Raw genomic sequence first — 72,089 nt, 5'->3', positions numbered from 1 at the left:
TAGAATCTTCAGCCTCCTGCTTGCAAGTTATTATTACAAGTTATTATTTAGGAGGATGGCTGCTACCTTTTGGGAAAACTTCTACTTCTAGGTGTTAATTAACTTCACTGTGTAATTGTTTCCAGAGGGCAAGCCCTAATTTCAGGTTTTGGGGTATACTTTATAAAAATTGACCGTATCTTTCCTCTCCCTTCCTCCAGGTGGACTGAATACATGGCAGCCCCAGCCCTAGTGAAGCTGACTTAATATCAGAGACTCGGAATTCCCTACAGACCTAAATCTTTTTTTATTTCCAGATCTCTTTGTCCTCGGTCTAGTTCTGGGCATATGCAACGCTTCGCCTTCAATAGCATTCATTATAGTCACGTTACCCTAAAAGTAAATGCTTTCAGTGAACAAACTAGTACAATTCACAAGTGCTCTTGAATTATAATGAACATTTCCATTTTAATGAGATTTGATTAAAGTGCAGCAGTCTCTGTAAATTATCTAAAATGACACAGTACTTGTATTAGAAATTCAGTCATGCCTATGTTAGGGATCAACAGAGGAGAGCTTATTTCCACCCTCATTTCTCTTCCATAAAAGGGAAAAATTGCTGGATCAGCCACTTTAATAACAGAGGAAGTAGCAAATTGATTTTTTGACAGGATGGCTGAGGAGAATGATGGGGAGTGGGCGGACTGGACTGAGCAAAATGAGCGATGAGAGATAGTAGCCCAGGATGAGCTGGGAGTGCTGCGAGGGAGGGCTGGGTATAGATTGGAATACAAAAATGCCGTTCCTGAAATTGTCTGGAGGGAGGGAAACCATATTTATGTGGATTTGCAAACGGAATTTGGTCAAGCAGTTAGAATTTTTAAATTTAAGGATTTTCTGGGACTGCGATAGAAACCACTCTGGAAACCACAGTGTGGCATTGTTGGATGTCATCTCACAGGACACAGGACTCCAAATGAAGGTCATGATAAGGATGATACTTTTTGATTAGAAAATGGGTAGAGAAGGTGGGTGGCAAAGAGAAGGGGTGAGAACAAGTGGGAGACAAAGGCTTTGATGTCTTGGCAAGGATTGTTGAGGACCAGGCAATAAAAACAGAACAGAAAGGAGGAGAGGAATAAGGTGGGAAGGGCAAGTGCGGGAAGCTACCTCTTGTGACTGGTCATTTGGAAAAGCTGTCAGACACAGTTTCTAAGTTTGATATGAGCAACAGTCATTGTGTGAAGTTTAAAGCCCAGAACTGTCAAATACTTAGATTTTGAATTATTCACATGAAATGGCTAAGAAAAAGGGAACCAAGTGGAACAGATTCTACTCCCGCTCCCAGTAGGGGAGGAATCTGACTGCTTGATGTTTTGCTCAGAAAGGGGAAAGCCCTCTTCTGTCTGTGCTTTGCTGAAATACCTGAACCAGGATCCTGTTAGGAGGGAAGTACAGGCAGGATGTCCCTAGCAAGGCAGGGGCAGAATTATGGCCAATTTTGCTCTGGGAAAAAGGGATTCTCCAGGTTTGGCAACTAAAAGCAGTTTTTAAAAAGCTGTTCTGTCAATGGCCATGCCGCTTTGATGTCCATAGGCCTTGGGTTTGTTTTTAATTAGCAGATTTCTTTATCTTCTTTCCCATCATCAGATTAACAAACTAGCCCGCACTTGCACCTGTTTTCTACTTCTCCCCTTTTTAGTGAAGATGTACTGTCCCTCTTAAATTAATGGCTATGGTCTCCTTTGGAGTATGGCCCCCATCTTCCCTCACTTCCTCTAGAGATTCTCACATTGTTCTTTCAGTATTACCTACAATATTCCTCTCTCCAGGATCATTTCCATCAGCATACTGGTGGGCTTTCCTATCTCTTGTTAAATTAATTAAACAATCTTTTTCTCTTCCCTTCTCTTCCCTGCCTCTCTCACTCCACTATACTCCTCCTAGGTGCTTTCATCCATACATAACACTGAATATCATCTTCACCTTTGACTCCCCAGTTTATGTCTGTAGCCCAGAGTTCTCCACTGGACCCCAACATTCAGTAGTCTAATATTTCAAGCAGAATTTATCCAAAAGACAATTCTTGATTCTTCCCAAACCTGTACCCTGCCCTTGAGTTTCTCCATCTCAGTAAGTAGAAACTCATGAAGTCTCACCATCTACCCAAGATGCTACGGCAAAGACTCAGGAGCTATCCCTCTTTCTTCTTACTGCATCTATGTCATCACTAAATCCTATAAATGCCACCTCAAAGCTATTTCTCAGATCTTGCTACTTTTCTCCACGTCCATCCTTCACCACTATCTCTCTTCTGGTTTACTACTACCCAGCCTTCCAACTGCTCTCCCTGCTTCCAAGATTGTGCATCATCCCTGTTCACCAGTATTTCTCATACATCTGCTACGCTGCACAAGAGTTGTGCTTAAATATAGATCTAGTATGTCCTCTCCTGCTTAAAGAGTTTCAGTGATGTCTCAAACTTAGAATGCAGTTTAAACTCCTCTTTTGGGCCTTGAAGACCCTGCAATATCAGAGCTCCCCCTAGTCTCTCAATTCATTTCAAGTCACTCTTACATTCTTCCATTATACTCCAGGCACATTGATTTTATTTTGGTTTCTTGAGCATGCAAAACTCTTTCCTGCCTCAGGGCTTTTGCACTTGCTATTCTTCCCTCAGCCAAGAAGTTTCTCTGCACCCTCATCCAGTATTTCTTATCCCTTTGGTCTCAGCTGAAATGTTACTTCCTTGGTGAGCAGTTTTTCTTGACAACTTTTTTTACAGATTGCCCCAACCCCATTACTCCATTATTCTCTGATATAGTACCCAGCCATTTTCTTGTACTGGGAACATTGCAATCTTTTCTTCTCAATTTTTTGATCTTCACATAATTTTTGTCTAGCTCAGTAATGCAGCATGCAGAGATAAAGCATAATCGAGTGTAGCATAGAGAGCAGGGAACATGTAGGTAGCACTGTGCAATGACAGTCTGAGTATGCATTGTTGATGTGTTCTCCTAGAAGCTATTTAACTTCTAAACTTTTGTTTTCTAATCTATAAAATTGGACAATAATACCAACCTCCGAGTATTGGTGAGAGAAGTAAAAGGGATTATAAATGAGTAATTAGCAAAAAGCCTGGTATATCATGAATATTTCACAACTGAAATATTTATTTTATTGGATTATAAATGAGTAATTAGCAAAAAGCCTGGTATAGCATGAATATTTCACAACTGAAATATTATTTTATTGTTTACTTTTTATTCTCCAACAGCTACTATAATGCTTGGAAGCAGGATTTTATTAAATATTTGTTCAGTGATTAAATAAATGAATAAATTGTGGGCTCAATTTCACTCATAGAGTTGTTTTGAGATTGAGACACAGCATATGTCAAGTGATTAAAACAATGTAAACGTTCAATAAAACTTTATCAACAGTACTCAAAGAGCTTGCTAATTTGATCAATTAATACAATTAAGAACTACACCCAGTTCTCTTATCTAAAGCAATCACTCTTTAATTGTCTACTGGGGCTCACCCCTCCCATATTCTAAAGGACGTGGCTCCTACAATTGTTTCACTCCCCCCCCCCCTTTATTGGATCCCTACCAAAAAAAAAATTGCTGAAATCATTTTCATTTTAGTAAACCCTTTGTTGAATACCCACATCACCCTCCAATTAAACCATCTCATTTCCCTTCTGCTTTTTACAGTGATTAAACTCTTAAAGGAGTTGTTCACAATGTCCATCTCTGATTTTTCCCCTCCATTTCTCCTTCACCCATTCTAATCATGCTTTCTCCACTTCTCTGCAGAAACATCATTTGTCAAGATCACTAATGATTTGCAGATTGTCAAATCAAATGCTATATTCTTGGTTCTCAACTTCCTTGACCAATCAGCAGGATTCACAGCTGCTCCTTTCTTTTTTGAAACACTTTCTTCACTCAGCTTCCAGGATACAATTCTCTCTTGTTTATTGTTCTGCTTGACTAGCCCACTGCTTCTTAGTCTTTCTTTGTTCCTCTTACTGTTCCCAAACTCTAGATCTTGTATTAGATCTTGTATTAGATCCTCACCTTGTTTCTCTATATTCATTTTCCATAACCTTATCCAATCCCATAGCTTTAAACATCACCAAATAACTGATGGTGATATTTATAGCTGATTCCCAGATATATATTATATATGTTATATATATAATATATAATATATATAATATATATAATAACTGATTCCCAAGTTTACATAATCATCTTTGACCTCCCTCTGTAATTCTATACCTACCCAATTTTTCCATTCTGGTGTCTAATGGGTATCTCAAACGTGACTTGTTCAAAACTATGCTCTTAATTCCACCCTTCTCTCACTACCACAAGACTATCTGCCCCCAAGTTTTCCCATAGGTCTGGCAACTCATTTCAGTTTCTCAGACCAAAAACATTGCATTCATCCTTGATTCTTCTATACTCCCTAAACAAATTTATGTGTCTATTTGGAAAATATATCCTGAATACAACTGCTTATCACCTCAGCTGCTCTGTCTTTATTCCAAAGCCAGGATCTTGTCTCACTTTGATTATTTTAATGGCTGTCTCTTCAGTAGGCCTGCTTCCACCCACTCCATCTATTTGCCACACAGCTGCCATAGTAATTCTTTTAAAATGGCATTTTGTTCCTCTGTTCAAAGCCATTGAATGGCTTTCCATTGAAAGTAAATGCTAAAATATTTACTGTGGCCTTAAAGGTTCTATATAATATTTCTCATCTTCCGCTAGACCCCCAAATATCTTTGTGATTCATCTCCCCCCCCCTACTCCCCATGCCCAATGCAAACACCAAGGAACTTGCTGTATATAGAACATATCAAACATTTTCCTGCCTTGAGGGCTTGGCATTTGCTGTTCCCTTGGCTGGATAGCTCTTTTCCCAGATATATTTGCATGGCTCACTCTCTCACCTTCAGATTTCCTTTCCAAGGTCCCCTTTTCTGAGACACCTTCCTTAACTGGGCAATATAAAATTGTACTCCCCCCTCATCACCATCATGATCACCCTTACTTTGTTTATTTTTCTTCATTTATACCCATCACCCACTGAAATTTGATATGTTTGATTGTTGTCTCTCACCTCACTAGTAATTTCCATGAGACTAGGGACTTTCCTCTTTACTCCCTGAACCTAGAATGGTAGGCCTTAAAAATATTTGACAAATCAATAAATAGATTATTAAATGTGTTAGGAGTCTAAAGACTTCTAAGTTTCTCTATTCAGGTGAAACTTCTGCTTATTAATAAGAAGCTGATGACATTATGAAGGCTCCCTTCACAGTTAGATTTGTATTGTAGACAGAAGTTTGTGGAATTTTTTGGTTTCTCTTAGGTGGAGTAAGTAGGTGATTGTTCCCTTCTTCTATGCATACACTAGCTCTATCTATGGCCAAAGTCAAACTATCTCTGGGAAATTTTTGTTCAGCTTTCAATCATTCTGCACATTGCAATGAACCCAAGTCACTATGGGGTGAATCATTATGCAGCTCACAGCCCTCCCAGCTCCTCCCTATCACCTACTAATTGACTATTTAAAATGGTTGTGAAGAGGAAAATCTTGTTTTGAAGCAGGCCCTTGCTGTGATTCAGAGGTGATAAATGTGCCTTTTGGCTTCGTGTCCTCCTGGAGACACTGGATAGCTTGTTTTATATCCTACTTGGTTGGTGACCAAGTATAATCTATTTTCCATCTGAAGCTCCGTTGTGCCTATGATGTGATGATTAGGCCATCTGCTGAAGGACCACAGCATCCTTCCTAGGAATAGGACAAAGCTATAAAACTTAAAACCTCCCAAGAAGCTTTTAGTTTAAAGCCAAGCCTATTTGTACAATTGGTGATGAATGACAAGAGCAATAAAGCCCTCTTTAGTCTCAAATATTTCTTTTTTTTTTTTCTCTACTTTCTCCTCATGAACCAGATATCTGGCACCAAATTGTCATGTGTTTGAAATGTTTTCCATGTAACCTGCCTGTTAGATTCAGCCCAAATTCTCATCAAAACCCCTTTAAAACAGTTTCAGCATTTTAAAATGCATCAATTGTAATCATTTAAAATGTAAAAAATACTTTCCACAGAAAGCTTGGAAGTAGTTTTTCTTTTCTTCTAGAAGAATCTTACCATAGGGAGTTAGTGGGTATATTCCCTCACACTTTCTAAATTTGGTAGGAATGTTTGGCAGCAACTTAGATGCTACTACAGATAATAATTACAGACATCGTTAATTACAAGCTTTGTTTAGTACAACTTGTGTTCACATAGTCATGTGGTAGGTTAATTAATATGTGAACATATTTGTTAGTGCTAACATTAACTACCATCTTACGTTTAAAAATAAACCTGTGAGAGGTGCTTAACTTCTACAAAAACAAATTTAAAGTAGGTCTAACTTTCTTAATTCATAAGTGGTCTCCATATAATCAGGCTTTCCTTTATCTGGAGCATCTAGTTTAGCTAGGTAAATGTTTTTAGGAAATTGTTTTCTCATGCTGGGGCACCTGGGTGGCTCAGTCAGTGAAGCATCTGGCTTCAGCTCAGGTCATGATCTCACGGTCCTGGGATGGAACCCATGTCATGATCTCTGCTCATGTTCTCTCTCTTTCAAATAAAATAATTGTTTTCTCACGTCATGTCACTATTAAAAGACTTAGCTTTACATTTCCAATAGAAGCCAACTCAATTGCAAACACACACACACAGAGTATCTACTCTCTAGCAACAGGATTTATCACATAAAAAGAAATCCCTGCTTTCCTCTTCAATGCAGGAGGAAAAATTTTTTGAAAATCTTTCAGATGTAGTTATAAGATTTGGTATATAAATATTAATTGCGTTGTTTCATTGGATATTGTGTTAAAAGATATCAACCCTATTTTAGAATAGCTGAGTCTGACCCTCCTTCTAAATATGCATCATTGGCAAATGAAACAAAATAAATAAAATTGATCTTTGAGGAGCTGGAGTAAAAAAAAAATCCCCTAAATAGAAATAAGACTAGAACAGAATGTGCCCATTAAAAAAATAAATAACTGGCCACAATTGTTCAAAGCTAACTGAAAAATTCCATTTCATGTTTCAGCAGGATTTATGCTATATTGTATGTATGCAATGTTTAAGGGTGTTAAGTAATAAAATCATATGGAAATTGGCACTGGTAATAAATCAAGAGGCCTGTCTTATAAGTGATGCACCAGTATTAACTGGTCAAACATAGATCTACAGTTAACAAATGGTGTCTTCACTGAGATTGTTTGACCAAAAGAAGGAATCATTCATATAACGAGATCTGAAAAAATATGAGGTGATGATGTCAAAATAATTTTGATATTAGTTGTCATTACTCAGGTATCATTGTAAAATATCTTACAGAACCTTGAATTTTTATCTTTACAAATATCTTATTTCATCAAACAGCCCATAAGCTCATTGAAACCTTTCTAAAATTTTACTTCTGTGTATTTCCCTTACTATGTATAGAGAAGAAATTTGTTTGGGTTCTGTGCTTAATAAATAGGTTTTGGATTTTTGAATGTGGAAGGAGATGTGTGGTCAAAAATATGATTTCTATACTACTTGAATTAGCAATTTATAGAGAAGAAGAACATAATTAGACACACTTTAAGTTTAATTTGAACATAGTTCAATGGCACCTAAGTGCCTAAACTAGATGCTACAGAGGGATATCCCTTTATTTTCTAAATGCAGAAGTACTGACTAGCAAAAGGCTCTAATTAACAGTGGAGCAAATGATAGGATTGATTTTATCATGTACATAAATTGATGACTAATACACAGGCATTTGTTATATAGTCACATTCTTGACAGTTCAAGATGTGATAAATCACATAAACATTAAATTAGGCAAGCATGTAGAAAACAAGTTAGAAAAAAGTACACTAATAAAATAATATATAAGGTTTTTTGTAAGAACATCAGGTGATTTTAGTTACAATTTAATGATTTTTATGAATTTTTCTATTTTATAAATTTTTGAAAAGACAGCATAGTAATAAACGGAGGTTAAAGAAAATGTCCTATTTTCAAAAAACAAAAAAAGTCCAATTCCACAGCTGTTTCTTTCTTAGAGCACATATAAATTATGAGAAACAAGAAGCTTTGAATGATATGTTTGATATTGCATTGCTGCACACTTAATAATTTAACACTGATAAATTATTTAGGAAGCAAAACTATATTTCTAAGACCCATACAAGGAATAAAAAGTAACTGAAAATCCCCATCAGTGTAAGCTATTTCATTAATTTATAAATAATGAAGATGGTGACTTATAAATCACTCACAGTACATACAGCCATCATTCACTGTACTTGTAGTATAGAAATGTGTCATGATACTCTCCACTGATGAATTAGAAGGAAAAAATATAAAACAGTATATGCGACTGAATGAGATATGTTACAGTTTCTCTTTTCTTAAATGCCATAATTTATATCCCCCCTTCATTCTGAATTTGCTTAGTTTATCATAATAATTGTGTGTATAAACTTATGAAATCAAAACTTTTTAGAGACCTCAAAACCCTCCAGGCAAACCTGTTTCCATGAAAGCAATTAGCCCCAACCTGCTTCATATAGCCTCTCAGCTGTTGCTTGTACATTTGAAGCATCAAGCTTGGTATTTTACAGATGATTTGATTTTGGGGAAAATGTTCTATGTTTGGCTGAAACATGTGAAACCCCACAATTGGCTTTCATTCTGCCTTGTAGTTTGCCCTTGGAAAGCTATCTCCCTCCCCATCACCTTTCTCTTGTTAAATTTCCATTTTTCTCAAAAAACTCACAAGTGTTTTTCAGGTCTTTCACCATCCTAGTTGTTTTATATCTGTTCAGCTTATTAAGAGTATCCTTTTTACAGCTCAAGGGGATACGCTTCTTGGTGGTGTAAGCAATACACAAACTCATTTATGTCTTATTTCTGGACATTAATTTTCTCATAACACAGCTAAACGGGACATGTATTTTTAGCAGCTCCCTAACACTAAGCTTACATTACTAATGAAATTAATTAACAGTCATAGATCTATTTCTCATGAACTATTAATTCAGTTCTTATACAACCTGAACTTATGAAGTATATATTCTGAAACTTAAATATACAATTTTACTATCGTGTTTGATTGGATTTCATCTTGTTGATTTTTTTCCTTCATATTCTAGATCTAGCCTTAGCATCTCTTCTTTTCAGTGCATCCTTACGTACTGCTGCCAGAGTGCAAATTCCTGTTGTGTTTATTTAAAGCTTTTGCTGGAAAAACCAGTCTTGCAGCCTGGCATTCAAGGTCCTCTATCTTCCAAGTTTCTACAGAGAGAGCATGGTAGTGTGAAAAGAGCATTGGCCAATCAACAGGTCTACTTTCTAGTCTGACTCTTATATTTGTTGGTTGGTAACTTAGGAAGTCACTCAGACTCAGTTTCTTTGTTTGTATTAAAGTGGGAACACATTAGGCCATCTATATACATTAAAGGTTTGGGGAATTCCATTTTTATGTTTTAAATTTTTACTTATTTACTTTTTTAAGTAGGCCCCATTCTAATGCAGGACTTGAACTCACAACCCTGAGATCAAGACCTGAGCTGAGATCAAGAGTCGGATGCTCAACTGACTGAGCCACTCAGGTGTCCCTAAATTTTGGGGGGACTTCAGTTAAAAAAGATGACAGACATGGAAATGAAGGCCTATAAAAAATGTAAGGTGTTGATAATGTGGAGAACGTCAAACCACCTTGTTGTGCTGTTGGAAGTCTTTTATGATCTGATCCTGACCTATCTTCCGATCTTTTTTTTCTCCTACTGGCTGCTGACTTCTTTCCTGAACACCAAAACATTTTATTTCTTACTAGTCCCTGAACATGTTTAGATATTCATGTTCTGTCTTTGCTAAAACTGCCTGGAATATTCCCCCACCCCCAGCTTACTCACTCTCTTTCTCTCTTCCCTTCACTTCCTATTTCTAACTCAAGGCCAAACTCGAGTGCCACCTTCCTTTCTTTCTTTTTCTTTCTTTCTTTCAGAGAGAGGCAGAGAGAAAGGAGAGAGAGAATCTTAAGCAGGCTCCATGCTCAGCATGGAGGGGCCGGAGGGGCTGGATCTCACCACCCTGAGATCATGACCTGAGCCAAAATCAAGAGTTGGATGTTTATCGGACTGAGCCACGCAGGCACCTCTGCCATCTCTTTCATAAAGCTCTGATTTCTTTAATCAGGATTGAACTCTTCCTTCACAACGTTCCTGTAGAAATAGTTCCATGTCCTCAGCATTTCATTTTCCTATCTTGTCCTATAGCGTAGGTAGTCTTATTCCTATCTATTTGCCCAACATGGAACAGGGACCACATGTTTTTACATTCCTGCAGTTTTAAGAATTGGGCTTTATTGTTATTCTTCCCATTTTTAGAAGTGCCTCAGTCAAGACAGAGAGGTCAAGGCATTTACTAAACTAATGCTATCTTTCAAGTGGCAGGAGGATCGTGATCTGCCTGATTTAAAATCTTGGGGCTCTTTCTGCAGTGTTGTACAGCATCCAGACTTCTCACGTCTGTCTTGAGGGCCCTTGCTAAGAGTTTGTTTGTGAATTAATACTAATCTTGTCTTGCTCAGCTTCATCTGTCACTTTGATGCCCTTAATATGAAATTATATTTATCCTTTCATATTTTGAAATACGCTTTCATGTCACTTGGAGTAAGTATTTCACTGTCTCATGTTGGCCAGTTTTGCTCTTAAGAATGTTAAGGTGACATTTTATTTTTTCTCCTCTAACATTTTTTTTTCTCCTCTAACATTTTATAATAATTCCCACCCCACCGATTAGGTAGTTCTTGTTGGTCAGAACAAATCTACAGCATCAACTCCTCAGTATTTCTCTAACTTCTGAAATATGACATTTAGTATCACATGTTCTGTTCTGATCAAAATTATGTTGAGTCCAATGATATTGAAGCAATGCTTCGTTCATGCTTGGAATTCCTGGGCACTCTCCTCTACCTTGCTTGCTTGCTTATTTAGATTGGTTCTCCTGAGTTACACATTTTCCACATTATCTTTGCTTCTGATTTCCTATCAGTCTCTTGCCATCAGGTAGCCGGATCTACCACCTTATCTTTTGTCAGCCAACTTCTAGTTCTTAGACCTGTGCCTAATAGATATATGTTGCATACCTGGGCTCTTTGACTTGTTGAGAACAATGCCTAAAATTGACATTTATTAGTGCTTACTCTGCGTCAGGTACTGGGCTAAAGGCCTGACAGATATTATCTCTTTTCTTCCTCAGAGCACTGAAAGTATTCCCATCTGACAATGAGAAAAATGAGGCTTATAAGGGTTTTTGACTTGCTTAAGGAGAGATAGGACTTGATTCTAAGCCTGCATGGTACCCCAATCGATGGTCTTGACCAGGTCCCAGTTATTGCTGCATTTTCCCACCTGGGAGCTAAAAATGAACTGGCGCTTTTTCTTACATTATTGAAAATCAGCTATTATTTACATTCAATTAATATATGCATGTGGAAGTGAAATGTACATAAAATGGCTTTTGTATTTTTTCTCATAACAATAACAGTTATCCTAACAATATACAAACTATTCAGAAACCATTAAATATATATATCAGCAGTGATTTTTATCCCTGAATTTAATATAAATATAAGTGTCAGTATTAACCATGAATTATATAACACTAATAGCTAACATAGCATTTTCTAGGTACTGTTCAAGGCACTTTTCATATATTATTTCATTTATCCTCTCAATACCCAGTGAGATAGGGTTATTATTATTATCCCTTTTTTTTAAAGATGAGGAAAATAGAAGCAAGAGAAGTCCTTTGTCCCAGGCCTTGGCTACTCGAGCAGCTACATCTGCTTCCTGTGGGAGTTTGTTAGAAACGCAGCACTTCAAGCCCACCTCACCACCTATAGAATCAGAATGTGCATTCAGTAAGATTCTTAGGTTTGCACAGTAAAGTCAGAGACATACGACTCTAAATCACACAGCTGGTGCAGAGGAAGCTAGGATTCAATCCCATGCAGTTGGACTCTGTGGCAGGATTCTCAGACACTACAGTAGGTTGTCTTAATAATTATATAAATGAATGGGAAGCATTTAATTATTATGAAATAAACATTTCCACCTACTTAATGTGCGTATGGATTATGTGAAACATAGATAGGATTTTACTTTTATCAGTTATACTTTTTTGTAATAAAGAAAGTTTAAGTTTGGATAAGAGGAAATTAGTGGGTTTTTAAAAGATTTTATTTATTTACTTGAGACAAAGAGAAAGAACAAGTGGGGGGAGAGAGGAAGAAGCAGACTCCCCTCTGAGCAGGGATCCTGAAATGGGGTTGGATCTCAGGACCCTGGGATCATGATTTGAGCTGAAGGCAGATGCTTAACCGACTGAGCCACCCAGGCTCCCCATGAATTATACTTTTTCAATAAGTAGAAATATTGATTTCTCATCAATCACTTTTATATTTAATTATTTATCATGATCCAACTTTCTTTTTCTACTCTCTCCTCCATCTCTTCTTTTTACTCATTTACCCATTAAAAATTTACTCATTTACTCCATAAACATATGGAGAATAATATTTGTTAATTTTCTTTTTTTGTTAATTTGTTAATTTTTCTTTTTTTAGGTGTGAGAATACAAAGACAAATTAGACCCAGTTCCTGACCTCAAGACACTTAGTAGCATTGGAAGACTGATCATTACAAATTTAAATGATTGTTGGAATGGAATTATTTTCCAAGTGTAGTGGGAACATGAGCAGAAAGGATGTTCTAGTTGAGGTGCCCCCCAATGCAGACCCTAAGACAAAGATTCAAATGGCAAGAAGTGTTTTTGATAAGCAAAAACAATGCTGATAGAGGCGTGATCAAGTATGACAGGAAAGGGAAAATGGACAAGGAAGGGTGCCAGCTACCACTGAGGATGATTAGACTTTAAAACTCTGTTGGGCTAGTATAAAACCCATGCCCCAGAGTTATTTTTCATTCAAGGGGCACACAGTTGAAATATTTATACTTCAACTTTGACCAGTCACTGGCTGAAAGTGACCCTGGGGACATACCCAGGTCAAGTAGGCTTGCCACAGAGGCAGACAACATGTGTCCTTTAGCAGAGAAATGCAGACTCTGGCAGTTGGAAAGCGGGGCTGAGTGGCCTGAGAGGTTAGGGCTAGGAGATGTGGACTGGACATCCATAGCCTCTGCTTAGGCCAGTCTGAGGGCTTGGAGAAAGTTCCACTAAAAAAGTGATTCTTGAATCAACTTTTGATGGCAAAAGACTTCCACTAGGCAGACATAGTGGAATCATAAATGTCTTTTCCAGGAAGAGAAAACAGTGCATGCAAAGACAGAAATGCAGGAGAGAAGATGGAATGTTTGAGAAACTAATAGTTGTCTAATGCTCCTCAAGTCTAAGGGGGTGCACTGAGAGGGGCTCTGCATGTCACACCATGTTCAATTTTTCCCTTATAGGAAATAGGAAACCACTGAAGATTTTTGAGTAGAAGTGTGACATGGTTGAATTTAGAGATTTAAAAAGATCATTTTGGCTAGAGTAGTGGAGATTGATTACAGGAGGTGGGTTTGGAGGCAGGGGAATTTTGAAATAGTCTCCAGCAAAACAGGATGAGGGTGGCAGTAAGGTTGGACAGAAAAGTTTGAGACAGTTATATGGTAAAACGGTAGGACTTCATGACTACTGAAGAGCATGGGAAAGTGGGGAGAGACTCAAGGTAACTGCAAGACTCTGGTGTGGGTGACTGTGGGCAAAAGGGGATACGCTTTTGGTGTCTGAAAGTGTCATTAAGTAGTTTTGTATAGTTTTTCTGCCCACCAGGAAAGCAAATTCAACATTTCCAGAGTTTGCAGCTGGGTTAACTCCTGAAAATAGAATAAAAAGAGATGGAATGAAGAAATGCACATATTATTTCATCTGCCAAAAATCCAAATCTCTAACAGCTGATACTTTGAAAATCAAGGTAACTTGGAAGCATCAGTTCAAATAAATTTCCCCTATAATTCTGCTTGGGGTCATGATCCCTCATGTAAAGAAATACTGGTGGAGGCAGTGGTACTAAAAATGATTTACCTAAAACATCATTTTAAAAAAGAAAGTCCTCTGCAAATGTCATAGTCTAAAGGGAGTTGAGTCATCTAGGTTAAAAATTTGGACCATACATTATTTTTTCTTCATCTTAACTGTCATATACAGTTGTGCTAAGATATTGATTCCCATAGCTCTTGCCTGGGATTGTCAGAACAACACATTCTTAGTCACCCCAGACCTGGAGTGATCTCATGGAACATACCCAATGATCCTGATCGTGATGTGAAAATATCAGAAAGCATTTTTTAAGGTATCCTTGAAGTCGACATTCATTCATTAACAAATATTTATTGAAGTTCTACTGTGTTCCAAATACATGGCATTGGGATCCTTTATATAGCGTTTAACAGCAAAAGAAAACCATAAACTAACAATGATCCAACTAAATACTTTGAGAAAAAATAAACACTTATTAAAGGATAACATTTGTTTTTCATTTAAGTAGATTTTGATCTTTTCATTTCAGTACAAATCATGAAGAGACAATGTTTAGCTTTTTCTATAATTTCTGAAATGTTTTTTTAAAACAAAGCATTTGTTCAAATGGTTAGTGAATGAAGAAATAAGAACCCCAAATTATTCATCATTAATCCATCCATTGACTAAATATGAGTGAGTTTTAACTCTGAGATGGGTACGAGCATAGTTGTTGGGTGCAATGAATTAAAAAGGACGTCTCTGGGGCACCTGGGTGGCTCAGTCGGTTGAGTGGCTGGCTGTCGATTTTGGCTCAGGTGATGATCTCAAGGTCTTGGGATTAAGCCCCGCATTGGGCTCTGGACTGGGTGGGAAGTCTGCTTGGGGATCCTCCCTCTCCCCCTTCACCTGCTCATGCTCTCTCTCTCTAAATCAATCAATCAATCAATCTTGAAAAAAAAAGCACCTCTCCAACTCTAAAAGAATGTGGTCTTCTAAAGGAACACCTGTGGAAATAATTTTGAAAATGCAATCAGGTGTGCTAATAGGCACTTGTACAAAGTGTTTCTGGAGCACAGAGGTGCTCAGAAGGATTTCAGCCACCCAGTGAGGAAGAACAGGAGCTTTCTCTTGCCTCTTCTTTTTTATTTTACTTAATTTTTTTAAAGAAAAGATTTATTTTTTATTTTTTTATTTTTTCATGAGAGACACACACGCACACAGAGGCAGAGATACGGGCAGAGGGAAAAGCAGGCTCCATGCAGGGAACCCAACGTGGGACTCCGTCCCAGGTCTCCAGGATCACTCCCTGGGCTGAAGGCGGCGCTAAACTGCTGAGCCACCCGGGCTGCCCTTGTCTCTTTTAAGTCTCAGGTTTGAAAGTTTGCTTCTTTGTATATACATTTGCAACATGAGAACAAAATTTATATTCTAAATGTTTCATGTGGCCAATACCATGCAAAATGTATTGTACTGGGTACACACCAGATGCGGAGTGCTCTCCTTAGCCATCACTTCTTTGGCAACAGCTCCATGGTGCCACCATCCACAGAGTCACAAGAGTGGACCTCTGGCAGTCCTGTCGTAAAACGTAACTCTACTTTGTGATTTAGGAGAGTCACTTGATCCAAACTATTGGAGTCTCTTTCCTAGAATTCTAGTCATGAGATGCAGAGGATGAGATTAATTTTCTCTGTGAACTGGATCTTATGCCTAGTCCAGAGCCATTGGAAGTCTTACTTCTCATGTGTATTTAAGAACAGAGAAAACCAGTCTAGACACAGAAGAAACTTTATAGACTTGGAGGAGAAATAAAAGAGAAAATTCAAATGGCTTTGTACTCTTAGTTCCAGACCCTTCCAGAAGTCTGGTAGCATTCCTGCCTTTAAACCCAAGGGATTTTTTTTTTTTTGATCCTTATAATAAAGTTCCATTTTCTGCCTAGGCTAGTTAGAATGAGTTTCTGTAATTTTAAAAAAATCCTAAATAATTGTAGTAGGCATCTATTGTTCACTTCCTCAGAATTCTTCCTTGACCCCTATCTACCTGCCTTCTCCTTTTCTACTACCATCTAGATACTACTTTGGGGGAACCTTTTTTTTTAATAGTATTATTATTATTGTTTAAATATTTTATTTATTTATTTATGAGAGAGAGAGAGAGAGAGAGAGAGAGACAGGGGTACAGGCAGAGGGAGAAGCAGGCTCCATGCAGGGAGCCCAACATGGGACTTGATCCAGAGTCTCTAGGATCATGCTCTGGGCTGAAGGCAGCACTAAACCGCTGAGCCACCCCGGCTGCCCTGGGGGAACCTCTTTTAAAAACATTTTTAGCCATTGTGGTGAGTGCAGTGAGTGGGACTGACTTCACCCTCAGGTGCAAGGAAGGACCCAGTGCAAAGTCCATACTCTTGCTGACAGTGATTGGTTCCAGAATAGGTCTGTGACCTTACATTTACCTGGATGGCGTGAAGAGATGCTAAATGAAGACATTCTAGGAGAAATACTCCCACTGTCATTTTGACTGGAGATGTTCCCCCTTCTCCCAAACAATGTGGCAGGAGAATGTGAAGTCTGAAAGTGCTATGCAGATCTTCCTATTATGGAGGAAGGCAGACAGAGGACAAAGTTGACCCCAAGGAAAATGCAGAGCTGAGAACACAGAGAAACAGATACGTGGTGGCTTCATGGATCAAATCATAAGGTAAGTCAACACTGAGTCTGTACATTTATTTTTTTCCTCTTTGTTTTATTTTTTTGGTTTGAGTTACTTGAGTCAGACTTGCTACTTATAAACAAAAGCATCATAACCAACAGCAAAGCTTTCAGATTTTCCCCCAGGTCCTTGATTTTGTTTTTTCTAACATTGTGGCCGGAAAAACCTTCTGATTTATATAGTCCGTGGGTTTATAAATTCAGTCACTTCTCTTGTCCTTTTGAAATGTTGATCTGATAGTATTGCTCTTATTTACATGTTACAATGAGACTACATTTGGAGAGTCAACAGTAACAAATGAGGAACAGAATGTTAGAGATGAGACAAGAGAATGAGATGTACTCTTTTGATCAGGGATATCTTAATATAATATTTTGTAATAGTATTATAATAGTATTTAGAATTTGAATAACCTCAGAAGCTTTAGTTTCCAGAACCTCCCCCCCCCCCTTTTTGTGTGAATATTTTCAGCTAATAGTTTTAGGTTTTTAGGCTTAAGGACTGGAAAGCTTTCTGGCAAGGCATGTTGTAGATAAAATTGCACATCTTGGGATGCCTGGGTGGCTCAGTGGTTGAGTGCTTTCTGCTCAGGGAATGATCCTGGGATCCTGAGATCAAGTCCTGCATTGGGCTCCCCATGGGGAGCCTGCTGCTCCCTCTGTCTGTGTCTCTACTTCGCTCTCTGAGTCTCTCATGAATTAATAAATAAAATCTTAAAAAAAATGCATGTCTTGAAGCAGGATAACCTGCTCCACAAAATGTTAAGTTATGTCTTTAGCTTAGACAGCCATTTGTCATAGAAAGGGAGTGATAAACATTTTTGATGACTTTATTTTTTAAAAAAGATTTTATTTACTTATTTGAGAGTGAGAGAGGTGGAGCAGAGCAGGAGGGAGAGGAAAAGGCAGAGAATCTCCAGCAGAATCCTTTTTTGAGCACAGAGCCCGACCTGGGGCTTAGTCCCACAGTCGTGAGATCATGACCTGAGCTGAAATCAAGAGTTGGACCAACTGGATGGCTCAACCAACTGAGCCACCCAGGTGCTCCCATTTTTGGTAATTTTAAACCAAACTGTCCCTTTATAAAATAATCAGATATTCTATGATTGAACTAGTCTTCCTATCCAGTGAGGTTGCCTCTCAGGATTGTTGCAGGTAAAACATGTATTCTCTTGTTAGCACCAGCATTGGACCTCCATTCCGCTGCTGAGGGTTCTCAAAATTCTTGTTTCCTGTAAATGTAGACAAGTTAAAATTTGCTTCCCTTCTTCCTACTCCTTCGTCTCTTCTGTCCTTTCTCAACAAATCCAAAGAATAGTTTTCCTGGAAATATCCTTCTATCTTTAAATTTCCCACAATAAAACCAATAAATCGACTACAAACCTATCCAATCAAATCTTTGTTTATGCTTAACCTGAATCATCAAATAACTGTGGATAAAACAGTAAGCCTAAATGATCTGTTTACCAACTTCTCCATTTCAAGTTTTGGAGATCTGGCCTTGTATGTAAAAGCTATTTTTAGATTTCTAAGCTACATGATCACAAGTGTTAGCTGTCTCATCTTTCCCTGGAAGATGAGTAAATTTGGACAAAGATGTTTTGTGTAGTCTTTTGACACTTGTTCCATTGTCGTAGGATCCTTCTGGCATACTGGAAACTCAAATGCCTGACGAGATATGTTAGTATTACCAGATAAAAGAGTAGATTTAAGAAACAGTGTCTTTTTTCAGACACCATCAGTGCATGAAAGAAATCAATTTCCTTTCTTATATAGTGACATTTATAAGTCATACTCTAGACAGAAACTTCTTAGAGTTGTGATCTACAAGACTAGTGACTGAAATTTCAAGTTTAGAAAGGAACCTAAAGATGCAGTGTTTTGGGGGCACCTGGGTGGCTCAGTTGGTTAAGTATCTGCCTTCTACTTAGGCCATGATTTAGGGGTCCTGAGGCCTGTGTCAGGCTTCCTGCTCAAGGGGGAGTCTGCTTCTTCTTCTCCCTCTGTCTCTCCCATCATGCCTCCCACTCATGCTCTCTCTGAGTCTATGTCTCTCAAATAAATAAAATCTTAAAAAAAAAAGATGCAATGTTCTTTTCTATAGCATATGAAATTCTTAGGGCATTTGTGAAAGACATAAAAACAGAGCTACTGAGCAGAGGGGTTTAGTGGCTTGTCTAAAGTTACACAGATAGTAAGCGGCGGACCCTAGTGTCTAGGCCCTTCACCATAAGAATAATAATTTTTGATTCACTAAATACTTCTATGAGCCAGGCAAGGCCTCACATGCAGTAACTTGACAGTAACTTCTCATACTTTACTTATTTACTTACTTCTGTATGTCTTGTGCCTATACAATGTGATACCTTCATAACTGTTGGTTTAGGTAGACTCCCCCTCCCCGATGGGGCTAGATTAGAGGCTGGATTTTGATGGAAGGAAGGCCAAGGAAGTGCTAGGGAGACGACCAGGTCTTATAATGAAGTGAAGTAGAGGTTTGTTTTTTTTTTTTTTTAATTGTGGTGAGAACATTTAGCACGAGGTCTACCCTCTTCACAGCATTTTAAGTGTACAATACAGTGTGGTTAACCAAAGGCAATATGATGTACAGAGATCTCTAGAACATTCATCTTGCAGGACTGAAACTTTATACCCAATGAATAGCAACTTTCCATTTCCCCATCCCCCCAGCCACTGGCATCTAACATTCTACACTCTGCTTTTGTAAGTTTGACTACTTTAGGTATCTCACACAAGTGGAGTCATTTAGTATTTGTCTTTGTGACACTGGCTTATTTCACTTATCATAGTATCTTCCAGCTTCACCCAAGTTGCATGTGGCAGGATTTCAAAAAGTAGAGATTTTTAATAAGGATAATTGCCTTCCACTGATGCTGGTGCTCTTGCTTCACAGGTTGTGGGAAAGGTTGGATGCCTTCTCCCCTTCATCCACAACAAATTCCTTGGCTTTTAGGTGGGCACATCTGCAGAAGTGGTATGTGCAACTCCCATAAAATGTCCTTAAAAGAAGCAGCATGCTCTTCTTTTCTGCTTCTGTCCTCCTGCATGGGATGGGGCCTGAATGACTGGCACTCCAGGAACCATCATGTACCACGAGGGAAGCTTGGGGATAAGGTGACAAGGTGGAAATAGCCTGACTTTCTAATATTACAAAGGACCACCTTTGTTCTGGAATGAATCTCTTTGGATACTTGGATGTGAGAGTGAAGGAAACTTACTTTGCTTAATCCACAGTTATTTTTACAATGAATACATTTACAATGAATACTGTGAATAGCTGAAATAAATCCCAACTAATTCACATATTTGATCCTGACAATAACTGTCTGAGATAGATACTATGATTATTTCCATTTGTAGGTGAAGAAATTGAGGCCCAGAGCACCTTAATAACTTTCTCATGGTCACCTAGCTACTGGATGGTAAAACTGGGATTTTAATACCTTCCCTCTTAGAAATCTGCACTGGATTCCTTCCTCCCCAAAGGAGGACACTGCTCCTGCATTAGGACTTTAGCTATAACTAAATTCCTCTCTTCCTTGACCAGGTATCTTTGTACAGGACACTCCCCTCATAATCAGATGTAGCAACACAGATAAAATGGTCCAGGGAAGTGGTAGCCTTAGTCAAAACTGTGAGGAAGATTTTTTTTTTCCCATTGCCCTGAGTCTAGAAATACCCCTGCTATGACAGATCCACAGCAGAATGGGCCCATTATCTCCTTCATCCTAAAGACTCTACCTCTGTTAACACAGGCCTAATACTGTATGCCACAATAAACTGTCAACTTATATCCACCTGAAATTCTAGGTCTTTTTCATATGAACTACTTCTCAGATATATCCCTATCAGGCAAAGAGGTTTGGAAGAAGAGCCCATAAGTGAGAAATAGAGATCAAGAAAGTGAGACCACAGAGCCAGGACAGTGGCCAAGAGAATCAGATGCTTCAGTCTTGGGGTTTACTAATGATGTGTGGCTTGTCCCTGCCCTGTGTGTGTATGATAATCTCCTTTCTCTCACATGGAGGGTATACAGATATATTTCGACTCATGGCCCAGTGTCTGGCATCTTGAAGGTATTCACTAAATATGACTTCGTTATGTGGAGGGGGATTGTCTATCCCTATTACCTGGTCCTCTGTGAAGTGCCTGGAGTGCTAGCTGTAACCTTCCCTATGTACTGCTACCAGCATTTTGTCTGCCTCCTCCACTGTGCTTAACCCCTCCCAGGATGCAATGCTCCTCTTCCAGACCCCTCAAATTCTTTCTTGCCTTCCTTTCTTTTGCAAAAGGTGGGGGGTGGATGAGAGGAGGTTGCAGTCCACCTGTGAATACAAAGGGAGGTAGCTGATGGGTGCACTGGGGGAATAGTGCCCTGGTAGCCCCAACAAACAGCTCCCTGGTTTTGTGCCTAAAGGTAGGTACTGGGGAAAGAGTTAAGTCTCTTTCATTTCTTTGAGGCAGTTTTGTTCTCTCTCAGGCTGCAAACCATGTGTCATCAAAAGATTGTGATGCCTAAATTAGCTTCACGGTACGCTGGGATCGCTGAATTTCCTCTTAGACTCTGATAGAAGATTGCCTGTCAATCATAGGTTTTGGTGTCGTGCATTTTTCCTCTCACTGTCAGCTTGTGGGACAGTGGGAGACATTGCTTCTGAGAATGTGGCTGAAGGTACTTTAAAGCTCGTCTTAGCCACAGTATTTAGATAACTGCATCTGTAAGGCCATTTTAAATAGTTTTTCTGCTTAGAAATGAAAAGAAGTCACCATTACTGGTTTGACCAGATGCCTGTTTAAATGACTAATGCCACCTCAGGTTAATTACTGATCTCTCTATTTAGAGTTAATACATACTTTTTAAAGCAACACTTTCTCTTCCACACTAAAAAATTGCTGCCTGGCTTCAATATAAATTAAAAAGTGTCTTGGGTGACTTGTCTATACCCATACTTCTTCATCAAAGCTTCACTGATATCCACGCTTATTGTACCAGAATTTCCTATTAGCAGGTAAATATGGCCTCATGTCATCAACTCATATTTTCAACGTGTAAGAATTTATCTTCCCTTCAACGAAATTCCTCAAAGGCTAGAATTGTAAAATATGTAATATATAACACACATATATATATTATACATATATAAATGTCTATGACATATAAAACATCTGTATATATGTACATAACATGTATATTTAATACATGTTTTAAATATATATATATATACATACATATATTTGCTTTTACTTCTTCCAAAATATTGATTGATCTTTCACATTTCTTCTCCACTGATATCACTCTAGTTTCAGTTTTTATTTTTTTCTTATCTGTGCAATTGTAATCTATCCTTCTTGTAATTTCTTCTCATCTTGACTTATACTATGTGAAGTGGCTAGATCAGACTTTTGTGGAACAATTCTCATCTTGCTAACTCTTTTGTGCAAAAATGGTTTAAAAAATTCCCTGTATTTCTTTAACAATAAAGTGTAAAATCTCTAGCAGCGTGTTTTTGTTTTTAAGGATTTTATTTATTTATTTATGAGAAACACAGATAGATAGGCAGAGACATAGGCAGAGGGAGAAGCAGGCTCCCCACAGGAGCCTGATGTGGGACTTGAACCCAGGACCCCAGGGTCACGCCCTGAACCAAAGGTAGACGCTCAACCACTGAGCCATCCTGGTGCCCCTAGCAACATGTTTTTGGATACCCTGGGTCCTACGGCCTCCAAACTCTTATTTAATTATTTCCCTAGCGTTTTGAATTGTATGACCTGACCTTATTTTTTCAAAAGTTTCTTTTCCCTTCTCTTCTAGAACAGCATTTTCTCTTGACTCCACTGCTATCTCTGTTAACTGCTCCCAGTCTCTTTTGCTGGACCTCAATGTGTCTCTCAAATACTGATATATTCTGAGAGATGCTTGAGCTCTTCTGTTATGTCTCCACACTGCAGACTCCTCCTGCAGAAGCTCACTTCTTTCCAGCACTAACTTCCATGTACACAGTGAGGACTCCAGAGTCAGGCTTTGGATCTGACTTACCTACCTTGTTCCAAATGCGTGTTTTCAAATGTCTAGTGAAAAAAATCATATGTTTATGTTCTCCATTAAAATGACTTTCAATGGCTGAAAGTAGTTTTATTACTGAATTTGAGAGGAAAATCCATTTTAGGTATGTAAATGATATGCAAATAACCTATAATTGTAAATCAAATTTCCATAATGGATGGAGAAGGAAGAACTGTGGCAAGCAGGCCTTCCTTTTGATTTTGGCACTTATTTGCCATATAACCTTAAAAACGTCACTTAAATTCATGGGTCTTCAGTTTGAAGTCTTTAGAATATGGACTAAGGTGAGGCAGCTGGTGTGGTGGGAAATGGCCTGGGTCTGAAATCTTGTCTTGGTTCTGTCTCAAATGAGCAAAGTGACATTGGTGAATCATTTTACCTCTGTAGTTCGTTCTTTCTTATGAAATAACAAGATTGGGATTCATTATTTAAGAGGCCTATTCTATGTACCACTATCTTATTGTAAGGTACATATGATTGTGAAAATGCCTTGTGAACTGTTAGGTATTATGCAGTCCTTAGGTATCATTAAGAGTATAAAAAATTGGGGTGCCCAGATGGCACATTCGGGGCACTTGGGTGGCACATTCAGTTAAGTGTCTGACTCAGGTTTGATCTCAGGGTTGTGAGGTTGAGCCCCCTGTTGGGCTCTACACTCAGCATGGAGTCTGCTTGCATTTCCCTCTCTCTCTCTTCCTCTGCCCCTACCCCCAACTCTCCCTCTCCTTCTAAAAGAAAGAAAGAAAGAAAGAAAGAAAGAAAGAAAGAAAGAAAGAAAGAAAGAAAGAAAGAAAGAAGAAAGAATAAATAAAGTATAAAAAATCAAGTTGTCACTGAAGATGAGGGGCTAACTCATAAAGAACTGATAAGCTACTGGGTTCTATTAAGGTCTATAAGATGGAATCATTGGAGCTCATGAGCAATTTTTAAGTTAAGAAATAGAATCAGGGCAGCCCGGGTGGCTCAATGGTTTAGCATCACCTTCAGCCCAGGGTGTGATCCTGGAGACCCGGGATCGAGTCCCACTTTGGGCTTCCTGGATGGAGCCTGCTTCTCCCTCTGCCTGTGTCTCTGCCTCTCTCTCTCTGTTTCTCTCATGAATAAATAAATAAAATCTTAAAAAAACTTAAAAAAATACGATCACTGAATTGCTATTCACCATCAGTGTAATCACTAGTATTTATTGTTTATAATAATTTAGTGTTGGCAGCTTAATTATTAATAGTGTACTCCCAATACTGCAGTATATACCATACCTTCTGAGAATATAGATAGCATTTTTTTATTGTTCTCTTACTTCTAGTACGTTGACTCTTAATAGGTGTCAGTGAGCTTTTTTGTTTTAAATAAATGATTGGAGAGATTACTACAAATTGAGCACAAGAAGGAACACGTGAAATAGGAAAGTATAAAAGTCTAGTAAGAGCTAAAAGGAGCTATATCATGTAGAAACCTTATAGTAAAGAGATCAATTACTATATGATGCAGAATTCTCAAAAGTTTTATAGGGGAAAAGAGATCTAACTTTTCTGGATTTATGTGACTTCCCTATTCATATTTTCTGTTTCATTGTTGAGTGGTCAACAAAAGTTTTTGTCTTTTTTTTTTTAGGGAATGGTTGTAGAAGATATATTTTTTAAAGATTTTATTTATTTATTCATGAGAGAGATAGAGAGAGGCAGAGACATAGGCAGAGGAAGGAGCAGGCTCCTGCGGGAAGCCTGATGTGAGACTTGTTCCTAGGACTCCGGGATCACTCCTTGAGCCAAAGACAGTTGCTCAGTCACTGAGCCACACAGACAACCTCTGTAGAAGAGATTTGATTAACTACCTTTCTTCCCCCCAACTTCTAATCTGACCCAGGTTGAACACCGGTGCACATCTGTGTGCGCACACACTCGCATTCATGCTAAACCTATTTGGAAATGGAATAAGTCCATTTGGAAGTTTAACCACTCTAGGCAACTTATTTGACACTACAGCTACCATGATTTTAAGCAACTTGGCACTTACATTATCTATAATGCTAGTTTCACAACAATAAAGCAAGACAATTTTAAAACATCCTTACAAAATAAATATCCATGTTTTGTGTGCACTACGCTTACAGTATACCTAAAATGTGTTTTGCATTTCATCAAAACTTTTTATTTACCTTGGATTTTTTTTTTGTTTTTAATTCAGACCACAAGTCTTTTCTATTTAATCATAGGAATGAAATTATCTGCCTTAAAAAATGCACTCTTTTCCCTTGATTTCCTTATCTATCTAGGCTATTCAAAAGGTATTCCCTCTGAGATCTGAGTCTGAATTCCTCAATGATTCCTACATCACTGATGAAGAGTTCCAGGCGGGTTATTCATTATTATTGTCGTCAGTAACCTCACTCACAGTATTAGCTGTCAGATTCACTTCCAGGCTTCCTTTGATATTGGTCTTATTAAGACAAACCTTGGTTTATCTTTCATGACAGCTCATAAGCTATCTTGGATGCCCTGCCCAGCAAGGAGGCGTGGAATGCCACCCTTCTTTACACGTTGTCATTCCTGATGCTGTGAACCATTTCCCAACTCCTAACTTAGTCATTTCCTTTCAACTCCTGGCTAATGTTCCTTGCATTTCACAGACTTTGTTGGGTAGCTAACACTGAGATGTGCAAAGGGTTTCTTTACATTTTCATTTGCTTTTAAGCAGAATTTGCTGTTGAGGAGGGCTACATGGGTTAAAGATTTATGAGACTACACTCAAGATCATTATCTTTTGTGTTTCCAGACTCTAGCTAATTAGAGATATTACTATTAGTCGTTGACAGATCACTGGGACTTCTCTAAATAAATCTTGTTTAAGGTGATACTCCCCAGACCGTTGTCCTAGGATGTGTTCACCTTGACACTTGGTGTCAGGGTGGGGAAGCGGAGGAGGGGAATGGTATTATTGTGATTGGACCTGGAAGCTTTGTGCCATCGTTAACTTATTTATGAGGTAGCAGTATGAATGAAATCTGTGCCAGATGGTCTGTGAAATGGAAAAACTATGCATACATTTTACTGTCCAAATTTAAGTGAATAGTAGTGGGTGGATAAGAAGAAATTCGGAATGAGGAGTGCTTGGGTGGCCCAGTTAGTTAAGCATCTGACTCTTGATTTCTGCTCATGTCATGATCTCGGGGTCATGAGATCGAGCCCTGCATCAAGCTCTGTGCTGGTTGGGGAGTGTATTCAAGATTCTCTTTCCCTGACAAACCATAAGAGAAACAAACCGAGGGTCCCTGGAGGGGTGGAGGTGGGTGGATAGGATAACTGGGTGATGGACATTAAGGAGGGCACATGATGTAATGAGCACTGGGTATTATTATTAAGACTGATGAATCACTGAACGCTACATCTGGAACCAAAAATACATTATACATTAATTAATTTAATTTAAATAAGATTTAAAAGAAGATTCTCTTCACCTTCTCTCTCTGCACCTCCCCCTACTTGTATGTTCTCTCTCTATAAAAATAAATAAATATCCATTCATCTTTCGATGGACACCGAGGCTCCTTCCACAGTTTGGCTATTGTGGACATTGCTGCTATAAACATCGGGGTGCAGGTGTCCTGGCGTTTCATTGCATCTGTATCTTGGATAAAGAAGATGTGGTTTATGTATGCAATGGAATATTCCTCAGCCATTAGAAACAGCAAATACGCACCATTTGCTTCGATGTGGATGGAACTGGAGGGGATTATGCTGAGTGAAATAAGTCAATTGGAGAAGGACAAACATTATATGGTCTCATTCATTTGGGGAATATAAAAAATAATGAAAGGGAATAAAGGGGAAAGGAGAAAAAATGGGTGGGAAATATCAGAAAGGGAGACAGAACATGAACGACTCCTAACTCTGGGAAATGACCTAGGGGTGGTGGAAGGGGAGATGGGCGGGGGTAGGGGTGACTGGGTGGCGGGCACTGAGGGGGGCACTTGATGGGATGAGCACTGGGTGTTATTCTGTATGTTGACAAATTAAACACCAATAAAAAATAAATTTATAAAATAAATAAATAAAAAGAAATAAATAAATAAAATCTTTTTTAAAAAAAAAGGAATTAGGGATGAAAGCCCAAGGAATGACTAATATTGCCTTAAATGACCTAAGAATGTTTTTAAAACTAAATTAGGAATATACAAGCATGAAGTCTTTTGGTAAATTCTAGCATACTATTTCTCTTTGGGATAGATTCGCCTATTTATTTATTTAATAATACTTATTAGGCATCTTTCAGATATCTCAACCTGTATTAAACACTGAGAATAAGAGGGAATGTAAAACAGTTTATTTCCTGTGAGGAATTCAGTCTAGTGAAAGGATATTTACACATTTAAATGTAATATGATAGTGGTTGAGCAGCCTTCCTTCAGTCCTGGTGTGTGGTCTTTTCCTAGTATCATCTGCCATTGGGTTGAGAAAGGCTTTCATTCCTTTCTGGGTACAAGGCATGCATATGAGTATTCTGGGCCACTGAGAAGGTAATTTTCAATGTAGCACAATTAAGAAATGACCATTCTGGAGAGTAGAAAACCCACACCCAAAGTGACTGACAGAATAGCTAACTACTCAGCTAGGATGAGAGGTGATGCTCTCTGGAGTTTTGAGGAAGGTCTGAAGACTTGGGTCACCTTGCAAGCAATAGTAAAGGATGGCTCCCTAGTCCTCTCCATGTAATTATCCTAACTCTGGATGGGGTTGGAGAGGATACACCAAGTTAGAAAGCCAATGCATGCTCTAAGGAAGGGAGTTGGGCTAATTGTGACATCTTGGAATATAAGTCTGTGCTACTTCCCTTGGGTCTCCTTTTAAAATTTTTCTTTATTGTGGTGGTTCTGTGCTTGTGGTACTTGTATGGTTGTATGGCTTTCTGATGTTTATCAGACAAATGCATAAATAAAACATACAGGATTGCAAAAGAAACCAATTATATTGAAATACAGTAATCAATATATTAGAAAAAAAAAACAATGTTAGAGGAGACTTCTACTTCCTGGAAGATGGAATACATTTTATTTTCCTTATTTCTCCTCCTAAGTATAACTAAAAGCCCTGGACATTATATATGAAACAAACAAAAAAACACTCTGAAAGGTGGAAAGAACTAGAAAGACCCGATAGAGAGTTCAGAGACCAAGGGGTGATGCAGTTATGATTTCTTTAGATCTTTTTTGCCTCATATATTGTGGACCTAAAGCCAAAAAGCTGGCAACTCAGAAATGTCAAGGCATGCAAACAAAAAAAGTCCCAACAAAAAAGCCTTCTTTCTTTATAGCTAAAGGACCAGGAAAGGGAAAACCTAGCAAGACAGAAGACTAAACAATAAGCATCCACGTCAGCCAAACACCATAGAAAAAAATCTGTGGCCCCACCCACACCTATGCTGGCAAAGGCTGAATGGGAAGGGTAGTGGAGGTCCAGTGGGGAGCTGTGACTCCTACCCCTGCCTAGCAGTAATGATAAGCATCTCTTCCCCCCATGTAGCAACAGAGGTCAAGTGGGAAATTTGGATATCTAGTCAACCTGAAATAATAAGGCAGCATGTCCCTTTTCCTGCTGGAGTAGTGTCAGATGAAGCCAGATAAAACAGAAAGTTTCTACAGAACCCAGAATCTCATAAAAAAATATTCAGAATGTCCAGATTTTTATACAAAATCGGTTGTCATACCAAGAAACAGCTCAAATGAAAAAGAAAAAGACAATCAGTAGATACCAATAGGGAGATGATGGAGATGTTAAAATTATCTGGCAAAGATATTAAAAGCAACCTTTATAAAAACACTTCAGTAAGCAATTACGAACATTGTTAAAATCTGAGAAAAATAGAAAGTTTCAGCAAAGAGATAGAAGATAGCAAGAAGAACCAAATGGAAAAATTAGAAATGAAAAAATCAAGAACCTAAATAAAAACGTTCAATGGATGGGCCCAACAGCAGAATGGATGAGACAGAGGAAACAATCAATGACCCTGAAGATAAAAATTGAAGCAATTATCTAGTTTGAAAAAGTAGAAAAAATGGAGGCAAAAAATGAGCAGTGCCTCACTTACCTGTGGGATTATAACAACAACAACAACAACAACAACAACAAAATCAAACATTTGTGTCTTTAGGAGAAAGGATGAGAGTAAGGCTGAAAAAATGGATGGCTGAAAAACTTCCCAATTCAACAAGAGCACTAAACCTACATAATCAAGAAAGCTATTGGGTCACAAAAAGGATGAATCCCTAGAAATTCACATCAAAATGTATCATGCACAAACTTCTAAAACTAAAAGCAAAAGAGCAAAATCTTGTTATTCATAGGGAGAAAGCAATTTGAATGACAGTAAATTTATCAGAAATCGTGGAGGCTGAAGAAAGTGGCATGTCATCTTCAAGTGCTAGAAGAATTGTTAACTCCAAATTCTATATCCAGTGCAAATGTCCTTTAGGAATGAAGGAGAAATCAAGACATTCTCTGATGAATGAAAACTAAGACCATCTGTCACTATTAGGACTATTTACAGTTATCTCATGAGAGCAAGGGGAAGGCAGACATACCAATAACCAATTCAAAACAGTAAGTAGTAAAAGAGAATTTAATATTAAAATCAGGTGTTGGGCATTCTATTTCAGCTTTCATAGTAAAATAAATAATCCAATTAGAAAATGAATAAAATGACATGAACAAAAGACATGAGCAGATATTTCACCAGAGAGGATATACAGATGGCAAATAAGCTCATGAAAAAATATTCAACATCATTAGCTCTTAGAGAAGTGCAAATTAAAACTACAATGAAATATCACTATATACCTACCAGGATGGCTAAAGTAAAAAATTGTTTTAACACCAAATGCTTGTGAGGGTGGGAAAAAACTGAATCACTCATACATATATTGCTGGTGAAAATGTGTTTCTAGAATGGTAATACAAAGGATCATTGTGGAGATGAAACTGTTGTTTTTCTTGAATGTATCAACATCAACATCCCAGTTGTGATATTTTACTATAGCTTTGCAAGATGTCATCATTGGATGACATCCATGAACTGGATCTCTGTATTGTTTCTTACAATTGTATGTGAGTCAACAATTTCTCAAAAATTTACTTAAAATCTGTAATAGAGTAATATATGCACTTCTTTGTTAGCACTTTAAAAAAGATCTAGTGTCAGATCTAATTACTATTGAAATTTGGAAGTAATGATGAATGTAAACAATATTTCAAAATATCTTTAACAACGTGGCATAAAAATATCTGTGCTTTCTATCTGTGACAGAGTCATATGTTTTGCCACTACTATTGTGGTTTGTTGCTTAGATTCACAATGGAAGGAAATGCTAAATTCATTTGGAAGTTAGTGAAAATAAAGATGTAATTCTTTCCTATTCAAGGGCATACACCCCTCAAAAGGGTCTGTCTAATAAACAACAAATAAGACACTGATCAAGAGACCGAGTTCTCTTTCCTCCATTGGAACAGTCCTATATCTTGACCAAGCAATGAGAATGCTTCTGATTGACAGGGCAAATGTCTTTATAAGCAAGTACAGAAGAGAAAAGATTAATGTTTCAGAATAGATATCTCAATAAAAATGCTATATTCTCTGAGCTTGGGCATAGTTGATGGGGATATGGCTAAAATGCACCAAAAAGGTCAGAATCATTGCTAAATATGGGACTCATTATGGTGCCTCCTTCAGGAAAATGGTGAAGAAAACTGAAATAAGCTAGCATGCCAACTACAGTTGCTCCTTCTGTGGCAAAACCAAGATGAAAAGAGGAGGTGTGGGCATCCGGCACTGTGGTTCCTCCATGAAAACAGAAGCTGGTAGTACCTGGACTTACAGCACCATCTCTGTCCCCACAGTAGTGCCGACCACCAGAAGACTGAAGAGATTGAAAGACCAGTAGAAGCTCCAGCATTTGAAACATTGCTAGTTTATAAATAAATGGGTTAATTTATGTAATGACAACAACGACAACAAAAAAAGCTATTATGGAGATGTGAACAAAATAACTTAGGAGATCAGAAGAAGTATTCGCTCTGCCTTGGGTTTGTCAGTGAGGTTTTAAAGAAATCAAAATTTTATCAAGAATTTGAAGAAGGAATAAGGAAGTCTCAATCAGAGGAAAGAAGGGCATTTTAGGCAAGAAAACAATACGTGCCAAGGCCTGGGGGGTAGAGCCACCTGAGAAGCTCATGCTGTCCAATAAGAAAACAATCTGAGTGAGGGAGCTTCTGTATCGTCCCAAAGGCTGAATCACTATTTAAAATGGCACAATCAAGATGACAACTAGAATTTGATCCAGTTTTCAGCTCCATGTTCTTTCCACCCCTTTCCTCCGGTAGGGTGAACTGGAGCGACAGTCTGCAGGTGGGAGAACTTTCAGGAGAAAGTTGTAGTCAGGAATCCAGTTGCGAGGTGGTGAAAGCCTGGCCAAAAAGGCAGACTGTCTTCGTGCATTGTTTGTTTGTTTGTTTTAAGAAAAATGGTATCACCTTGGAATTACTTAAATGCTATTGTTGGTTTTCTTTGTAGAAACTTAAGGAGTAGAGCTCTAAGGCGAATCTCTGAGGTTTAGTGACTCAGTAATGTGAGTGGGTGAGGTTTCTAACTTTCACAAAAAGCATATAGAGGCAGGTTTTTAGCCCAGGGGATGGAGTGGGTGGTGATAATGTCAGCAACATGATAGGGCACTAGCAAGAGAGGCAGGATGCTACCAGAGGAAATAAACCATTAACAAATAATCAGAAGGCCAAAAGCCATCCAGAAAATATTAGCCTGGAGTATCAAAACAACATTAGCAAAAAATTTGGGTAAACCACCTAGTATCCTTAGTGATTTGAGACATACCTCAAGGGATTTTGGTTTTTTAGAACTTAAAAAAAAAAATACTGAATGTAATACGTTGGTTAAAAAAGTATCCCTTTTCTAGATAAAAATTATTTTGGAATTAATAAAAAGTGATGGCTTAGCTAAAACAAGTTTTAAGGCTTTTATTTGAAGAGGATTGGTTGTTGCAAAGCAGAACTGGTCTTTGGGTTAATCGGTCGGTCAACACAAGTTCAGGGAGCATCCAACAACACTACACGGCTAACAGATGCCTTCCCAGACCACCCCGTCTCTTCCCTATCTAACTGCTTAGCTTATTTCTTTCCTAGGCATTTGTCATCATCTAGAATTATCTTGTTTATTCGCTTGTTCATTATGTATTGACTCCAGTGGAATGTCAGATCCACAGGGGCTGGAAACGTCTGTTTTTTTTTTTTTTTATTCAGTGTGGTGTTCCCGCAGTGCTTTGCACACAATAGGTACTCAGCAAGTTTTGTTGAATGAAGGATTGGAAGCAAAGATTAATAAACTGGTGTGCCTGGGGAATGTGAGTTGGGTCTTGAAGAATATATAGGATATAGGTAGGATAAACGGAGTAGGGGACCTGTCCAGACAGGTCGGTATGAGTGAAATGATGGTGGCTTTGCTTCTGGGGATAGGAAGGAGAGCAGATGGACTAAAGCAGTGATTTTATGTTAGATTGTTTGGGGAAAAAAATAAAATTGTTAGGATAGGGATAGATTTTGGGGACTATTCAAAGCCAAGCAGGATTTTAGAGCTGGAAAAGATTTTAGAGATCAAATTTACGCATGAAGTAGTTGAGAGGTGACAATCCCCAGGTTAACCAAATAGTTAATGCTATTATAACCAGAATCTCATTCTGTTGACTTCCAATCTAGGGCTCTTTCTATGCTACTTAGGAAATAGGGAGACAATGAAACCTTTTGAATGGAGTACAATATATAGTTCAATTGGCATTTATGAGGAATAATCTGCTTCCATATGTAGGGTGAATTGGAAAGAGAAAATTCTTTGTATTGGGCCAACACAAAGAAGGCCTAGATAATGATGGTAGAGGAGTAGAAGTCAGAAGGGCAGATACTCACTGAAGGACAAACAGGCAGAACTAGATTAAATTGTGCTACTTCTAAAATGGGCTGTTTATAATAAATATTTAGCACTTACCCATAGAATATTTTCATTCAGGGGCACCAGGCTCAGTCAGTAGAGCATACAACTCTTGATCTTGTGATTATAAGTCCAAGCCCCATGCTGAGTGTAGAAGTTACTTAAAAATAAAATCTTTTTCTTTTTAAAAGAATATTTTTATTTAGTCCTACCTAGAGTATTTACATATTTTGCTTTTAACCTTTGCAAAATGCATTTTGAGTGAAGAAGTGTTTATTTTTGTAATAGTTTGTACCAATTCAAAAGAAATGCATGCTATTGTCTAAGTAGTTGGGATACAAAAATCGTACATTAACATAAGGCCTATATTATATCATATCAACAATAACTGAAGACTCATGAGATCAAACATACAGCATTGGGAACTGCCTTCCCCCAAACTTGAAAGCTTTGAATTTTCCTGTTCATGATAACAACGTGATTTCTACTTTGCATTTAAAGCTTACAAATTTCTGGTGGGAATGCAGACTCGTACAGCCTCTCTGGAAAACAGTGTGGAGGTTCCTCAAAGAGTTAAAAATAGAACTACCCTACGACCCAGCAATTGCACTACTGGGTATTTACTCCAAAGATACAGATGTAGTGAAATGTTGGGACACCTGCACCCCGATGTTTATAGCAGCAATGTCCACAGTAGCCAAACTGTGGAAGGAGCCTCGGTGTCCATCGACAGAGGAGTGGATAAAGATGTGGTCTATGTATACACTGGAATATTCCTCAGCCATTAGAAACGACAAATACCCACCATTTGCTTCAACATGGATGGAACTGGAGGGTATTATGCTGAGTGAAGTAAGTCCATTGGAGAAGGACAATCATCATACGGTTTCACTCATATGGGGAATGTAAGAAATAGTCAAAGGGATTATAAGGGAAAGGAGGGGAACTGAGTGGGAAAAATTAGAGAGGGAGACAAACCACGAGAGACTACTAACTCTGGGAAACAAAGGGTTGCAGAAGGGGAGGTGGGTTACCAGGTGATGAGCACTAAGGAGGGCACTTAATGGGATGAGCACTGGGCATTATACTATATGTCGGCAAATTGAATTTAAATAAATAAAAAATAAACTTATGAATTTCCTTCACACAAATTATATCCTTTGACCCTCACCAGAATGTGAGGCTAGGAGAGGAACTGAATGAGAAAACTGTGGCTCATAGAAGTGACTTTTCCACACACAAAACTTTAGCAAGTGGAGCTGTAAATCAAATATCTAAAGCTATTCTTTGTGTTATGCTGATTTTCTCCTTTAATACTTTCCAGCCACGTTTGAACTGTAAAAACAATTCATGCAGTCAAGATAAAAATCATGTGCGCTCAGGGTTTCATTTTGCGGTGAGCCATTTTGTGACATCCCCAAGTGCTCACTGAGTCATAGACTGTCTCTTCAGTGACTTCAGAACAATATACCCATGGAAGTTCCTCTCAGCATTGTGTAATAGACACTGCCGATTCACCAATTTCGGCTCCTCCTTTCTAACAAAATTCTACATTTTTTCAGCCACCCATCCCTTCCCTAGGCATGATCCCACTCCTAGACTAAGGAGTAGTATTGGATCCTGGTGATTCTATGCATTTTACCAATGATCATTCATAAACCCAGGGTTAAGCCAATCAGTGTTACGCCAATCAGCCAATGATTTCTCCTCTGGACTGCTCCAGGTTATTTAATTAGACTTAAGAAATAAACTTTTTTCCCTATAATTGGAGGAACATCTTTTGGTGTCCATTGCTGCTCTTACTAATGAGAACCAATCTGTGACCGTGATGGAAGCTGCTCTGTCAACAAAACAAGTGTAAAGGAGGACTGAGTGCAGGGTTAACAGCAGGAGCTCTGATTGCACAATGAGTGGTATCTACCCTATTCTTTGAATTTTTGTATTTTTCATGACAGCTTGATAGATGACAAAAAACATCCAAGTGATAGATGTAAGCAAGGAAAAATACAGGGGCAATCCACCAAAGCAGAAGTTCCCCTGATGGCACAGACCACAGATCTTGTCTATTGCTCATTTGGTACCCGGTTGAATTTGTTGAAAGCACGAAAGCAACATTCTAATTCTAATTCTAATAATTCTAGCCACCTGAGTGGCTCAGTCTGTTGACCATCTGACTCTTGATTTTGGCTCATGTTCTCAGGGTCGTGGGATGGAGTCCTACATTGAGCTAGGAGCTCAGTGTGGAGTCTGCTTGAGATTCGCTCCCTCTCTCTCTACTCCTCCCCCTGCTTGTGCTCTTCTACATACATACACACATACATCCATAGAATTAAAAAAAAATAATTCTAATCAGCAAAGGAGTCAGTTCTTTTGAGAAACTAGTTCATTCACGTCAGGATTTTCATATTAACTGAGTTAGTGGCCTCCCAGTCAACAGTATTTACTGATTTCCATCATGTCTAGAAAATGATACAAAGTAGTATTAATAGGTAACTCTTAAAAAAAGTAATATTATTTTTAAACCTCATTTGCTTGCACTGCCATAAGAACTTTACATGTATCAATCCATTTACTTTGAAAAAAAACCTAAAAGAATAAAAATCCCTGTAAGGTAATCTATAACTACTCTCTTTTATAGATGAGAGAGTGAAGTTAGCGTCTAGCTGGCTCAGCTGGAAGAACATGTGATGCTTGACCACAGGTTTGTGAGTTCAGATCCCATGTTGGGTCTAGAGATTATTTAAATGAATAAAACTTAAAAATAAAAAAAAGGTTTCATAATATGTCCATGTTTGGCCACACAAGTAAGAGATGGAGATGGGATTTGAACTCAGGCAATCTAGATTGATTGCCTTCATAGAGTAAATGGAAGACACTTTTCCTAATTAAAGGCAACATAGTGGTAAAAAAATTTTGAGAAGCACCAGCTATGAAATGTATTTTGGGCATTAGGAAAAAAATAAGAGAATGCATAAATTTATTTTGGTTTATGATCCATCACTCAGACTCAGCCATTGCTGCTATGCTCTCTAATTGGTAGCCACTAGCCACATGTGGCTACTGAACACTTGAAGCATGACTAGTGTGGATTTGAATATACCGTAAGTGTAAAGACACATTAGACTTAATAAGGCTTAAAGGCTTAATTTTGAAGACTTAATAAGAAAAAAAATATGACCTGTCTCTTTAATAATTTATTATAGGGAGTACATGTTGCAATGATAATATTATTCTGATTATACTGGGTTAAATAAAATATATTGTTAAAATTAACTTGTTTGCTTCTTTTTACATTTCTTAATGTGGTTTTAAAATTAAAAATGATATATGTTGCATATTACATGTTTTTTGTTTTGTTTTGTTTTTTGCTGGATAGTACTACTTTGCTGATAGTGTAGTCAGTGTTGTTTCTGGTTTTTTTCTACACTCCCGGATTAAAAAAAAAATGACTCAAAGTTCAGAAATACTTCATCCATATTAACATTTTCAATAGTAGATAGATTATTGACTTTTTCTCCCCAAATAGTTGTATGATGACCAAAATTATCTTTGAAATTGTTGTGATTAGGCGTCCTACAATGTTAATCATCTTACTCGCAATTTTGTGGAATGTTACAGGGTTTTCGAAGTTCTGGAATCTGAACACAGAAGTAGGAGAAATAAGAAAGGGGTAGAACTTTAAGTCCTGACATTGAGGTCACCATGCTCAGTGGTCACTTCTGTAAAATCACGCTGTATGGGAATGTACTGGTTTTTGCCAAATGGAGATTTAACGTCATAAACTTCCCTGCGAGCAGGGCAAAGTTCAACTAAACACCACCTGCTTGTTAAAGTTCAGCTTTATATCTGGTTTTTCTCAGACTCTACCACAGGTCATATAAACCGCGTATTTTTCTTAGTTTTTTTCAATATTGCACTTTCAAAATGCACTCATTGTAGAAAATTTGTGGTTGCATTCCGAAGCTCAAGACTGAGAGAATCATTTGGGATGGAAGTGGAATGGGCCTCTGTGAGATTGGAAGTTGAAAATGCATTAAAAACCAAAAACAAACAAACAAACAAACAAAAAAAAACAAAAAACTACCAACCAAGAAAACCAAGTCCCTCCTCACCCCGTAGAAGACGGCAGCAAATAGTTTCTTCTCACTTTCCTATTTGGCTCTTTTCTCTTTTTCATTATTTTGATTTTGATATGACGTCTGTACATGTCTAAGATATACACCAGCTAAATAAACACACAAGCCTCACTCCTAAGGGAAGTTTCCATATAGGTCAGTGCACTTTTTAAACCATATAAATATCAGATTAACTTGGGATTCCAGAAAATCTAATGTTAGGATCTTATCCAAGATCTGCATAGTTTACTTTTTTTCCCTCTCTAAATTTGCAAGGCAAAAATGTAGGGCCAAAATAAAATCTTTGCAGACTTCTGAAAAAAACCTTTTTTGCTAATGAGTTAAGCAAACTTAAATGAAATCATTTATATCACTGCCTGCATTTTTTTTCACTGCATGCATTTTTATGGAAGAGTTTGTGAATCAATCAATCAATGAGCTAATCAGTTCATCAATGGTCAATGGATACCAAGTATCTTTCACGCTTGGAACCCGACTAGTTACTCTGAAAATTAAGTAAAAATAAACCAAAATGGTACAATTTTCAACCACTTAGTTGGAAGATAAGACTGACACACCGAAAGAAAAAAAAAAAGACTGACACACCGTTGGCAACCTCTCACAGAGGTGAAACTTGATCTCTGAGCCTTGAGAAATGACTCAAATTTAAGGGAAGAGAGAGCAGTTCTAAGCAAGGGGAACGATTTGATCTAATAACGGGAGAGAAATAGTATACCTGAGGAACAGTAAGAAATCCAGCTTTGATTGCTTCTGGTCAGTGGTGAGAAATAAGACTGGATAGGAAGAAAGAACAAATAGTAGAGGATTTTTAGCCTTCGGTATTAGAGTTTACCTTGATTTGGGAGATACCAGAGAGTTTATATTTTTTCTGGTCATAAGAGAGATTGAGGAACTCAGCATCCATCCAAAAGGCAGTCTAGTGAATGAATTTTAGAAGCAGGACGGAGAACCTGAGGTCTATTCTGATCCAGTTGAGAGAATGACGACCATGGTGTGTACGCTTGGCTGTAATAGGAGAAGGGAAAGATGCCTGGGCTATTCTGAAGGAAGATTTCTTAGATCCGGTTGACTAGGATGGTTGATAATCTTACTGGAATCCATTTTTAAGAAAAATGAAGTGTGGCTTTTAGTTTTGAGCTTGAGCTTCCAGTCTTCCAGTTTCTGTCCTTCTCAGGAGATGACCATTTCTTCTACACTTTCACATCTTCCTTGCCCAGATAAACCCTTCGGAAATGTTTGCCAAAATAATGAATCAACGAATTAGCTTTCAAATATACACCCCTACAAGAAAGATCTGCCTACAAAAATGTCATGGTACAATGCAGGATCGAGTCTTGTACCAACTTTGTTTGAACTGTTTCTCCACCCTGAGTACTCTCCCCTTCATCCTTATTAAATCTACTCATTCTTCAAATCTCATCAAAAATGCTTTGTTCCTTGACTGATTTCAGCTAACGATATTTGCATTTCTCTTTTGGTAACTAGTCACCAATCATAGCCCATCTTATGTTTTAACTTTTGTACGTTATTTTGTTTGTTTGAGTTTTTTCTTTTCTTTTCTTTTAAAGCAGGCTCCATGCCCAGCACAGAGCCCAACACCTGAGATAGAGACCTGAGCTGACATCAAGAGTCAAATGCTTAATCTGACTGAGCCACCTACGTGCCCCTTATTTTGTGAGATATTTAGTGGGTGCCTCTTGGAGGACAAGCTGTATGTCTTACATGTCTTTATATTTATTCCCTCTATGGCATAGACTAGTGTTCTGCATAGAGTAGGGGATGTATAATCTGCTATTGTCACACAGAATTATTTACTGGGTAGCACTGTCCTGGTTTAGGGGAATGGTGTTTCTTGTCTGGGCTATTAGTGCAGTCTCCTAGCTCATCTCCCTGACTCCAGGGCATCCTCCAAATTGCCACCCAAGCTATTTTTATACATTTTAGTTGAGATTGGTCTCTATTACCTCAGAATAAAATCCCAATCTTTAATATTCAAAGCCTCTATCGCCTGGTGCTGGGTTACACTTCTATAGCCATACTGGGCCCCATCCTCCACACAGAGTATGGTCTGGTCGTGCTAGATCATGGCCCCAAGGGGCTAATATCAGGCCTCTGTTTAATTCGATCACCTTAGGCTAGAATATACCTCTTATGTTGTAGATGATTCTCTCTCTCTCTCTCTCTTTCTCTCTCTTTTTTTTTTAACCCTTCAGGCCACAGGAGAAGCTCTTTTGGCTCTTTTTTTTGGGGGGGGGGTTCTTATTGTCACTTCAAGCAACTCCAAGCTACTCCTCAGCTAAAATGCTGAAAAAAACCCTCATCTCCTTGCCATTAACAACAACATAAAAACTTGTTTTCCAAGGTTGTCAAAAGGCATCGAAGTCAGTATAGGGAAATCTCCGTGCAGGTCAAAGCTCACTGTTTAATAGTAACAAAGTTCTCTGTAAGTCAGACTAACTCCTTTTTTTTATCTGTGATTGGGCTAACACAGGAGAACAAAGTGAGAAATAGGGTAGTGCTTGGCACAGGCAGGGCTGTCCTAAAGTCCAAATGCACAGTGCACCCCCATCTGTAAGACAATCAGCGCCAGCACTGATCATTGTGGTAAATCAAACGAGTCTACCAAAGACCCATTTCCTATGAAATTTTGAGTGATCACTTTAAGCCATGTCATCGAAACTCATATATTGCCTCCCTATGCTCACATGAAAATAATACACAATTCTATTTTTTTCAGTGCATGAGATTGCTATATTTTGAAATGCTCCTGAGCTTAAAATATATGAAAAGATGAAATACTATCAAAATGATTAGACTGGGGATGCCTGGGTGGCTCAGTGGTTTAGAGCCTGCCTTTGGCCCAGGGAGTGATACAGTGGTCCTGGGATCAAGTCCCACATCGGGCTACCTGCATGGAGCCTGCTTCTCTCTGCTTGTATCTCTGCCTCTCTCTCTCTCTGTGTCTTTCATGTATAAATATATAAAATCTTTAAAAAAATGATTAGACTGTGGATCCTAAATATATGAACTCTGAGAAACTAGAACATTAAGTAATATTTATTTGTGGAGGTATGTGGCTTCTAATCTTAAATCTGTTTCTGTTTGTTCCACACTAGAGAACATTGAAAAATACCACCTGATTAAAGCCTGTGCTTTTAGCAGCCCTGAAAAAGTCAAAACTCTTGTTTTTTGGTTACTATAATCTGGCTTCTCCTTCGATCAAAGGCCAAAAGTTACAGAGAACATGCTGAATAAGAGGTATTTATTTTTTGCCAAAAGAAAAACTCTACAGATATTTTCAGACATTTGAGCTTATGGGCCTTTTAAAACCTTGTACTTATTTTCTTGTGCATTTGTAGATACTTCTTATTTCACCAAAATTTGTTTACAAGACTTTTTAATACGCCTTCTTTTATTCAGCAATGATTTATATAGCTTCCACTGTGTGCCAGGCAAGGTGCTAGGTGTTGGGATTCAGGAATGAGCAGCAAAAGACACAGCCTTCAAATTCTGCTATCCACGATCTGGGGGAGAAGTCAGAATTATCAAATAATCATACAAATTACTGAGAATTTTATTAGCGCTCTAAATTAGAGAACCTGGTGCTATGAGAATGTCTAAAAAGGGATGTGACCTAGGTAAGGAGGTCAAGGAAAGCTTCCCCTGGGGAAGTGACAATTGCTTGGATCTATGAATGATGAGTAAAAGCTAAAATTGCATTCCACGCAGAGGGACTATTACGTGCAAAGGTTCTGTGGGACCAGGGGCATAGTTCCCACAACGGGAACGAAAGTAGGCCAGTGTGGCCAGCAGAGCTGGGAAAACGAGGTTGGAGTGGAAGGAGGAGTCAAGCCATGCAGGTGTTAGGCTATATAGGGGACTGCCTTTATTCTAATTGTTTGGAAAATCTGTCAATGGTTTATAAGCAATAAGAGACAAAATCACACTTGTTTTGAAAGGATTCCCAGAGTTAAAAAGCAAGGGACACATAGAAGTAGGGGTAAGAATAAGGGGAGTAGAGACCATTTCCGTCACGCAGGCATCAGCTGTTGGCATCTTTGATCGGGGTGGCTACAGAAAGTAGGCTAGAAATATATTTGAGCTAATATAAATAGGACTGGGTAGCCAACTGAATATACGGCATGACTCCTGAGTTTCTCTGTTGGCCAAAACCTTCCCAAATTAAGGCATATGCAGACCTGAGATACTTATTCTCTTAAGAAATGTCTCTTTCAATAACCCTTCAGAATTCATTTATTCAAACACTGTTTACAGAGCACCTATTATGTATTATCCTGGCTGGTGGTGTTGCAGGAGTGGAAGACGCAGTCTTTCATGGAGCTTTTGCCTGTTGACACCAGACACTTTGGGTAAAATGGAAATTAGTGCCAGCACAATGAAAACAGTATTTAAACTATAGGGTGGGGGGTAGTGGTGTAGGGGAGGTGATGGTGTTGTCAATTTTTCTTTTGGCGAATCAGAATGCTTTTTTTTTTTTTTTTTTTTTAAGTGCTTTAAAGCCCCTTACTACCTCCCAGGCAGTGGGACAGACAGGAAGATGTACATTGAGGAACTGCGGAAGATGAGGACTCCCAAGGTCATAAAGCTATGTGAAATTATTGCTTAGGTTCAGGTCTTGCAAACCTGAGATGAAGGCTCTCTCTCCTTTCTAAGACTATAATCAAGGAAGTTGGAAAAGAAGCCTACTGAAGAAGAGTATTCCTTTTCTAAATAACCGGTTTGAAAAAATAACAGATTCTAGTCCTTTCACCCTTGACTAGGAAAAGAGCACATTCCTCGATGAAGTTTAAGAACAAGTGTGCTTCTTTTGCCTTCATCATAAGCTGACATAACATAATCAGTTTCTTTATTGGCCAAAGGAAGCAGGAGAATCAGGAAAATTCTGATTTTTGTATTGATCATGGAGGTGAACAATTTCAGGTATGCATCTTGGAAGTTCATGCCAGTACCCTGTAGGGGAGCCTGGAACCAGGGGAAATAAAAAAGGCAGGCCTACATTCACCTTATTTGGTTTCTTCTTTCATTTGAGAAGCTGAGTTATGTGAACTATTCTGGTGCTTTGTCTCCATTACGTTATTTTGCTTCTCAGCTAGTCTTTAGTAGATACCCACGAAGGGCTTTAAGGTCAATGGTTTTTGTTTTCATTAACAACAAGCTTATATTAGAAAGTCTGATCCCAGGGTGGTTCTAAGGAGGCGGTCTGACTTTTCTTGGTCTACCTAATGTTTATTAGGTTTAAAAGAGACGTTAACTGCAGGGAAGACATACTCCTATCACTTCTCATTTCTGAGCACTGTCAATTCTTACTCGACAGGCACATCACCTGGTGTACCTCTCCTTTACTGGAAAAAGGTTTCTCTCGTAGCTGCCGTATTAACAGCACTCCTCCCCTCCCTCACAAGCCACAACCCCCTCCCCCCATGTCTGAACCGAATAGTCAATGACATTATTTATCAAAATAAATTTATTAAAAGTATTCAAAGACCACGTCAAAGTTTAGCTGCCTTCAGGACAGTTTTTGGCACTCATCATGAACAACGTAGTTTCCTACACAACAGCACTCGTTCTGTTATAACACTTAACAATTCAGACCATTTCAGTTTTAGTGTTACAGGAGACAACAGTACTGATGATCTGTAGTCGTATGAACTTCCAACACCCTTGCACACAGTAAACATTTTAATATTACTTATTCTAAATAACTAAAACTAAAACCACTATGTGGTAATGGACTGAATTAGGGAAAGATACACAGCCAGCTAGCTAAGGCCACATAATCCCAGACCTATTGATTTTAAATGTGTTTGGACCAACAGTATCACATCAGACCTTTGGGTCTCCCATTCCTGCCTTTCCAGTGTGAGTGAGACACACCACAGTTAGACCACTTTCTCCCTGGGTTCTAGACAGAGCTACGGGAGCCGTCCCAACACAAGCTTCTCCTACACAGTCACCAGCTTCCTGATTCACTAACTCTGAATCAATAGTTCTGAGTGATGTTTCCTGAACACCCAGGCTAAATTCAAGGTCAGTCTTTTTGGAAGGTCAAAGCCTTTCCCCTTAGGAACAAAATGAAATGTCCTCCACTCTTGGGCTCCCCTTTTCGTCTCATGTAGCATGGGGCTCTGTGGCGATCTGTGGCTTTTTACACAAGTCCTGATAGAATTCTGACTCCAAGAAACGGGGATAAGAGTTGTTCTCCATCAAGCTGTAGACCCTTTTCTGGGCAGTTGTAAAGCAGCCACTTGTAGCTTCTTGTATGTTTTGGGCAATCAGAGTTTTGGTTTGAAAGTCTATGTTTATCTGAAATTAAAAAAAAAAAGTGGTTTATTCCATATTCAAAGCTAGGGACTGATACCTATTTAATCGTTGAAAACAAGAAGCAAAAACTATAATGTGTGATGAGCTTCATTAGCCAGGTCATTGAAGAAATGAAATTAAGTGAATTAAAAACTAGAATTAGTTTCTTGAAACAATCTTGTCCCTCCCCCCTTTAATGTCTTTTTGCTTCATTTTGGTGCTAAGAATATTCAAAATATGCTGAATTGAAGTTCTTTTTTGCCTCCCTTACCTCTTTAGGTGCTTCTTTTTCTATGAAATCAGTATATATTTTCCTTGCTTTGGAGGACAGCTTTTGGGGTGACTTGGTTTTTTTGAAGTCTTCGCAGGCCAGCCAGAACTCAATATTTTCTTCACAAAACTCAGATTTTAAAAAAGCCCTGAATGCAGCAAGACCATCTGGGGAGGAAGAAAGGGGGGAAAAAACATGCAGAATGTAAATTGGGTGACCAATTAATGCCTTAAAATTTTTCCAGAACTACCATTCTCCCATCCCTGTATTTTATTATTTCTAAATGATGGCAATTTTCTATATTTCACTCAAACTACTTGTAACCCTCAGAATTTAGCCTTTTAAAGACTAAGATGCTAATAGGCAAAATGCATAAGCTGGCACACTGCTACAAAATATACTTAACTTTGCTTTTAATGCAAATACTTATAGGGGAACCTAAATTCTCTGGGCTCCAAACCTCCTGGAAACCTTATATGCAATGGAAAAGCTGATTCAATTCAACCTTAAAGAAGAGCAACTGCCCCTACAATTTGGGCTACTTTTCCTTCCCTATCTACAGTGAAGAAACCATGTATTTCTATGGTTAAATAGAAAATAAAGGAGAAAAATAGGCATTATATCTTTAGTGATTGCAAATTTGAATTCTCCTTGAGCAATCTGCTTTTCTGTTGTGAACACCTTTGTGGACTCTTGTGATATTTGTGATATCTTGTGAAATGGATCAAATTCAAAAGGTTAACTTACATTTACTGGCTAGCAGCTCATCAAACGCTTCTGACCACAGCTGTGCTTCCTCAGGAGAAGGCCTGCAAAAGAAGGTCTGCTCATTAGCTCGTGCACATCGGAATTCCTCTTTTCAGCTCAGCAGCTAGCTATTCATGTTCGCAAATACAAGATTTTCAACTTACTTGATGAAGGTTTGCTGTTTGCTTTTCTTGCCATCTTTGGGCTTCCCAGGAGAGGATGAATTTTGTAAGAAGTAGCTCAAACGGGTCTTCCAATCTTTTAATCTTAAAAAGAAAAAAAAAAAAAGATATTCACTAAGTGACAACATTTGGAGTTGCTATGGCAGCTGAAGGCATTTTTACCAAATAAAGCCACCCAGTAGCAACAAGGATCTTCAAGTCAGTCTTACTCATTTTACATTTAAACCTAGCACCTATGTGCTTAACGCAATTAGTTTCGTCCATTCATCCGAGCAGAAGTACTACTCTCATAACCAAGGGTAAGTCTACCTACGACATTCAAATGAATTTAGATGGCATATTTCAAAAAGACAGATGCAATTTCTGGCCCACAAAAGACCGCAGTTTTTCTGCAGCCTTAATTACAATTCTGAGACATTTCACGCTTGAAGAAACCTAACACTGGAACTGCTTGGAGCCAGTGGGTGTTCATTTCCCTCCTACCCTTAGAGTAAGAGCCTCTGAACCACACCAGAAGCCGTGAGGTGGGGGTGTATGTGTGTCTGAGAGAGAGAGAGAGAGAGAGAGAGAGAGACTGAGCTCCCCTGCCCCAGCCCAACTACAACACTCATTTTAAGCAGATGATGCATAACGATGATTTGCTGCACGATCTTTAGTGGGTGAAATAAGCCATTCAGTTAAAAAAACAAAAGCGATTTTAAAACGAATATATTCAGAACCAGCCAAAATATTCCGATCCAGAAGCTGTGCAAGCTGATCAGAACTTCTAACGCAAGGCACCACCAGTGCTTGGGGATGTGCTTCGGCCCCAGGATTCTCGGCTGCTACCTTAAACGCAGGGGCCCAAAAGCCCACCTGCGATTCCTTAGCCTCCTCATCCCCCACCGCCTCCCCATCAAACATGTTCTCGGTCCTCAACTACCCGAGTCCTTTGCCCACGTAACAAAATCGGTGCACATACAGACTTGACCTTACTTGGCCAGCTGCCCTCTTCCACATTTTTGTTTTTCCCCGCAGGGGCACGGGTCACATAGTTTCCTAACGTCAGTCATCACGTGTGCAGCACACCGGGGCGCCAGGTGCGCAGCGCGGCGCGGGCGGCGGAGGGCCGTACTCACAGGGTCCGCTTCATCTTCTCCCGCTTCTCCTCGTTCTTGGGGCTGTTGCTCGAGCTCTTGTCCATGGGGCCGCAGTCGTGCTGGACAGCCAGGAACATGGCACTCTGCATCCTCCACCTCCCGCCGGGGCCGCCGCTCTGCGCCGCCCGGCGCGCGCCGCCGCTCTTATGAGCGGTGGCGGGGAGGGGGCGGGGCCTCCGCCGCCGGTCCCGCCCCCCGAGGGCGCCGATTGGCCGGTGCACCCGGGCACGGGGCGGGGCGGGCGGCCGGGCCTGCGGCAGTCACGGGCGCCGCCGAAGGGTCTCGAAGCGAGGTCCGCTGACGTCCGAGGCTCCGGCTTCGTGCGCACTCGGGCCCGTCGCCGCGGCTCGCGCGGTTTGGTGTGGGATCGGGCGGGGACGCCTCGCCCGCCGCCAGCCACGGCCGGCGACCTCTGTCGCGGAGCGCGCCCCCGGCGGCCGGAGGGGGCGCTCGCTCCCCCCCACCCTGCAGCGCTCCCGACCCTAAAGGGGTGCGGATTCCCCGGCGGGGAGAGGTTGCTGGGAGGGACCTGGAGTGCGATTGCTTTATTTTGAGTTAAGATGTTTTCCAACCCCTCCCCCCACCCTTTTTTCTTTTTCTTTTTTTTTTTTTGGAGAGCGCGCCCTCTTTGCACGCCTCATTTCTTGCAAACTGAGGCTGCGGGGAGACCCTCACCTCTTCCGCTGTGCGACTCCGTTGAGTTGGGAGGGAAGGAAAAGATGCAAGGGAGGAGCGGGGCAGGGGCGGGGGCGGGAGGGCAGGGGGCAGGGGCGGGGGCAGGGGGCCTGGGGCGGGGGCAGGGGGGCGGGGGCAGGGGGGCTGGGGCGGCCGGTGGGGGGTGCATCCCGGAACCCTGCGGGGAATGAACGGTAAGCAGGGCAGTCTTGCTCACCGAAACACGCGTGCTTGGGTCTTCCCGTGGGGTTGCAAGCTCCTTCTCCGGAATCCTTGGGTGACTCTCCTTCCAGGACAGAAGGCCCAGCTCTCCTCACGAGGAGACAGAGGGAAACCCCAAGACGTGGAAACTGATGCGCCAGAGCCATCCTCGTCCTGGGAGTGCAAGGACGCAGGGTTTCCTCATGAGTCATTCTTGGCTTAGAATTTACCAGAACACTTAATAACTTGCAAAGTGCGGGGAGGGAGGAGAAGGTAGAGAGGAGGAGAAGACGTTAAGGGTTTACTTGCATAATTTGGTGATCGTTCAAAAATCATCTCTGCGAGGGGCGGCTTTAAGTGTTTTTGAGTGGGAAGGACAAACGGAGAAGGTCCACGATCGATGACCTCAACACAGTTAATTCCTTGATTTCAGGTCACAGAACCGTACAGTGGGATATTCAGATGGTTTCCCCATCAAGCCCTTAAGTACAAAGTAAGAGTCACAGCAAGGTATTGATTAGGCTACAGATACTCTCCGGGCTTTGCATTAGACCTGCTAGTTTAACTTCGTGCAGTGAGCTGCCAGTAGTTGACGCGTAGGGTAAAATCTGCAATTATTACTAAAGAGAACAGCCATGAAGTTCATTATGGAAAGGACAAAAAAAAAAAAAAACATTTGGATTTCAGTAATAAATGCTTCAAGATGTGTTTGTGAAATGTAAGAATGCTATTTTTCTCATGCATATACTCTCTGTCTCTAAAAGAACTTTGCATCGTGTTTCCATCAGTTTCCACGTTCTGATTATTCAATACTTATTAAATGCGTGTGATAAATAGCCCCCCCCTTTTTTTTTGCCAGTATAAACCTTAATACATTATTCACTTAGAACCTTGGATGGTAGTAGGCATTCATAGTGGAAGGTCCAAGAGTTCTCATAAAGAAGCAGCAAGGAGAGAGAGCTGGACCTGCGTCTGGAGACCTAATTAGAGTCTTGGCTTAACCAATAAATGCTAAGTAACTGTTGGGACGGTCTCATCACACCGCCTGGAGCCCCAGTTTCTCATTTGTGCTAAAAGTAATGCATCTTTTTTGCCAATCCCATTAGACGTTATGTGACTCATGTGAGGGGCCTTTGTAAATTCTAAAGGACAGAAGTTTGGCATTGTAAATTTGCATATGTGTGAAAAAGGAAATATAGCTATTCAAGGGAGAACATCATTAAAGGTTTAACTCAGTTAATTAGGTTATAAATGTGCAAATATGATTAAAATATCAAAATGATGTGTCAGAGGGATCCCTGGGTGGCGCAGCGGTTTGGCGCCTGCCTTTGGCCCAGGGCGCGATCCTGGGGACCGGGATCGAATCCCACGTCGGGCTACCGGTGCATGGAGCCTGCTTCTCCCTCTGCCTGTGTCTCTGCCTCTCTCTCTCTCTCTGTATGAGTATCACAAATAAAAAAAAAAATGATGTGTCAGATTTGTAAAGGCTTAAGCTCATAATAGATACTTAACAAAAGCTTTTTGGATAATAAGCAAATAAGGAAAACAGCTTGCCATTTAAACTTTTTCAGAGATCTCTAAGCCAGGGAAGTTAAATCATCTCAATATATTCACAAAAGTGAATATATATGTATCTGAGTAAACAGCTGTTTAAATATAGACTATTTTAGATGTTTCTGTGTTTAATGTAATTATTTGCTTTTTTTCATAAACCGTTTCTGATTGACAACTGATGGCAGCAAATTTAGTTTTTTCCTGAAGATTATGAGGTCAATTGATAAGTCACTGTGTAATGATTGATCATTTCTGTGTGTAAAGTGATTTGAAGAGTTAGGGCAAGACCTGTTTCAGACTGATAAAACTTTTAGTCAAAAAATTGCCTTGCTAATGTCATTTATAAGGGCAGCAGACATAGATTTAAAGCAAAAACTACAGTGTTTGATGACTCCCCTTTGTTTTTGTTTTTGTTTTTGTTTTTTTTGTTGTTGCAAGTGGCTTTTAGGTAAATGGGATGGCTCAACATTAAGATGACACATATTTTCCATTCTGTGGTGGAGGGAGAAACAATGCAATAGGTTGTAAATATTGCACAGCAAAACCACAGTTTGGTTTGCTGGAGAATACACATTCTCAATGTTGAATCTACCGTGCCCTCTACTGGAGAGGTTCTCAGAAGCCGTTAGTGGTGGAGGTGGTTCTCCAAGTGGTTCTTGAACTTTTTGTATTTAAAAAAAAATTAAATTACGGAAGAAGGCAAACAAAAAAATACAAGTTTCTAACAATACCAAAAGTAGAATATGGAAAGGAAAAGTCTCCCTGCCACAACTCTCCCCTCTGTATGCTCTTGCCACTGTAAGCTGTTTTTACTAAGAATTATTCTTATTAGCTAAACTTGTTTATACATAATAAGTTTCATACTTAGGCTTTAGAATTTAAGAACCAAGGGAAATGCTTAAAGAACACACAAGAATCATTCTGTGTATTACTCCATGCTTTGTTTTTTTTTTTTTTCAGTCAATAAAATATCTTAGTTCTGGAATTTGTAAAAGCTATAAACCTGTTGCTTACCTCACAAAATCATAATTTGGTGGTAGGTTTAAAAGAAAGGGGGGATAAAAAACCCTAAGAAGTTAAATGCTCTGTGGCAAAGGGTGTGATGAGTAATTGGAAAAAAAGGAAAGTCTTAATACTGTGATTGTTGACAGTATTTAAGGAAGTAAGACACCTACCTGTCCTTCACTCTCCCTCCCTCCAACCGCCTCCCCCTTTCCTTCCTTTTTTTCTTTTCTTTTCTTTTCTTTTCTTTTCTTTTCTTTTCTTTTCCTTTTTTCTTTTTCTTTTGAGGGAGAGGAGTCTCAGTTAACTTTAGTTGGTGAAATATTTTTTTAACAGAATGAACACACGACCCCAAAAGATTCTATGCTTTTCTTCACCCTTAATATGATCTGAGGTTTTTTTTTTTATTTTTATTTTTTTATGATCTGAGTTTTTAATGTCTTTCTTAGAATGCTGTTTGCATACCCAGAGGTGATAAGAGAGAAAGTTAGTGTTTCTGTTGGGAGTGAATCAGAATTCCAACATAAAACTTGACATGTACTACCGAGGAGTAATTTTCCCAATCTTTGCATTGGTAATTCCAGTGAGAGCACTTCTATGGTTCTGCCTGAAATTCATCCATGATGTGGCGTATGTCCTACTTCAGTGCAGGCAGGGCCTAATCAATTTGAGAACACTTTCCTCACTAAAGCAACTAGATGCTCTTTGAAACCCAGCATCATGATGTACTAGTCCCGCACCACCTCCATATAAAAAATTCTTACATGTACTGAAATACCTCCAATAGGTTTCTGTAGTTATTAGACATTATTCCTAATATATTAGGGCATAATTGCTAATATTAGGGCATTATTGCTAGTGTGGGCCCATAGCCACTGCTCTCTTCTGTGACCATGCTCTCCACAGAATCTCAAGGGAGAGTGATGATTTAAATCCCTTCTTTATAGAATAAGTTACATAGGTAGCATATTGTCTATAAAGTGGGGAGAGCTAAGAGTTTATTTCCTGGCATTTCTTTTGCCTGGGATTTTAATTTCTGTGCACAGAATTTTGTCAAATCACTAGAGTGTCAAGTGACCTACTGACTACTTTTTGACATTTAGGATATTGGGTTCATAATATATAAGATTTCAAAGGTCTATATATGATACCAATCACCGAGAGTCAGAGAGAGAGAGAGAGAAGAAGGATTGCTCTTCATCTAAGACTGCATTGGCATTTCCAGGTTACGGACTATCCCTATGTAGAAAGTATTAATCCATTTTAGACTTTGGTTTTCAAAGATTTTTGATCCATGAACTACTTCATAAGAAGCTAAAATCTTGTGAAGTTTCTCTACAAAACACATTTTTGGAACACAAATTCTCAAATCTTAATAAAATTAATTGGAAGAACAATGTTTTCAAAGAGATACCAGTAGGCCTTGATACATCTGTCATAAATATTGAAGTCTTAAATGCTGAGCTAATGGCACTAGACCTCAAAATTCTTAGCTTCAAAAGACAAAATGATTTTGCTTTTCTTTTCATAAATTATCCCTTAGGAGAGCAGTGTGGTTGGAGGTTTTTTCCAAGCCTGGGATCCTTGCATTTAGTTGCCAGTTCCTGGTATGATTTTAGTTATGACCTCAGGCAAATTGCTTAGTCTTCTTGTGCCTAGGCTTCGTATCTTTAGGGTGGAAGTGATTATGGCAACCTCCCTTTGCAAGGAAGTTAAAACAGGGTGGGGAATGCCCTAAGTGATGTAGTGAAAAAGGCTGGCCTTCGGCATAACGTTGTGGCACGACTACTTCTTTTCTAGGGGACTTTTTCCTATCTTGTTGCTGCTTTGTTAGCACCCACTGTTTGATGCTGCTCCTAGGGGAGCATGTCTCCCATTAAAGCAGAAGGGCTGAATCCAGAGAAAGCCCTGAGTATCTCCTAATTCAAGGAGCACCAGGACAAGTTCCATCCTGCTTCTGTGGAGGCAGCACTGTGTTAAGGATCAGGGTGGCTTAATGGGGGAATCTTCCTCCTGTGGTCTTCACCCTGGAAGAATTGCATCCTGGATCCTATACTATCATTGCCTGATACTCCTCCTTTCTTGGGGGTCTCTTCATCCATTGGGTTCCCTGGTGGTCCCCTTGGGCTCTTCTAATGCCCTCTTGGGAACAACGGGGATGTAAGGTTACTGTTTGAAATGTTTTAAGTTCCTCCTCAAAAATGTTTCAGAAATGTCCAGCCCTTCACAGGCTAATCGTTTCATCTATTTTGGAAGAAGTCTTCACTATCTTTATAGGGTGAATAAACCTATGAACTATATGTCGGACATTTGATGAAAACTCTTTTCTTTTTTTTTTTTTTTTCCCTCAATGAAGTTTAGGAGGGAGAAAAGTTGCCTCTGTTGTTTTTGTCTGTTCCTTTTTTTTTTTTTTAAGAAATGTTTTATTTGACAGAGAGAAAAGGAGAGAGCCAGAGAGAGAGAGAGCAAACTCAGGCACAAGTAGGGGAAGGGGGAGGGGGAGGGAGAAGCAGGATCCCCACTTGACTCAGAGCTTGATCCCAGGACCCTGGCATCATGATCTGAGCTGAAGGCAGATGTTTAACCAACTGAGCCATCCAGGTGCCCCTTGTCTGTTCCTTTCTAACTGCATTTCTCCCTCTTTCTGATTGTAGTGAAACTGTCTCATTCAGAGACTTACAGTCTTCCAGGTACTGATTATTTTATCACCTTTGGTTAATTTAGTGTACATTCGATGTCACGTTCTTTGAGACTTTTTAAAGTAAGTTTAAACCCAGTTAAGGCCAGCAAAATCAACTGGCCTGGCCCAAACTTGATCAGCCCTATCTACCCCAGCATCATCATTTTCTTCAAAACTGATTCATCTTCTTGGAAGTTTCCATTTCCCAATGGGTTTATTATATCCAGTTTCAAAGTTCCGTCATCCATGTTTCTTCCTTATGACCAGCAGGATCTCTCTTTAGCAGTGATCTGGCTTTCTTAATCATTTAAAAATTGTCCTGTGTGTAGTAGAATGTTGCTTTTAAACTTTTTCCCCTGACTAATAAGTTTGCTCACTCTTTCTATCCTTTAGCTTCTTGTGAAAACAGTTTTGTCCCTACACAAAAATGGGAATTTTCATCTAAAGCATCTTTTTTGGTGCTGTCTGAAGTTGTTCTTCTCTTTTCTGATGTACTTTGAAGGGTATTTTGCTTGTAGCTTGAAATTGGATTTTTTAAAAAGATTTTATTTATGTATTCATGAAAGACACAGAGAGGCAGAGACACAGGCAGAGGGAGAAGCAGACTTCATGCAGGTAGCCCGATGTGGGACTCGATCCCGGGACCCCAGGATCATGGCCCAGGCCAAAGACAGACGCTAAACCTCTGAGCCATCCAGGCATCCCAAGAAATTGGCTATGTTTTGCTGCATCTTCTAAATACTGAATATTTCTTATAATGTCAACTTGTTCTAAATGTTTGGATTTTTCTTTGCTAAGTCCTTTATTAAAACTCTGTATTTTAATCACATTTTTAAAAAGATTTTATTCATTTATTCATGAGAGACAGAGGGAGAGAGAGAGGCAGAGACACAGAGGGAGAAGCAGGCTCCATGCAGGGAGCCTGACGTGAGACTCGATCCCGGGTCTCCAGGATCACGCCCCGGGCTGAAGGCGGCGCTGAACCGCTGAGCTGCCTGGACTGCCCTAAAACTCTGTATTTTAAACCCAAGCAGAGAGATGGGGATTTCCAGATCTTTATTTATGGCCTCCAGTCTGTGCCCAGGCCTGTCTAGTAGTAATGACCTCCAGCTTTTCTATTTCTGATAGTTTGCTCTTGAGTCCAGCTTCCATGAAAGTGGATTCAAGGTCTTAAAATTCTTCTCGAATTAGGTTAAACTTGTCAAAATTTTCTCATCTTTCCTCCAGAAGGGCAGAAACTTTGGTGGCGAGTTCTCTGTCTTTATTGCATAGGGTAGGCTTTTAATTGTTAAAATTCTGACTATGATTGCAAATAACACCATCTCTGGTGGTAGTTGGTGGGGATTGGGGTTTGGTTTAAGGTTCTCTGGCAGGGCTGCCATTGGCTGCACAGTGTCTCGAGAGCCAGTACAAACAGAGCATCATGGCCATGCGCAGGCTTACCCACATCTAGGGTATTCTGAGCCACTTCAGGTTGGCAAACTCTTGACTAAACTTTTCACGCTGGGGCCCCAGAGGCCTTCTTTACTCATACAGCTTACAGAAAGCTTCCTACTCTTAAAGCCCCTCTGTGTCTGGCTGACTGTGAATGTATCTGGGAAGAAGTGGGGCAGAGATCATGGAGGCCACTGCCAAGGTTTCAACTTACTTCACAAACTTCGCCTTTAAAAAACAAGGAAGAAAAAAAATAAAAATAAAATAAAGAACAAGGAAGGAATAAGTGGAATTTAAGATGTTTTCACCTCTCAAGAATGTGCAGTCCAACTATGAGTGAGGAAAACAGGATTTTTTTTTCAGATTCTTCTTGCACGTGGTAAAACATCTCATGACACAGAGACCCTTTGGTGTGCTTCTGTTCAGGATGATCATTTCTGGAGGTATTAGAAACTGGATGCAGCTACTCCTAGAGGCATATCCGTAGGCTATCAGGTATCCAGACCTTGACTGGCTCAATTAACAGCTCAATCTTATTGACAAGTCTGCAGATTGGCTGGGCGCCCACTGGTTTTGTCTGGGTAGACGTCTCCGCTGACTTGGCTAAGCTTAGTCATGCATCGTGGAGTAGGCTGGGGATTGGCCAATCTGGGCTAGGCCGGGCTGCATGGCTCTGTAGGCCTTGACTGGGCTCCCTTATGTGTCCTGAGGTCAGCCGGGTGTCAGCTGATAGAGGCTGGTGGAACTCTATGTTTGACTGTGAGAAAGCCCAGTCTTCTCCTTCCATGGTAATGGAAGAGCACAAGACAGCCATTGAAATGCAGGTTTAAAAATTCACTGTGACTATGAAATATCGACATCTCATTTAGTGGTCTTTTCTCTTCATGAAGTCATGATCCTGAGGGAGACCGTAGATCTTCTGGAATTGGGATGGAGAGTGGGCATCAATCTAGTTTACCCCTTTCTTCTGTTTCTGTGGCTTGGCTCGTCAGCCACTGTCTACCTGGTACACAGTGAGTTGACAGAGATGACCTCCTCCTGCAGTGAACGTCACCTCAGAGATGGCTAGAAGAGTATTCTCAAATTACTGTACTCTACTGATCAGGGGAGGAGGAACTCTTCACAGCACATGCTGTCCAGTGGAATAACAACAGCTTGAACGTCCAAGATGCTGATTCAGCAGAACCAAATGCTGTGTTACTGCAATATTCTGGGAAAGTCTGTATTTATAGGCTTTCATTTCCTTCTCTGAAAAGCAGGAAATACGTGAATACAATTCATATCCTGAACCTGATGGGGCTCGAGCTAGCATAAAAACTTTATCTTTTGCGGGATAGAGATAATATTTTTCTGAGAGAACTTTTTTTTTTTTAATCAATCGTAGAGTTTCCTTAAAAGAATAAATCAACATCAATGTCAAGGTACAAGGAATGCTGCGGTGAGTCATTCCTCCTATTACCTTCCTGAAAGGAGATGAGCCTTTAATTCTTGTCCTGAAATAAAAGCAGAAATTAAGAGCTCCAGAATTTCAGTCAACATGACATTTTTTTTTTTTTTTAATCTTCCCTTTTCCAGCTCCTGGAGACCCTGGCTTTCCTGTCTGTTGGGGAACACCATGGTTTGTTGGGCTCATGAGTGACTGTAATAAAATCTAGGGAGCAACTGGAGGAAGTTGTCTCTGTTTTGTGAAATTGTTACCAGGCTTGCGTATCCCCCTTTCCTTTAAATATAAAGTATTTTTGTCATGTCAGGTCTCCTTAACCGACTGTTTTTTTTTTTTTTTTTTTTTGATTTGACAGAGAAGTTTTTAAGAACTTCAGGAAAGGAAAGGTGGAAAGTGTGTGTGGGGAGGGGGAAGGGAGGTAGGTGATGATAGCTATGAGAAGTGAGAAAACTTCTCAAGGACATGAGTTTAAGGTGGTCCAGAGAACGTGACCCATAGGTCTCCCGGATCTAAGCCAGGAACCTTTATGGAGATATCAGATTTACTTTCTCTGTGGAAAGAGCTTGTTTTTCTTGCTCCTTTGAAGCATCTGTTCATTTGTCCCTTGAATCTTGAAATTCCTTAGCTTCCCTTTGCTCTGCACACTCACCCTAGGCACCCATTCCCGTGTATTCAGATGTGATCCGCGTGCTGATTAATCTCAGCGCTGTTCTCTCTCCTCATCTCAGACCCTTATAGCTAATTGTTCACTAGCTTGATTCACTGGGATGACTCAAACAAACTTGTTAAAAATAACGTTTCCCATCTTTGAACCTAAACCTGTTTCTTCGCCATCCCAGGGGATGGCACCACCATCCACTCAGTTGCTTGTGACAAAGCATGGGGTTGAAGGGAGTGGTCACCTTTGAATTCCACCCTCTCTCAGTCCTGTATTGAATCCATCCTGCCTATTAATTTTACAACTGAAATGTATCTTGGAACTGAACTATAAACTTCTCTTCACTCCCACTTCCACTTTCCTTATTACCTCTCTGTCTTATGGATCCAAGCAATTGATCCATAATTGATTTCTCCTCTTGCAATCCATCCTTTTCAATAATTTATCTGCTTTTCAGTCAAGATGATTTTACTAGAACCCTTGTCGATCATTATTGCCTTCCTGATTAAAACCATTAATGGCTTTCTGTCACCTTTAAGATATGTTCCAGATTCAAATTGACCTCGAAGATCCTTTTTCTTGGCTCCTGAATGCCTTTCCAGCCTTATATTACCATTGCCTTATTTTTTAGGCTGTTATTCTACTGCTTTTTTTTTTTTTTTAAGTTCCTCCTACAGACCATGCTTCCTCTTTCCTTGGTCCCTTTGCTCATGCTGTTCCCTCTACTTGGATCTTTCTTCTTTCTTCCCACTCTTCATCTGACTATTTTTCGTATTAGACTTCCTCAGGTATTGCTTAAATGAACTTCCTTTCTGGGATACCACCTACACACTATTCCCTCCCCCCACTAACAGATCTGGGTGAGGTGCTCCTCCTAAGTGCTCCCCCAGCATCTATTAATTTACTTACTCCAGTGAAATATAATTGGTTTCTTGTCAGTATTTCCCATGAGATGCGTCTTCTTCTCTTTCTTGGTTTTGTCTGGTTCTGGTTCCGATTCCTGTTACTGTTCTTATTCTTGTCCTTCTCAGCCTTCTCCTTCTTCTTTAAATTACAGTATCTTGGAATATAGAGGGTAATCAATATTTGTCGAGGAAATGGATGGATGGAAGCATGAATGAATACAGGAATGAATGATTACTTTTCCAGGGACTCTACCATCTGTTATCAGCATGGCTTCTGTCAGAGATTCATATTTCTTGATACCTAGAGTTAGATTCTCATTGTTAACCTTATGAAATAGCTTCCATAAACATTGCATTTTGCTGTATTTATAAATTAATTTTCTTTTTTTTCTGTTGGAATTTCTTGTTTGCTATTTATGAGATAAGCGTAGTTTTAAAAAATCTGCCTTTTACCTATTGTAAATATAATCCTTTTTTTGTAAAATGACTTAACAAAGATCTAAATTGGGGGAAAATTGACAAGGCACTGATATATGATGTGTTCATTTAAAACATTATGGAATTTGGATGATCTCACATTTCCTCTAATAAAGATATTTAAAGAACCCTCCACAGGATTTAAAAAAAAAACACATGATATTATCATTTGTTCTCATTTTACTAACTATTGCAATATGTACTTGAATGAAGCCACTTACATATCATTATTTTTTATTGACGTATAATCGACATACAATATTCTCTTTGCTTCATGGGTACAACATAGTGATTTGACATTTGTATACATTGCAAACTAATCATTGCAATGGGTCTAGTTTCCATTTTTTGTTGTTGAATTGTTTATGTTCTTCATATATTTTGGATATTAACCGCTTATTGGAACTATAATTTGCAAATATCTTCTTCCATGTATCTATTATTTATTTAAATATATATTGCCTTAATTAGACAATTTAATAATAAATCAAATCTAATATAAAAGTAGCTTGTTTCTGAGACTTTTTGGGAATTTCCATTTTGGACCATTATGTAATAGGTTGCCTCTTTTTGCTTCTATCAGGCAAATGGACAAAACATTGCTTAATGATTTTAAATCCCATAATAATAGAAAATCATTTTCTTCATAGTTTCATTGTTTTTAAGCTCTGAATTTCTGTTCACACACAGACACTATTGCATTATTTGGATCATAATGTTCAAATTTAATATAACATTGTAATATATAACATATAACAGACATAATGATCAGTGTAGGTAATTTCCTCAGGCTTAAGAAGAGGAAAACAAACAGGAAAGCCTTATTAAGAGTATGGTCGGGATTACTGGGTGGCTCAGTGGTTGAGTGCCTGCCTTCAGCCCAGGGCATGATCCTGGAGACCCAGGATCGAGTCCCACGTCAGGCTCACTGCATAGAGCCTGCTTCTCCCTCTGCCTATGTCTCTGCCTCTCTCTCTCTCATGAATAAATAAATAAAAATCTTTAAAAAAAAAAAAGAGTATGGTCAGGTGGGTAGCACTCGAAGCACTTAAGAAAGATTTCTGGGTTTCTGCTTTTACAATCACGTCTTGAGCCTATGCATTTACCTTCCCTACTTCTCCACAGTCCATCAACAGAACCAAAAATGTGAAAAAAATGTATGACAATTTGAGGATAAAGTGGTGAATAATATCCACTTGGCTTTTTCTACCTTGGTGGTATTTATTCACAGTGTGGAATTTCACATTTGTGGCAGTGTTACTGACCTGTTACCACACAGAATGTGAGGAACCACGAGCCTCCATGTCGAAAGTCTGAGAACTAGCTGAAAGCTGAAGTAGAACATCCAGCGCTTGATTTTGAATATTAAACTCTTCTGCCTTTTGTTTTGAGTTGGTAATCTGTATGTCTGACTTTATTTCTACTTGCTTTCATGAGATAAGAACTATAATCACTCACCTTTGTTGCCATCTAGTACAGACTTATCCATAAAGCAAGTGCTAAAAAAATACTGTTTAATTGTATCTAATCAAAGAAGCTGTGGTATAAGTGACAAGTTACTGGTCTTGGGGACATGGATTTGGTTTTAAGGCCAGACTGCCAATGATTAACCACTTTTGTCAGGTTACTTCCTTCATGACTCAGCTAGGACATCCCCTTGGGGAGCCTCCTTGACGCCCACTCTAGCTTGCATTCTGAAGGAGCTTACTCAATGTGCTCCCACAACTCTGTGTTTCCCCCTTTTGGGGCATTTAGCATTCTTGTGTGCTCCTCTCTGAGGTAGTGAGTGCTTGAGTATCCTTGATTTTCATTTGGAAAATGAGAATCTTGATAATATTGAGGTTTCTAAGACTCTTCCTTAAAAAAAAAATGTCTGGTCCTGGTCCTGCCTCCTTTAATGATAATAGCAATATGTCTTATTTACAGAGTATCAGTTATACATGCCAAACACTGACCAGGCACTAGACACATATTAGCATTATCTCTTATCCTTATACTCCTAGGAGATAGCTGTTAGTATTCCCATTTCATAGATGTTTGTGAAGAAATTGCTCCAAATCAATATCAACCAAGACTGGCAGAGCTGGGATTTGAATTCCAATTCTTTCCACTTAGAATTCTAAATCTTTCCATTATAGAATTGATGTTTCTATGGGAAGTTCGGTTTGGATTGTCATGGACAGGTCTCATCATTGATATCCTGGCTATGTAGTTCCGGTCTGTAAAAGGTTGACCTTGAAAGGTGAGCTAGGAAAACCCAGCCTCTGAGCTTCCGATACATTACTTGACACATTAACATTGCATGCTCCATATAATTGTTGAATAATGAATTAGTTACTGAATGGAAAGCCCATGGACGGTATTAGTAATTTATGTGATAAACCAAAAGACTATGTGTGATTGAAGAGTTTTTAAACACCCACAACTTCAGTTCAGTTGACAGACAAACACTCCTGGGAAGGTAAAACTGGAATTTGGTTCTCATTTAGTAGGTGAAATATGAAACTGGCTAGTCATCCAGGGATCTTATTAAAAATACAAATTTCAAGATGTCATGTCCAGAGTTTGTTAGACTCTCCTCTTCTGAATGTGGCATAAAATGCTTCACAATTATGGAATGTTAAACATACTTCATGTGTTACTGAGGATTTTTTTTTTTACATGAAAGTTGGAGAAAGTATCCTTTGAGATCTATCCAATCTCAAGGAACAGAACAGTTCAGAGACTCAGTTAGATCAGAAAAGAAAGAAGCTCTTTCAGTAGGTGAAGGGAGTGTTGTCCCTATCTTCTCAGCTCGAGTCCAGTTGATTATAATTTAACGAATAGATTGTTTTGTTGTTTCAGGGCTGAGACATCCTTCAGTTACCTCAGGTGATAGGGTATTGTCGGGATGTCCTCATAAAGTCTGAAAGCAGAGCCAGGAAACAGGGCAAGGCTGCAGTGTTCAGAATCAGCGAAGGAGTGAAGAGTGATTCTACTCGCTTGTCAGGCTTATGACTCAGCACCTCTTATTTCGCCTCCGTCTATAGATTTCTTCCTTCTCCATCATTGATTTATTCTTCTGTCTCTTCTTGTTTCTGCCTAATGGCTTCTGCTTACTGTCTTCTACCTTTAAAAAATGCAAATAAGCAACATTTATTGGAGCTTACCCTGTGCCAAGAATATCATTTTTATCCTCACAGCAACCTTTTGAGGTATGAAAAGTGTCCTCCTTTATCTGGTCCTTCGTTATCCTGGTTTCCACATTGAGTGCTCAGGGATGCAGAAGCCATCAAAACAGGGAAGCATCCATTTAATAGATTGAGAGCAAACCCACATTTCTACTCACAACCCCCTCCTTGCTTACCAACAGTCCTGGTAATTAACTGTCACTACCTACAGTGCAAGTATAATGCAAAGCTTACCAGCAAAATTTGCAAAAAGATGCAGGATTCCCTATTAATTTCCTGTTAATAGGAAAGCCTTTGGGAAATGAGAGTCTGAGACTATGGTCAGTCAACAGAGAAGAGAAAATTGACAAGGTCTATATTAACTTTGCTATTGAGAACTGGTTTTGCTGTCAGCTATTCCGAGATACATCTTGAAAATCTTTGGTATGTGCACTATTATGTAATTGAGTGTGGGCATTAACACAGGCCAGATTTTTATCCTCTTCTAGTCCCTCAGGCTTTTGTGGAAATAAGAATTAGGCTCCTGGAACATAATGCTAGTGATTTTTGACTGATATATACTCATGAGGTTAGGAAAATATAAATAGCTATTTGGAGTCTTTAAAAACTGAAAGTCATCTATGATTTATAAATGATAGAGGCTGTGATGAGTTTTTTTTGAAAGATTTACTTATTGAGAGGGAGAGAGAGGGAGAAAGTGTGCATGAGCAAACAGGGGAGGGGCGGAGGGAGAGGGAGAGAGGAACATAAGCAGATTCCTGGCTGAGCATGGAGCCCAATACAGGGCTTGATCCCAGAACCCTGAGATCATGACCTGAGCCGAAATCAAGAGTTGGACACTCAACCGACTGAACCCCCCAGGCACCCCTGTGATGAATTCTTAATAGGCCCCAATAGTCTCTTTAGTTTTCACTTTAAAGTCCTGCTAATAGCATTTTAGTGTTAAATAGGATTTTTTCAATTTGAGAGTATTTTTCACATGCATTATCTCATTTCATGGTTATAAAGCTTTGTGAAGTAGAAAAGGGAAATAGCATCACTCTGTTTTAAAGGTGAGGATACTGGTATTAGTCTGATGTCAAGTAGTTACTGACAGTTTAGTACTAAAGTAATTTTCCTGGCTCCTGGTGCAGTAGAAACTCCTCAAAGCAAAAAGGGAGACGAAGGAACAGATGAAGAAAAGAAGGAAGAGCGATACTTAACAATCACAAAATACCAGCCATGGGCTTAATCTATTTTAAAAGTCAATTTTCAATTGTTTTTCATAATGTATTCTCAGAATAGATTCTTTAAATTCATCTTATCATTCCCAGTATGAGGAAGATCAATACCATCTCTATTTTATGAATGAAGAAGTTATAGAAAATCAAACAATGTAGACACAGTGGGAAAATCAGTTGGAAAATTAAATGGAATAGTCCTGTGTCCAAAATCAGGCAATTACTAGAATCGTTAACAAAAGTAGAATTACTCAGACTATTTACCCCCTTTACCCAGGGAAGCTTTTAATTTTTTTCCCGATTTTCATATCTTTTTCAGAAATCTTTTTATTGTAATTTTTTTCTTTTAAAAATCAGTTAACTATGATAAATCACATAGATCAGTCTAGTTTTTATACTTTTCTCTTTGGGAAAAATAATACTTGGTTCTAAGCATTTATTTAAAAAAATAACTTAAAAGCAAAACAAGACAACACTTTCCAGGAGAGACTTCATCTTGGGAATTAATAGCTGGTCATGTACTCATTGCTTCTTATGTTCAAAATCAGTGATATATTTTACTTGTAGTCCTACTTTGGGCTTCAGGATTTTTTTGTGTGGGAAAGAACAATGATACAATTTTTGTGGGTCTTTACACTTCTGACTGTTGCCTGTTACTAGAATTTACATTTAAGTATTTAGAAAAGAGTGGTTTCTGCAGGTTTGTTACTGGTAATGACTATAAGTAACCTTTGGTTCTGTTGCAGGCAATTATTTGTGTGGAAAAGTCCTGAAAAGTTTGGACTGATGTTATCCTGTTACCCAGTTCACATTTAAACTGAATTTATTGACTGAAAAATTTAGTTTATGAACCTCTTTTAGTAAGTTCCTGAAATAAATTAAAGCTTTTTTTAGACACATGTCCTTGCTCTGAGTGCTTATCAGAATGGCATTTTTTGTGACTCCCAATACATTTTTCTGATTTTCCTGACTGGATAAATAAAAAAAAGATTCAGGATGAAGGGGGAAAAATGTCTCTGACAGTAGTTGTATCTAATTCTAAGGTATAGCAAAAAGATGTCAAAATACCATTTCTGGCTTTAAAACAGAAAAATATCTCTGACTTTCCAAGACCTTATCAGTGCACGGAGAGTTTCTTTGGGACTTACGTTCCCATTTTGTCGAGAACAGCACATGCAGTAAAAAATTCCATTCCACCAAACAGGACGTAAGGGGTTTGATTTCCTTCCAAATTATTTTCTTTTCCCTCTCCTTGAAATTACTAATGTTAATATTGTATGTAGGTAATGGTCTAGTGGGGCTGGCAATACCTGGGGAGTAGGAAGAGTTTAGGAGAGATACTGGAAGACTCTAAAAACTCACAGGGACATTTTTTTGATTGTTAAATTCTGAAATTCATACTTAAGAGATAAGAACAGCTGTACCACTTTAAAGAACTGATTCTCAGTTGAGGTTGTTTCTGTGCCCAGGGGATATTTGGCAATGCCTGAGCACATTTTTGATTGGCTTAACTGTTCTTAACTGTTCTTTGCTGTTCTTCCTTCCCAAAGCCCTGCTAGTACCCTACCCTGCCCTACCCTCAACCAAACCTCTTCCCATTTAAGTCTTACTGCAGTGAACTATGTCAAAACCATGGAACAAAATCTTGTCATGCATTGCAAAGGTAAATATTAGCAGGAAACACAGGAGGGTGTGTGTGTGTGTGTGTGTGTGTGTGTGTGTGCGTGTGTGTTTTATGGCAGTAGGGTAGAGGCCAGTGATGCTGCTAAACATCCTACAGGGTACAGGACAATGTTTCAACAAAGAACTGTCTGGTTTAAAATGTCTCAACAAGGGTGACGATGCGAAATTGTGTTTTTAAAGACCAACTGGCTTTCCAGGTAGCGAATCTTGACTAAAAGGATTAAAGGTGTTTACATATCATTTTTAAAAAATGTGCTGATTAGAATAACCCAATTTAGAACATTTCGAGAAAAAAAATGTAGAAAAATATAAAGACAAAGTTTGGCAATAATTATCCACGCACTGCTCAGAGGAACTTGGGCTCATTCATTCAACAAATATTATGAAGTGTCCAGAGCAAGCCAGATCATGTTCTAGGTGTTCAACATGAATTATGAAACAATCTGGTGATTCTTTTCTTATTAAGGAGATGGACCCATAAGGCTATTAGATCCAATGTCATCAAACATTCAAATCATAAAATTAACTGCCGTGTCCCCTCACGAGGCTCATCTGAAAATTTTGTTTCTGTGAAGCATGCATCCAAAGGAAGTGTATTGTTTAGACCAACTGACAACTACATTCCTTGTGTAAAGTTGTCCATTGGCATTAGTCACTTGTAGGCCTGGTTTACGTAAATTAGCATCCTTGAGTTTTATCATTCTGGGACATCGATGAGATTGTTTCTGGGACCTATGTGAGTGTCAGAGCAATTTACTGTAACACTGTGGCCCTGCGTGGATGGCCATCTTATTTTTTCTAGGTCCTTACTCTTTCTCAATACATACTTTAATTGAACTTATAACCATAAATTATTTATTTTTAAGGGAAAAGAAAATTGATTAAAACATTAAACTTGTTCTTGGTGCTTACAACTCTCTTTATTGAGATGTTGTTAGTGTTATTTTATGTTGTTGTTGTTGATTGAGATTGCTGTAGACCACTGTAATCATGAACTCAATAATTTTTATATAAAGAGATATTAACCAGCTCCAAATAATGCCTTTTAATTGAACTCTTGCAGCATTTATTGTTGTAATACTTTTGAGCTTACTCTCAGTTTGACTTTTACTGCCATTTAAATTTATTTGTATTCAAGTTACAACCCAAGTAGCATGTACAATCTGAAGGTGTGAACAAGAGCCTGTAACTTCTTGGAAGCTTGGAGGTACCTTACATGGTCTGTGTACTCCTGGTGTTATTACTAGTCGATATTGCCTACTGTTTACCCAGCATGCTCTAGGCATCAAGGGTTTTGTAGCAATTCTCTTGTAAGTAGTGTGCATTCAGATTTATTACATGTTTTGGAGACCATATAAGTGAAATGACCCAGAGTAGAGTTCAAAAAATGCTCATATTATTTACTATAAAATGAATACGACTCTAAAACTCTGTTTTGCAATCTGTGGCTCCCCATTTTTTTTTCTTTTTCATCTCCAGATATCCTCATAGACCCCAGGGTTACATACGTCTGATGATGTTGTCCCAAGTCTCTATCTCCTAAAAATCGGGAGTATCCTGAATGACATCTTTCTGAGCATTATTGCAGATGTTGCTGCTCAGAGTGTCCCTTCTGAAACCTTGATGGTCTGGGCGGATGGAACAGATCCCTTTCACTTAAATGGATGCCAACCCACACGGCTGTTCTTCAGGGGCTGAATCAGGGCTAAAAGTCACCAGCCATGATCTGTGCTCAGCATCTGTACTTTCTTATTAGTTTCCCATAAAAAAGGAAGACAACCTTATCTAAATAATCACTGCTGTGAGACTCTAGCACCCAATTTAGTAGTACACAAGACTACTCAAGAACTCAAGTTCTTGCCCCACTGGCTATGACACTAGAAATAGCCTTTTGGGGTGAGTTTTGTTTGCCTTTCTCTGGTGTTCCTACATTAGAGGCAGAGATATTTACTACACCTCCTACCATCAACCAAGACCTGGAAAAGTTGGCACTTTCTAGCTTTTTTCATCCCAGTGCACTTTGTTCTAGGAAAAACTCATCTTGTTTGTTATTTTTCCTTTGGAAAGGGTCTGAAAAAAAGAAAACATGCTCTCTGTTGCCTTTCAAATTTAGCTAGTTTGTAAGGGTAAGAGCTGACTTCACTGCGTGTGTGTCTCACATACTATCTGATAAGACCAAAGAAGTAACTAGAAGTACAAAGTGAAGCTCTACCAAGCCCATCCTGGCTTTTTTTTTTTAAGATTTTATTTATTTATTCATGAGAGAGATGAGAGAGAGGCAGAGACATAGGCAGAGGGAGAAGCAGGCTCCCTGTGGGAGGCCTGATGCAGAGCTCGATCCTAGGACCCTGGGATCATGAGCTGTGCCAAAGGCAGACACTGAACCACTGAGCCACCCAGGTGCCCCCCATCTGGCATATTTTAATGTATTGTTAGTAAGCCTTGGTTTTAAAGCAAAAAATAAATCTGGGACAAATACTAAAGTGAATAGAGCATCAGGACAATAGAAACAAACCTGGACCAGACAGGCCAACTGGGATGTGAACTTATTCTGAGAAAAGTCTTGATCACAACTAGGAAAGAAAAAGAAGGTCAATATTATTGAAATATATTGAGCAATGGGGGAGAGCTGATAGATATAGCTCTATATGATAGCTGGGATATCACATAGATAGAGATGAGATGGTACAAGGGTCTCTAGGCCATGCTGGAAGTTTTTTTTTTTTTTAATTTATTTATTTATGATAGTCACAGAGAGAGAGGGGCAGAGACACAGGCAGAGGGAGAAGCAGGCTCCATGCACCGGGAGCCCGACACGGGACTCGATCCCGGGTCTCCAGGATCGCACCCTGAGCCAAAGGCAAGCACCAAACCGCTGCGCCACCCAGGGATCCCCTATGCTGGAAGTTTTAAATTTTATTTTAGGTGTAATGAAAATTTATTGGAGGGTTTTCAACAGGGAAGCAACGTGATCTGATTTGCATTTTTAAAAATCCATTCTTGTTTTTGTTTAGAATGTAGAATTTTTGGTGTAAGAATGATGGGTGGGCAAGCAAGAGAATATTTTAGTAGTATGAGTGAAAGATGATGGCTTGGACCACTATGATAAAGAATGGAAAGAAATGGTTAGAGCTAGGATATATTTTTAAAGTCAAAATTTCTGATAGATTTAATTTGGTATATGAAAGGGGAAAGAAGAAAAAAACAACTATTAGGTTTCTGGCTTGAGGAACTGGGTAGGCTGTAGTATCACTTATTAATAAGGGGAACATGGTAGAAGAACCCATACGGGGGATCAGATTGATGAGGAGTTAGGAAGCAAAGAAATGAAGAGAATAACTTTAAACATCAATCTAGAGAAATATTATTGGGAGAAGAAGCAAAGAAACGGGAGGAAGGGTTGAAGCTGCAAGCAAGTGTGATTATGGGAATGAAATCATCTCTCTCTTCCTCCCTCTCCTCATCCATCCATCTATCGACCCGCCGTCCACCATCTATTGTTTATAATGATCAGTTGAGAGAGAGGAGGTTATTATATGCCTCCAGTCCTTGGAAAGATGTTAGGGGATGTGATCCAAAGCAAAAGAGGAGAAGCATATAGGAATAGGAACATCTCATCTATTGAAAGAGGAGGCACCAAGCTGGATTTTACAGGTGGAAGTGGCAGAAAGATGAGGAAATTTCCATTGTAGTCCTATTTGCTCCGTGAAGCAGGAGTCGGGTTATCTCACTGATAATGAGAGGAGTGGGTAGGGGTATCATAGATTTAAAGGGTAAAAAAAGTGTGAAAGGGTAATTTGGGTTAGTGGGAAAATAAGTATTCCAAGAAAGTATTAGTGAAATACCAGTGTATGGCGCCCATTTGATATTTGAGGTCATGAATACAAAAAATGGAATTGTTAGTTGGGTTCTGTGTTTTTCTTTAGCCACTTACAGCTGCTTCAGAGTTCGTCACAGAGCAGGCTGACTGCTATATCTAAGAGGGTCAGAATTTTGCCAAGTACTACGGAGGGAGGAAGGTGTAAAAGGGCAGTGACACTGCAAGGGGGTGGGCAGTGGGAGTGGTCGACCACAGCAGAGGAGGAGTATTTTAGAATTGACATTCTTTAGAATTGCCAACACAGGGTGGTAATAAACAGCAGATTGACTTTTTTGGTTAGCTTTATCATTTTTTTTTTAAATTCTCACTAGACAGTGCATCCCTTATTGTTTTATGACTCTTATCCCAACCCTTCTCAGAGCCACTACAAGAGAGGTAAGATATTTACAAAGGAAGGTAGGAAGGATCATATATTATATTATTATTTAAAAAATTCTTTTTCCAAATAGTCAGTACTGACAGGTTCTGATGATTGGGACCTGGGCATGCCATTTTTAGGGGACACCCTTCAACTTATCACATTTTATTTATTCAGGTATCAACTGTCCTCAGATGACATTTTCTCTATTTTATCTTCTTCAGACCTTTGTACCTGAAATTTTCTTAATAATTCGCTAATATTTTGTAGATTGTCTCCCTTCTCATTAAGAAAAATGTAACACCTTGTGGATAGGGGCTCTGTTATATATATTATTGTATTCAGTTTGATATTCTGTTAATACAAACTGGTAGAGCTTTATCAGTTGTTTTCTAGGTGGTCGAGTGTTCATTCCAATCAGTCTATGTAATGTTATACTAGTTGCTAGATATTTTAAATATCATTTCTGACTTCTAGAAATATCACACCTAGCTTCTAGAGCAGTGACTGAAACACAGTAGGCTCTCAGTAAATAATAATGTTGATTAAGAGATGACACAGATCAACACAGATGAGGATAGAGATTGATGCAGAGGCCATAAGATAGAGAGATTTCTATGGCCTGATAAGAAGTTTCGACTGTGTCCTGAAAAATGATGGAGATTCATCCCAGAGTTTTAAGTAGGGAAATGATATAATTATACCTGAATATAAAACATGAAATTCAAAAAGGATTAGCCTTAGATATTTTAGAAAAGGAATTACTGTTAGATAGTTTAGAATCTCTACTGAACCCCTGAAGTGATATTCAGAGAGATGGATATTCAGAAGGATGCAGAAAAACATGCCTTTTTCTGTTGGGGTAGATAAATGCTAATACACACACATGTATTTGACTACGTGAAGATTTTGAAATAAATATCTTAAAACATATTGGTTGAGATCATTTTTATTGTAAACAGCAGAAACTGACTCTGGCTAATTTAAGGAAGAGAAAAGTATCATCATCATCCATTGGTTTGATATTGGGGCATAACTTACAACCTAGAGTAAGTGGTCAACTAGATTATAGAAAGGTAAAGAACTGGGGCAGCTCAAAGGCTTAACAAGAACAGCTAATGGACATTTTACTTAATTTTTTAAAAATTTTATTTAGCTATTTATTGGGGAGAGAGAGAGAGAGAGAGAGAGAGAGAGAGAGAGAGAGACAGTGCTTGGGGTGGGGCAGGGAGAGGGTAAGGGACAAGCAGATTCCATACTGAGCATGGAGCCCCACACGAGGTCGATCCCACAACCCTGAGATCATGACCTGAGCTGAAATCAGGAGTTGGACTCTTAACCGACTGAGCCACCCAGGCACCCCTGGATATTTTCTATAGAATGTGGTTATTAGTGTGACTTTGGTGCCAATGCTCTTCAGTCTTTGTGTCTTTCAGTCCTAAATTTCAGATATGTTTTAGGCTGAGGTTTTCCTTAAATCTGTTTTTATCTTAGCTTTGATTTGAAGTGAATATGGAAGCTGCTGATGTTTTGAAATATATATTCTTCTTCTCTCATAGAAATAGGTTTTTAGCTGAATGTCTGAACATGCAAAATAAAGACTACATTCCCTAACCTCTCTTGCCTAGATATGGCCTTATTTCTAATTTTTAGTCAACAGATGTAAGCAGAAATGCATGTGGTGGTTTTAAGGAAATTTCTTCAATCAATGGCTCCTTTTTGAGCATTTCCTGAAATGGAGACATGGAGGCTGGAGATCTACCTGACACGTGGACCATAAGGATGATGATAGTTGCACACTAACGATGGCACTGGTAGACTCAAGGAAGTCTGATTTAATGAAGACTTTGGTAGAGCTAGGACACTGTTCCTGGACCCCACCTGTGAGCTTTTATGTGAGGAAGAAATATATATAAATGTGTGTATATAATTTTCATATATAGTATATATAGATAGATATAGATCTAAACTCTCACTGTTGTTACTTTAGATCTCTGTTACTCATAAATATATCTAACTAACTCATATATAACGACTTATCATAGTTTACAGTCCATTGAGAGTTTCCTTTGTGTTTCAAGGGCAAATAAGCATTCAAAAATTATTTTATAATGTCTTTTAAAATTTTATTTTACTTCCATTATAGTTCACATACAGTATACTATAATTTCAGATGTAAAATGTTTTGGGTTACAGGATGTGGAGATTGTAGTATGTGCTTTGCCTTCTTGAAATGGAAGACTCTGCTCACTGGTATACTTTTTCTTATTATTTTTAAGATCTCTTTACATATTAGGAAAGTTTTTTGCTTACCACATTACTAATATTACCAGTTTTTTGCATGATTTCTTATTGTTTACATTTTTTTCTCTATAGAAATACTCATATTTATTAGTTTCTTCCTCCTTACAACTTTAGGGTTTTATGTCTTTTCCAAAAGGCCTTTTCATTCATAGATGATAGAAATATTTGTTCATATTTTTTTCTGGTATGTTTAGAGCTTCGTGTAAAAATTTAAATCTTTAATCCACTTGAAATTCACTTTTATATAAGGAACAAGATAGTCACAGCTTTCTTGTGCCAAATGACTATCTCATTTATTGGATAATCTAATTTAAGAGGTCTTATGATTGAGACATATGGAAATGGCAAAATAGAAATTTATTGTTTACATATTAAAACCTAAGGTGTCTTTTTTAAATGGATTCATTATATAATATATTAAACTTTGCAATATTGGTATGATAATAGGAATACAGAAGAAAGAATAATTGACTTTCTGAGGAAATCCTGGAAACCTTTTGTGACGGTTTAAGAATATGTCTATAGATACTTTGATAGTCCTCTATGCAAAACTTGTCTTGAGTCCTATCAGAACTTAATGAAATACTTCCAATGAATAGAATGTGGCAGAATAGTATTTCTCATAAAAGACACTGTAGTCTCCCCCTTGCTCTCTCTGTCCCTCAAGTTTCTCACTCTAGGCCAGCTGCTATATCATTAGGACACTCAGGCAGCCCTACAGAGAGGTCTGCATTATGATGAGCTGAGGCATCCTGCCAACAGTCAACAAGGAACTTGAGCCATGTGAGTGAGCCATCTTGGAAGTGGATTCTGCAGCCCAGTCAGGACTTCAGATCACTCCAGCCCCAGCCAACATCTTGACTGTGTGAGACTTCTCTGTTGGAACCACCAGTTCAGTTCCATCTAAATTCCTGACCACAGAAACTGTGAGATGATAAATATCTGTTGTTTTAAAAGTGGCTATGTTTGGGCACCTGGGTGGCTTAGTGGTTGAGCGTCTGCCTTTGGCTTAGGTCATGATCCTGGGGTCCTGGGATCGAGTCCTGCATCAGGCTCCCTGCATAGAGCTTGCTTCTCCCTCTGCCTGTGTCTCTGCCACTCTCTCTGTGTCTTTCATGAATAAATAAAAATAAAACCTAAAAAAAAAGTGGCTATGTTTTAGAACAACTCACTACACAGTAACATATATCCAAGACACTTTTAGAAGAAATATAGTTTGAGTTGGTTCTTGAAGAACCAATAGGAAGATTTATTTTTATTTCTTTAATGAAGAATTTGGGGGAAGGCATTCTAAGTATAATAGATAGCATATGTGAAGTCACAAAAAAAGTTCTTATGCATTCAGGAATAATTTTCAAAACACTAATAGGTTCAATGAGACCAGAGAACGCTATATACAGTGAGGAGCTGCATGAATTGGATTAAAGCTTATGAAAGATTTTTTTGCAAAGCAAAGGAAGTTTAGATTTTGTCTTTAAGGTTGTGCAGAAAGAATAACAGGTTTGAATCCAGTATGGCCCCATGAGATTTAGATTGGAGAGCAGAGCTGGATAGGTAGGTGGTCTGAAAATAAGCTCTCATGAGAGGTGATGAGCTAGATTTATTGCTCCAGGAGTAGAGGCAGGGAAAAGTGTAATTTAAGCTGTTTTTGGAATTGAATAAAAAACTCCAAACTCTTGGAGTTTGAAGCCCAAGAGTTGAAGTACACAATTGCCTCAAATAAAATTGATGACACATTTCTGACAAATATTGATACTATAAGCATATGATAAACCTGTATTCATTCACTTCAGTGAAAGGATGAAATTTTGTGAAGAGGAGAAAATTTGGGGGAGACACAGAACATTGTCTTAGGCAGTACTATTGAATTCTACCTTTGCATGAAAATTCAAGGAGCCCATCAAGAAATTTTCAGCATAATCTGTCCAGTGCTCTTCAGTGTTGGGAGGCATTCTGTTACCCAGAATGTGAGAGTCAAGTGAGAAAGTCGGAACAAGTTGTTCTGCTCTGTGATAACACAAGTGTGAAGGAGAATGTCAGGAAACATTCGGTTCAATATCCGTCAGGAACATTGAGACTGTTCTGCTGATTATTTTGTTTGTATTTGTTCTCTCAGGAGTCTACCTTTAAAAAATCTTACAGAAAGAAATGTGCTTCTCTTCATTTCAGGAGTTCCAAATGGGGGATGGTGTGAGGATGGAGAAGGATCACCAGGGTCCCTACACCCTGCCCCTCTCCTCCTTGGACCCCTCTAAGGTCCTAAGGGCACGTCAGCTCTGGAGGGGTGTGGGTGGGGATGTGAGCTGGTTTGAAAATTCTCCCTTGGTGATTTTTGTTTGTTTGTTTGTTTGTTTGTTTGTTTGTTTTTAGAGATGGGGGCAGCATGCAGAAGGGCAGAGGGAGAGGGAGAAAGAGAATCTTAAGCATGCTCTGAGCACAGTATGGAGCCTGATGCGGGGCTTGATCTTACAACCCGAGATCATGACCTGGGCCGAAATCAAGAGTCCCACACTTAACCAACTGAGCCACTCAGGAGCTCCCTCTCTTGATGATTTTAATATGCCTTCTTTGACCTTCTACTATCCCACCCTGTACTCCTTCCTGAAAATCACTGTTCTAATGCAAACAGTTAAGCACAATTTTCCTGTGCTGAAAAAGGTATGCAGTTAAAATCCTTAGGAATTTATGTCCAAAAAATAAAAAAAAAAAAGGAATTTATGTCATGAGAAGCTGCCAAACTGGAAGTTGTAGTCTTATGTGCATCTAAATGTAAGCACCACAGGTTT

At 39.0% G+C, this 72,089-nt stretch overlaps 2 protein-coding genes across 3 annotated transcripts; both read right to left on the bottom strand.

Moving 5' to 3' along the window:
- Positions 1-42,465: 42,465 nt before the first annotated feature.
- RGS2 (regulator of G protein signaling 2) lies at positions 42,466-45,887 on the bottom strand. 2 transcript variants are annotated; one of them, XM_055334372.1, is made up of 5 exons: positions 45,638-45,887; positions 44,502-44,603; positions 44,338-44,399; positions 43,591-43,757; positions 42,466-43,322 (listed from the first exon to the last, which is right to left on the bottom strand). In XM_055334372.1, exons 1-5 carry the CDS (start codon positions 45,745-45,747, stop codon positions 43,128-43,130), a joined length of 636 nt encoding a protein of 211 aa, XP_055190347.1. In that variant the 5' UTR covers positions 45,748-45,887; the 3' UTR covers positions 42,466-43,127. The 2 variants fall into 2 exon arrangements, with proteins under 2 accessions (XP_055190347.1, XP_055190348.1); XM_055334373.1 differs by having other exon boundaries at positions 45,481-45,757.
- On the bottom strand, positions 45,803-46,729 carry LOC129515438 (skin secretory protein xP2-like). The gene is made up of 2 exons (XM_055334374.1): positions 46,551-46,729; positions 45,803-46,140 (listed from the first exon to the last, which is right to left on the bottom strand). Exons 1-2 carry the CDS (start codon positions 46,699-46,701, stop codon positions 45,803-45,805), a joined length of 489 nt encoding a protein of 162 aa, XP_055190349.1. The 5' UTR covers positions 46,702-46,729.
- Positions 46,730-72,089: the final 25,360 nt, after the last annotated feature.

The sequence above is a fragment of the Nyctereutes procyonoides genome, unplaced genomic scaffold (assembly GCF_905146905.1).
Source record: "Nyctereutes procyonoides isolate TBG_1078 unplaced genomic scaffold, NYPRO_anot_genome, whole genome shotgun sequence".
In the NCBI taxonomy this organism is placed as follows: domain Eukaryota; kingdom Metazoa; phylum Chordata; class Mammalia; order Carnivora; family Canidae; genus Nyctereutes; species Nyctereutes procyonoides.
This window is presented reverse-complemented; position numbering and strand designations above follow the sequence as displayed.

Coding starts and splice junctions, on each gene's coding strand:
- RGS2 (XM_055334372.1), bottom strand. CDS start 45,747: ATGCAGAGTGCCATGTTCCTGGCTGTCCAGCACGACTGCGGCCCCATG. Junction 44,604..45,637: donor GAGAAGATGAAGCGGACCCT/GTGAGTACGGCC, acceptor TTTCTTTTTAAG/ATTAAAAGATTGGAAGACCC. Junction 43,758..44,337: donor TGAGCTGCTAGCCAGTAAAT/GTAAGTTAACCT, acceptor CTTCCTCCCCAG/ATGGTCTTGCTGCATTCAGG.
- LOC129515438 (XM_055334374.1), bottom strand. CDS start 46,701: ATGGCTCTGGCGCATCAGTTTCCACGTCTTGGGGTTTCCCTCTGTCTC. Junction 46,141..46,550: donor ACCCAAGCACGCGTGTTTCG/GTGAGCAAGACT, acceptor GCACCCCTTTAG/GGTCGGGAGCGCTGCAGGGT.